This window comes from Procambarus clarkii, chromosome 2 (genome assembly GCF_040958095.1).
Source record: "Procambarus clarkii isolate CNS0578487 chromosome 2, FALCON_Pclarkii_2.0, whole genome shotgun sequence".
NCBI classification, from domain to species: domain Eukaryota; kingdom Metazoa; phylum Arthropoda; class Malacostraca; order Decapoda; family Cambaridae; genus Procambarus; species Procambarus clarkii.
This window is the reverse complement of record NC_091151.1, coordinates 51724974-51797062: the sequence shown is the minus strand read 5'-3', so window position 1 is coordinate 51797062 and position 72089 is coordinate 51724974. Positions and strand designations below refer to the sequence as shown.

General features: G+C 47.2%; 1 protein-coding gene across 1 annotated transcript; it reads left to right on the top strand.

The window, feature by feature from the left end:
- The first annotated feature begins 26404 nt into the window (after nucleotides 1-26404).
- Nucleotides 26405-51070, top strand: LOC123762385 (circumsporozoite protein-like). The gene is made up of 4 exons (XM_069327708.1): nucleotides 26405-26488; nucleotides 26999-27248; nucleotides 31141-31755; nucleotides 50703-51070. Exons 1-4 carry the CDS (start codon nucleotides 26405-26407, stop codon nucleotides 51068-51070), a joined length of 1317 nt encoding a protein of 438 aa, XP_069183809.1.
- The last annotated feature ends 21019 nt before the right edge of the window (nucleotides 51071-72089 follow it).

The following is a 72089-nucleotide window of genomic DNA, read 5'->3' as shown; positions in this document are numbered from 1 at the left end:
CACACCACCAGCCACCCCTCACACACACACACACACACACACACCACCAGCCACCCCTCACACACACACACACACACACACACACACCACCAGCCACCCCTCACACACACACACACACACACACACACACACACCACCAGCCACCCCTCACACACACACACACACACCACCAGCCACCCCTCACACACACACACACACACCACCAGCCACCCCTCACACACACACACACACCACCAGCCACCCCTCACACACACACACACACACACACACACGAAGGAGGATATTCTCGAAAGGAAGAGTCGACTGCAGCATGTGGAGGGATACAAGAAAGTATTTCTGCAGAGGGACAGGACGAAGGAGGAGAGAACCAGGGCAGCAGAGGCAAGGAGGAAGCACAGGGAGAGAGGAGCAAACCAGGAAATCACAGCCCCCAACACAACAGTCCTAGAGACAAGAGAACCCAAAACCAGCATCCCAGCAACACCAGAGGAAAGGGCAACCCCACCACCCCCTCTGCATAGAAACCCTCCCTTCCCCTCACCCTACCTGCCCCCACCCAACCCTCCCTTCCCCTCACCCTACCTGCCCCCACCCAACCCTCCCTGCCCCCCCCCCACCCCATTCTTACCCTGTCATCCCTTCCTCATTCCCATCATGTCCCCCCTCCCACCTTTCCCCCCCTGTCCCCCCTCCCCCTTCATCCCATACCCTCCCTATCCCTCCTCCCCCCTCACCCCGTATCCTCTATGTCCCCCCTATCTCCTTAACCCACACCCTACCTGTCCCCCCTTCCATGAAACCCCCACCCCCTCACCCCAAACTCCCCTGAAACCCTGCAAACTGTTACCTATCGTTCGTTACGGCTCGTGACCCTACAGCAGCCAAGCTTTAATTACGTCTAGGGATACCACTGCTGCTCTCTAAAGCGGGTCACCAGTATAACCCCTTGATAAGTAATGAGCACATAAATAAAAATCTTCCTTTAGGACTGAAGAATAGATGCAAAATATTATATAGATATATATTCAAGACAGTATAATATAAAAACACAGATGGTCAAGTTAACTTATACAACAAAGGTATTGTCCTTCTCCTAATATAGTATAATAAAATATGGCACAACAAGAAGTAAGACTTATCTCCCACATGTTACTCTTCCTGGTTCCCCGAAGCTACTGAACTCTCGCTCTGTCGCTACCCAAATTCTCACCTCCCGTCTGCCTCATCCCAGGATGAGGGATGGAAACTAAGGACTTTTTAATATTTAAAACTAATTGAACAACCACTTGTTCTCAAAACACACAAGAATGCAAATTACAGATAATAGTTACTTACAAAATATATAAGTATAATGCCACCTGTTTAATTACAGAAAATAAATACTTATATAAACTTAATAAAAGTGACATCTGGAACTTCCAAACTGAACAGGTCCAGCTTTCCCGAATCTAACAGGTACTAGACGTGTGCAAAGCAACCGCGCTCCTGTCTCCACTGACGCTGCCGCACCACACGATAATTTACCAAAAACACAATGTGTGTACATATACAGGCACTGATATAATAGAACAAAAAAAATTATTTTATATTTATATACGTATTCTGCTAGGAGTACGTAACATTTCCACCTCCAAGAAAAAAAATGCAATAGATTGAAGATCAATGGCATTTTTTCAAAGGAAAATGTATGACACTTGAGATTTATGGTATTAATTACACCAAACATGTATAAGTAATAAGAACACATTTCTGGACAAAAATGAAAACACTCCAAATATAGTCTTACAGGAAACTCAGAAATTTCAGTCTTATGACTATGTTCTACATATGTGTCACTGGAGTATGCAAATTTATCTCTCCAAGGTACTATCTCATTTATTTCACTTTGTTTCAGATCATATTTCACACTCCTATCTACAACAGTATCATTAGTAGCATGAATAGAATTTTCAATAAAGGTAGCTGCATTCACACAGTTATCATGGCAATTTAGCTTTTCATTTGTTTCTACTATTTCTCTAAGATCAGTCCCATTTTTCCATGTGATCCCTTTTCCACATCGTGAATTTTTCCAAGACAGACTCCATTTTCCATTACTCCCTTTTTCTGGAGCTGAACTGCTAAATTGAAGCTGACTGGATGTTGAGTAGATTTGGGACTTCTCCTGGGTATGCTCTGACACAGACATCTGCTCTTCATCACTCTTGATCCTCTGTGGAACACATACTCTCGCCCAATGGATACTAAAATTAGAGAATTTAGCATTAAACCTCACAATTATGCATAGGACTTTCCCATTCATAGAACCTTCCGAAACACAAGACATCGACTTAGCAAACCTTTGACCTTCAAACCAAGAAATACAACCCAAGATAAGTGCAAAGACTACCTGATCGAACTGACTCAGATGATCCATAAGGAACACAGAAATCAATTGCCTCATAACTCTGTCATAACGATCAGTGAAAGAAAACAGGCATATGCCTAGGCACCATATCTCAATCAGAACTCCGAAGACAAGTTCACACCCCCTGATGGTGAACTTGAACACAACACACACTTTCATCAACCGTCTAGTCTTCCAAAAGACTAAATAAAACATGCCGAAAACTTTACAATCCTCACCATCACTTCCCAAGTGATTTACGTCTGATGACAACCAATCAACCAAGAGGTTTAAGGGTCTTAACATCTTGAAGATGCACAGCAGATTACCTGGGAAACACCCAAGGACAATCTGAAACCCTTCACAATGATTAACCCTAGGTAGGATAACCTTATCCTCCAACTTGAAATACACACCTGGAGCCTCAAACCTCTGCTCCCCAGTATGATTTAATCCTTCACCCACAATATGATTCTGAAAATCAACACCACACTTGAGTGGAACATACACTTTTATCACTCGTGCATCAAAATTACCTGGATCTGAATATAGAGACACTGCTCTAGCATAACTCACCACTTCCTCAGAACTGGATGCACAACCTACTTGAGTAAACTCTCTCTGCTCCACCACAAGGCTTGACAAAGATGTCCCACAGTCCATTACTTCACAAGAAAATGGCCCCTGCAGAATAAAAGTAGATTTCAACATCCTACACACACTCTGACTCAATGTACACAATGAGAAATACTTACTCCACATGGAATAAGAATCACAACTCCGCAACTTAGATCCAAATGCTACTTTACCACTCTTAATGATTTTACCAAAATTTCCTCCCATGACTTCTGGAGCTGCTTGGAGTACTGTCTGCTCACAATCAATAATATCACTACCAAGCTGGGTCACATCCTCACAGACAACTGAAGAGGGAGGCTCAATGGGTCTCCATCTACTCAACAGAAGCTGATCCTCTGGCTGCTTTCCCACACTCTCCAAAACTGGATCTACAGTACAGACTGTCTCCTTGCTTCTCTCTGAAATCTTAGGGTCAGTTCTACTCAATGCACATAAATGAAGGGAATCTGAAGCGAGCGGGCAAGTAACAGGTAGTTTGACCTCCTCCCCTATTATATCACCTTGACTAGGGTGAGGCGGGGCCTCTACAACGGACTTACTCTCGACAACTGATTCTAAACTTGGAGTGAGCGGGAATACTTCTGCCAACCCGACATCTTGTCCTAAACCATTCACTTGGCTGGAATACAGAGTCGTGGCTTTTAAGTTTCTCTCAACTCCTGGCACAACGTTCGTAGTGAGCGGGCAAGACAATGGTACATGGACATCCTTTCCCAATTTATTGGAATAAAGCAGAGTCATAGTATCAGGCTTACTCTCAACAACTAAATCGGCCACACAGGAATCTGGAACAACCACATCCAACTTCTCCACCGAAGGGGTACTGGTTACTGGAACAAATGCTTGAGTAACATCAGAACTGACAACTGGATTTATATTAGTACTGACATCAGCACAGGTAGGATGGACAAAACCATCTTCTACAACAGGTTCATTCATAGAACTAACTTCAGCACAGGCAGAATAAACATGGTCTGCAACTGGCTGTTTACACAAACGGGGATCAATCTCACCCACAACATGATTTATGGCCACATCATTACCCAATATAACATCCACACCTGGGATGGGCAACTGTGTACTAACACCCACAGTGCATAAACTTGGTGTAATGGTGGATCTGAAATTAATGTCTATTAGAGGTACAGTTTTACATCCTGCAACACTCTGAAGAACAACAAACTTTCCAGTATCTCTCTTTTCAACATCAGAAAGAATACTGGATGAAATTATGGTTTGGGAAGCACCTGTATCACGAAGAATAACCACTGGCTTCCACTTCCCATTAATACACAAAACTTCACCTGAAGACATATATGGTGAATACTGTTTCACCCAATTGGGGTTTACAGTTACATGTTTGTTAGTAAGTTTATTTTGCACACCTCTGCAATAAATGAGACCAGTTGGTCGTAACTCAGGGTGCAATATAAAACATGAATTAATTCCATGGCCTTTTCTCTTACAATGGGAACAGGACCTTACAGTGGACACACTGGTAGAACCAACTGTAGGTTTAGAAATAACCTTATTATTATTTGACATTCCTGACAATGAAGTAGCAGGGTTAGGTTTTGTAAGAGAAGAGCTCATGGGAGTAACTGGAGTACTAGGACGGGATGGATTCTGATAAGGAGTTCGGGGAGCATTATAATTTACTCTACGACTAGACTTAGGTGAAGTGGCCGTAAACTGGGCCTTAGTCAACAACTCATGCTCATCCGCGAGCTTTGACAGCTCATAAATGTCTGTTACGTTCTTTTGTTCTGCCATAAAAGTAGACAACTGGTCTGGGAGACATGACAATACTTCTTCCATTATAAGAAGATTCTTTAGAGCATCAAAGTCAGTGACTGAAAGTGACTTTAACCATCTGTTGCAAAAATTCGTCTTCTGACGAGTAAAATCTGCTATTGTCTGATCACTTGTCCTCCTTAGATTCCTAAACTTTTGCCTGTGTGCCTCTGGATTTAACTGATACGCATTTAAAATGCTTTTCTTTACAAATTCGTAATCAAAGCTATGCGCGTCAGGTAGGGATGTAAAAACCTCCTGACTACGCCCCTTAAATTGAGACTGCATAATGGCTACCCACTGATCCCTTGGCCAGTTCATACTGATGGCAATTTTATAAAAATGTGCAAAGAAAACCTCAGGATCCTCCTCATTGAACTTGGGCAACTCTATATACTTATGCGTCCTGATGGGATTATTATCACTATTTATTGAAACATTACTACTATTTCCATGCCCAGCTGCCATACGCTGTGATTCAAGCCTGAAGTTAGTGTCAGCCATTTGTTGTTGAATCTCTAATTGTTGCTTTTTTGTGGCTTCTATTTGCAACTGTGCCTCAATTTCTAAACGTCTAGTCTCAAGCTCCCTCTGCTGAGCTTCAGCCTCTAATATTTGCTGTTCTTTTTGAGCTTCAAGTTCTAATATTCTCTGTTCTTTTTGAGCTTCAAGCTCTCTTTGACGAGCTTCAGCCTCTAATATTTTCTGTTCTTTTTGAGCTTCAAGCTTAGCATTGGCTATTTGCGCTTCTAACTCAAGACGCTTTAACGTCATCTGATCACTCGACTCCTCTCTTAACTCCTCTAGAATTTCTTCCTCTAACTCTCCATTCTCAACAAAATGTGTCACAATGACTTTCAATACTTGGGCTTTAACCATTCTATTGTTGGCGGTCAAATCCAACTGATTTGCCATTTGTATTAACTCAGTCTTTTTAAGGCTCTGAATCCCTTCAAAGTCTGGGTGAGCCACCAACGCTGCAACTTTCTCCTCCATCGTTACTAACACTTGGCACTTGATTCACAACAATAATTAAAAACAATGGCACTGCACTACACTTCACTGTAAAATTGTCACCACACTGAAAATTCGCTTGGCCTCACTGCACAAACAAAATATATAGGATGACTTACCTCAAAATCGTGAAACGTTGTTACTTGACACACAGGAAAGCTTGCTTGGCACATGGAATAGTTCTTAAGAAAACACAGACACTTAACACACTGGTACCTAGGAAGGCAAGGTTAGATTAGCATAATTAAGGTTAAGTGGGAACAATATATCCCGGACAGGCCCCCATAACTCTTTGTTACCTATCGTTCGTTACGGCTCGTGACCCTACAGCAGCCAAGCTTTAATTACGTCTAGGGATACCACTGCTGCTCTCTAAAGCGGGTCACCAGTATAACCCCTTGATAAGTAATGAGCACATAAATAAAAATCTTCCTTTAGGACTGAAGAATAGATGCAAAATATTATATAGATATATATTCAAGACAGTATAATATAAAAACACAGATGGTCAAGTTAACTTATACAACAAACAAAGGTATTGTCCTTCTCCTAATATAGTATAATAAAATATGGCACAACAAGAAGTAAGACTTATCTCCCACATGTTACTCTTCCTGGTTCCCCGAAGCTACTGAACTCTCGCTCTGTCGCAACCCAAATTCTCACCTCCCGTCTGCCTCATCCCAGGATGAGGGATGAAAACTAAGGACTTTTTAATATTTAAAACTAATTGAACAACCACTTGTTCTCAAAACACACAAGAATGCAAATTACAGATAATAGTTACTTACAAAATATATAAGTATAATGCCACCTGTTTAATTACAGAAAATAAATACTTATATAAACTTAATAAAAGTGACATCTGGAACTTCCAAACTGAACAGGTCCAGCTTTCCCGAATCTAACAGGTACTAGACGTGTGCAAAGCAACCGCGCTCCTGTCTCCACTGACGCTGCCGCACCACACGATAATTTACCAAAAACACAATGTGTGTACATATACAGGCACTGATATAATAGAACAAAAAAAATTATTTTATATTTATATACGTATTCTGCTAGGAGTACGTAACACAAACCACCTCACAGATCATCTCACCCACTGAAAAGCTTCCCACACCAGCAGAATGCTCGCCAAGAAAGTGACAAGAAAATAAACTGAAGAAAGTGAGCTTCAAGGCAATGTACACTAACATAGATGGAATTACAAATAAAACAAGTGAACTCGGAGAAAACCCAGACATAATAGCACTCACAGAAACAAAGCTAACAAACATAACAAACTGTGTTTCCACAGGGCTACTATGAAGTGAGGAAAGAGAGAGAAGGGAGAGGAGGAGGTGGTGTAGCTTTGCTACTAAGAGAAGGTTGGAGTTTCGAAGAGATGGTAATTCAGAACTGTGAAGGTTTCAGTGACTACATATCAGGCACCATAGCAAATGGAGGACAGAAAATTATAGTAGTAGTCATATATAACCCTCCACCGAATGTCAGAAGACCCAGACAGGAATATGATAGAAACAACTTGGCCACCATCAATATAATAGAGAGAGCAGCTTCTGTGGCTAGCAGGAACGGATCCAGGCTACTAATCATGGGAGACTTCAACCATGGAAAGATAGATTGGGGGAACAGAGACCCACATGGAGGCCCAGACACATGGAGAGCTAAGCTGCTGGATGTGGCAACAAGAAATTTTCTAAGTCAACACGTCAAGGGACCGACAAGAACGAGAGGAGGGGATGAACCAGCCTTGCTTGATCTGATATTTACCCTAAATGAGTCGGATATAAGGGAAGTTAAGTTGGAAGCCCCCTTGGGAATGAGTGATCATAGTGTATTGAGCTTTGAGTACCTGGTTGAGCTAGGAATTATCACCCCCAAAAAAGAACTGGGAAACAAAGGGCTGGCGTACCGAAAGGGAAACTATGAGGAGATGATTAAATTCCTATGGGATATACATTGGGACACAGAACTCGGAACCAAGTCCGTACAAGACATGATGGACTATGTCACCCAAAAATGTCACGAGGCTGTAAGCAGGTTTGTCCCAGCCCAACAGGAAAAAACAGAGAAGCAAAGGAAGAATCCTTGGTTTAATAGGGAATGTATGAAAGCAAAGGAGCTGAACAAAAGGGCATGGAGGAACTTCCGTAATAACAGAACACCAGAAAGTAGAGAGAGATACCAGAGAACCAGGAACGAGTATGTTAGTGTGAGAAGAGCAGCTGAGAAAAGGGATGAAAATGATATAGCTAATAAAGCCAAGACCGAACCAAAGCTACTACACAGTCACATCAGGAGGAAGACAACAGTGAAGGAACAGGAGATGAAACTTAGGGTGGGCGAGGACAGGTACACAGAGAATGACAAAGAGGTGTGTGAAGAACTCAACAAAAGGTTCCAGGAGGTCTTTACAATAGAACAGGGAGAAGTCACGGCGCTAGGAGAGGTGGCAGCAAACCAGGTGACCTTGGAAAGGTTCGAAATTACAAGAGATGAGGTCAAGAAGCACCTATTGGAGCTGGATGTGAGAAAAGCTGTTTCGCCGGATGGAATCTCACCATGGGTATTGAAAGAGTGTGCAGGAGCACTTTGCTTGCCACTCTCCATAGTGTATAGTAGGTCACTGGAAACGGGAGACCTACCAGAAGTATGGAAGACTGCTAATGTAGTACCAATATTTAAAAAGGGTGACAGACAAGAGGCACTGAACTACAGGCCAGTGTCCTAAACTTGTATACCATGCAAGGTGATGGAGAAGATTGTGAGAAAAAACCTAGTAACACATCTGGAGAGAAGAGACTTCGTGACAACCCATCAACATGGGTTCAGGGAGGGTAAATCTTGCCTTACAGGCTTGATAGAATTCTATGATCAGGTGACAAAGATTAAGCAAGAAAGAGAAGGATGGGCGGACTGCATTTTTTTGGACTGTCGGAAAGCCTTTGACACAGTACCCCATAAAAGGTTGATGCATAAGCTGGAGAAACAGCCAGGAGTAACTGGTAGGGCGCTCCAGTGGAAAAGGGAGTACCTAAGCAATAGGAAGCAGAGAGTTATAGTGAGGGGTGAGACCTCAGAATGGCGTGAAGTCACCAGTGGAGTCCCACAGGGCTCTGTGCTTGGACCTATCCTGTTTCTGATATACGTAAATGATCTCCCAGAGGGTATAGACTCATTCCTCTCAATGTTTGCTGACGACGTTAAAATTATGAGAAGGATAAAGACAGAGGAGGACAGCTTGAGGCTTCAAGAAGACCTGGACAAGCTGCAGGAATGGTCGAACAAATGGATGTTAGAGTTTAACCCAAGCAAATGTAATGTAATGAAGATAGGGGTAGGAAGCAGGAGACCAGATACAAGGTATCACTTGGGAAATGAAATACTTCAAGAGTCAGAGAGAAAGACCTGGGGGTTGATATCATGCCACACCTGTCCCCTGAAGCTCATATCAAGAGGATAACATCAGCAGCATATGCCAGGTTGGCTAACATAGGAACGGCCTTTAGAAACTTGTGTAAGGAATCTTTCAGAACATTATATACCACATATATCAGACCAATCCTGGAGTATGCGGCTCCAGCATGGAGTCCATATCTAGTCAAGCATAAGACTAAACTGGAAAAGGTTCAAAGGTTTGCCACCAGACTAGTACCCGAGCTGAGAGGTATGAGCTACGAGGAGAGACTACGGGAATTGAACCTCACTTCGTTGGAAGACAGAAGAGTTATATGGGACATGATCACTACATTCAAGATTCTCAAGGGAATCGACAGGGTTGATAAAGACAGGCTATTTAACACAAGGGGCACACGCACTAGGGGACACAGGTGGAAACTGAGTGCCCAAATGAGCCACAGAGATATTAGAAAGAACTTTTTTAGTGTCAGAGTGGTTGATAAATGGAATGCATTAGGAAGTGATGTGGTGGAGGCTGACTCCATACACAGTTTCAAGTGTAGATATGATAAGAGCCCAATAGGCTCAGGAACCTGTACACCTGTTGATTGACGGTTGAGAGGCGGGACCAAAGAGCCAGAGCTCAACCCCCGCAAGCACAACTAGGTGAGTACAACTAGGTGAGTACACACACACACACACACACACACACACAGGTCAAGCGGGATGGTAAGACAACAGAATGAAGCTGGAGGAGAGGAACTGGACGAGTCATTCATGGAGATGATTGCTAAGGCATGGAAGGAAGTCAGTGGGGAATTGAAGGACCTGAGGGAAACTATATGTAAGCTGCAGATAGAACTAAGTGCAGCGCAAGAGGAGATAAAAAGCCTAAAAACAGGCCCTCATCAGACTCTGGTCCAGAGGACCAACCCCCAGGTGCCAGGAGATATAGCAATGGCAGGGACCCCTACAATTGGCCCAACCTTTGCTGAAATGCTCAAGAGCCCAGGAGCAATGTCCACAGTCAAGGAAGTTCTAATGAAAGCAGTAACCTCACAGGAGGCAGCTAGATGCACAAGCCAGCTAATGGAAAAGAGCTGTAGTAGTGGTTGGTGTCAAGGAACAAGAGGGCTCCACAAGGGAGGAAACGAGGACTAAAGACAAAGCTGCAGTGGCAGGGATATTAAAGGAGATAGGAATGGAAGGGGCTGAACGAGACATAGAACAGTTTTTCAGGATTGGCCAGTACAGCAGAGACAAAAACAGATTGATCAAGGTAGTATTCAAGAGCGAGGACATCAAGGAGGACATCCTAGTAAGGAAGAGCAAACTGAGGCATGCAAGGAACTACAAAGAGGTATATGTTCAGAGGGACATGACCAGAGACGAGATAGTAAGGGCAGCAGATGCAAGGAAAAGGCGCAAGGAGAGGGAAGAGAGCCAGGGAACCTCAGCCTCCAACCCAGCAATCCCAGAGGGGAGTGGGGAACCCCAATCCAGCAACCCAGGAACCCCAGGGGGGAATGCAACACCCCAGCCCACCACCCAATAGGGCCCTCCCTACCCCCCAGCACAAACCCTTCTTTGCCCCTGCATAATGCCCATCATGAAACCCAAATCCTCCCCATCCCCTTACCCCAAGTAGCCCCTGCTTTCCCAGCCCCTGGTCTTCTCCCTGCCCCAAGCAGGCCTGAGCAAGACCAAAGCCCTCTATCCCCCACTCTACCTCCCTTCAAACCCCTGTCAACTACACCGCAGGAGGGCGTGCCCTCTCCCCAAGCAATCCCTGCTCCCTCACCCCCAGGACTTCTTCCTGCCCCAAGCCAACCCGTTCTCGCAAATTTAATAAGTCAATATTGACTTATTAAATATGTGCATAGGTGACATACTTAACATAATAGTTTCCCTTGAAAAGCTTCATAGAAAACACCAACCTTACCTAACCTACTTAGTATGTTAAAATAAGCATCTTATAGCTTCATAATTACAATTGTTACTTAACCTGTTATAGGTATAGGTTAGGTAATAATTGTAATTACGAAGCAATAAGATGCTTATCTTAACATACTAAGTAGGTTAGGTAAGGTCGGTGTTTTCTATGAAGCTTTTCAAGGGAAACAATTATGTTAAGTATGTCACCTATGCACATATTTAATAAGTCAATATTGACTTACTAAATTTGCGAGAACGGGTTGCCCAAGCAGGCCTGAGGAAGACCTAAGCCCTCCACCCCCCACTCCACCTCCCCCTGAACCCCTGGAAACTACCTCACAGGAGGATGAGCCTACCCAAGTCGCAATGACCATAGAACAACTTCCTACACTTGTAGGGAGTGTGGGTGAAATTGGATATAAGAAAGTGAGCTTCAAGGTAATGTACTCAAACATTGATGGGTTTACCAATAAAGCAAGTGAACTGGCAGAAAGGGTGCAAGAAGAAAACCCAGATGTAATAGGACTAACAGAAACAAAATTGTCAGGAATCATAACAGATGCTGTGTTTCCAAAGTACTACTATATAGTAAGGAAAGAGAGGGAAGGGAGAGGAGGTGGAGGAGTGGCCCTGTTGATAAGGAAGGACTGGAGTTTTGATAAGATGGAAATTCCGGGATGTGACGGATTCAGAGATTACATAACAGGAACCATAACAATGGGTGGACCTAAGATAATAGTGGCAGTCATTTACAACCCTCCCCTAAATGACAGAAGACCTAGACAGGAGTTTGATAGGAACAACATGGCAACCATTAATAGAATAGAGAGAGCAGCTTCAGTTGTCTGCAGGAATGGCTCAGGACTCTTAATCATGGGTGATTTCAACCATGGAAAGATAGACTGGGAGAATGGGGACCCACATGGTGGTGCAGATACGTGGCGAGCTAAACTCTTGGAAGTGGCAACAAGGAATTTTCTGAGCCAGCATGTCAAGGAACCCACAAGGGTGAGAGGCAATGATGAACCAGCTAGACTCGACTTGATATTCACCCTGAATGAGTCAGAAATAAGGGAAGTCAAAGTTGAAGCCCCCATAGGATTGAGTGACCGCAGTGTACTAACCTTTGAGTACTTGGTGGAGGTAGGGATAACCTATCCAAGGATGAGAGTGGAGGGGAAAAGACTGAATTACCGAAGAGGAAAATATGATGAGATGAGGAACCTCCTCAGGGGAATACCATGGGAAACAGAACTTAGAGACAAGAATGTGCAGGTCATGATGGATTTTGTCACCCAAAAGTGCCAGGAAGCTGCAGACAGGTTTATCCCCGTTCAAAAGGAGAAAATCGAAAAACAACAGAAAAACCCATGGTTCAACCAGGAATGTAAAGTAGCGAAACAACTGAGTAAAAGAACATGGAGAAACTACAGAAATAACAGAACACCAGAGAGCAGGGAGAGATACCAGAGGGCCAGAAATGAGTACATCAGAGTGAGGAGGGAAGCAGAGAGACAGTTTGAAAATGACATCGCGAGTAAAGCCAAGACCCAACCAAAGCTGCTCCACAGCCACATCAGGAGGAAAACAGCAGTGAAGGAACAAGTGATGAAGCTGCGGAAAGGGGAGAACAGATACACAGAGAATGACAAGGTGTGTGAAGAACTCAACAAGATATTCCAGGAGGTCTTCACAATAGAACAAGGAGAAGCCCCTGCACTAAATGAGGAGGCGGCAAACCAAGCAACCTTGGAGGAATTTGACCTCACCAGTGATGAGGTCAAAAGGTGTTTGCTGGAGCTGGATGTGACAAAGGCTGTTGGGCCTGATAGAATCTCACCATGGATACTAAAGGAAGGGGCAGAAGCACTAAGTGTGCCACTCTCTATGGTGTATAACAGGTCACTGGAAACAGGAGACTTACCAGAAAGTTGGAAGACAGCTAACGTGGTCCCAATATACAAAAAGGGTGACAGGCAAGAGGCACTGAATTACAGGCCAGATTCCTTAACTTGTATACCATGCAAGGTGATATAGAAGATCGTGAGGAAAAGGCTCGTAGAGCATCTGGAGCGAAATAACTTTGTAACGCACCACCAACATGGGTTCAGAGATGGTAAATCGTGCCTCACAGGTTTAATAGAATTTTATGACCAGGCAACGAAAATTAGGCAGGAATGAGAAGGGTGGGCCGACTGCTTTTTCCTGGATTGCCAAAAAGCCTTTGACACAGTACCCCATAAAAGGCTGTTAAAAAAGTTGGAGCAACAGGCAGGAGTAAAAGGGAAGGTGCTCCAGTGGATAAGGGAGTACTTAAGCAACAGGAAACAGCGAGTAACTGTGAGGGAGGAGACATCAGAGTGGCGAGATGTCACCAGCGGAGTCCCACTGGGCTCAGTACTTGGACCCATCCTGTTTCTAATATATGTGAACGATCTTCCGGAGGGTATGGACTCATTCCTCTCAATGTTTGCTGATGATGCAAAAATTATGAGAAGAATCAAGACGAATGAAGATAGACAGAGACTACAGGATGACCTGGATAAACTGGAGGAATGGTCTAGAAAATGGCTGCTAAAGTTCAACTCAGGAAAGTGTAAGGTGATGAAATTAGGCGAAGGGAGCAGGAGGCTGAACACAAGGTATCATCTGGGAGGGGAAATCCTGCAAGAGTCAAATAGAGAGGATCTGGGGGTTGATATCACACCGAACCTGTCCCCAGAGCCCACATCAAAAGAATATCATCAGCGGCATATGCTAGACTGGCCAACATAAGAACTGCCATCAGAAACTTGTGTAAGGAGTCTTTCAGAACCCTGTATACCACTTATGTAAGACCAATCCTGGAGTATGCAGCCCCAGCCTGGAGTCCATACCTAGTTAAACACAAGACAAAGTTAGAGAAGATTCAGCGGTATGCCACCAGGCTCGTCCCGGAACTGAGAGGATTGAGCTACGAGGAAAGGCTAAAGGAGTTGAACCTCACATCCCTGGAAAACAGAAGAGTAAGGGAAGACATGATAACCACCTACAAAATTCTCAGGGGAATTGACAGGGTGGACAAAGACAAACTCTTCAGCACGGGTGGGACACGAACAAGGGGACACAGGTGGAAACTTAGTACCCAGATGAGCCACAGAGACGTTTGAAAGAATTTTTTCAGTGTCAGAGTAGTTAATAAATGGAATGCACTAGGCAGTGATGTGGTGGAGGCTGACTCCATACACAGTTTCAAATGTAGATATGATAGAGCCCAGTAGGCTCAGGAATCTGTACACCAGTTGATTGACAGTTGAGAGGCGGGACCAAAGAGCCAAAGCTCAACCCCCGCAAGCACAATTAGGTGAGTACAATTAATTGAGTACCAGCCACCACACACACACACACACACACACACACACACACACACACACACACACACACACACACACACACTCACACACACACTCACACACACACACACACACTACCACCAGCCACCACACACACACACCATCACCAGCCACCACCACACACACACACACCATCACCAGCCACCACCACACACACACACACCATCACCAGCCACCACCACACACACACACACACACACACACACACACACACACACACACACACACACACACACACACACACACTACCACCAGCCACCACACACACACACACACACACACTACCACCAGCCACCACACACACACACACACACTGCTACAGCAGCACTCTCTCCCCCTCACACTGCTACAGCAGCACTCTCCCCCTCACACTGCTACAGCAGCACTCTCCCCCTCACACTGCTACAGCAGCACTCTGTACCTCATCATTCCCGGAGCATCTCTCCCGGTCCGTCGTCGCCCGCCGCCTTGCTCGGGTCCTCCTCTCTCTCAATTAATCACTGCCTCTTCTCTCCAGTCTTTTCAGAAAAACAAGTTTTTCCTCTCAGTTTTGTGCTCGGGGTGAAAGAGCGTAGTGTGTGTGTGTGTGTGTGTGTGTGTGTGTGTGTGTGTGTGTGTGTGTGTGTGTGTGTGTGTGTGTTTACTAGTTGTGTTTACTAGTTGTGTTTTTGCGGGGGTTGAGCTTTGCTCTTTCGGCCCGCCTCTCAACTGTCAATCAACTGTTTACTAACTACTTTTTTTTTTTCCCACACCACACACACACACCCCAGGAAGCAGCCCGTGACAGCTGACTAACTCCCAGGTACCTATTTACTGCTAGGTAACAGGGGCACTTAGGGTGAAAGAAACTTTGCCCATTTGTTTCTGCCTCGTGCGGGAATCGAACCCGCGCCACAGAATTACGAGTCCTGCGCGCTATCCACCAGGCTACGAGGCCCCTTACGAGGTCACTGTGTGTGTGTGTGTGTGTGTGTGTGTGTGTGTGTGTGTGTGTGTGTGTGTGTGTTGCTCCAGCTGTGTTACTCCGTAATTGTTCCTGCTTCTTAACTTTAAAAATTTGTTTTGTCCTCTATCAACATTCATATATTCATGAGACTTCCTCCTGTTACTGATCTATAGATGGCTATACTTTGCTGAAGTCATGAGCAGGCTGTTGAATACTATAGAGCCTATCTGGGCACGTGATGTATCGTAGAGGAGCATGACGTCTGCTAGAACCAATCCTATAGCAGCCTAGGATACATGATGAACGTATCCTCTTACATCTAGTGAAGTGATACAGCATTTGAGAGGTGTGTCTCTCATACTGGTTAGTCTAACTCCAAGAGGTCTAATGGCTGGCAAGCAATACAGTAGGAGAGAGTCACCACGTTGCTGTTCAGAGTGTACATAATGAATGCTGAGAGGTGATGAATTATTTATTCGAGGTCACTGTCAGTCGCCGGAGTCGACGGGGTCCAGCAGCAGGTACGAGCATGGGGTCCAGCAGCAGGTACGAGCATGGGGTCCAGCAGCAGGTACCAGCATGGGGTCCAGCAGCAGGTAGGAGCATGGGGTCCAGCAGCAGGTACGAGCATGGGGTCCAGCAGCAGGTACCAGCATGGGGTCCAGCAGCAGGTACGAGCATGGGGTCCAGCAGCAGGTACGAGCATGGGGTCCAGCAGCAGGTACGAGCATGGGGTCCAGCAGCAGGTACGAGCATGGGGTCCAGCAGCAGGTACGAGCATGGGGTCCAGCAGCAGGTACGAGCATGGGGTCCAGCAGCAGGTACGAGCATGGGGTCCAGCAGCAGGTACGAGCATGGGGTCCAGCAGCAGGTACGAGCATGGGGTCCAGCAGCAGGTACGAGCATGGGGTCCAGCAGCAGGTACCAGCATGGGGTCCAGCAGCAGGTACCAGCATGGGGTCCAGCAGCAGGTACGAGCATGGGGTCCAGCAGCAGGTACGAGCATGGGGTCCAGCAGCAGGTACGAGCATGAGGTCCAACAGCAGGTACGAGCATGGGGTCCAGCAGCAGGTACCAGCATGGGGTCCAGCAGCAGGTACGAGCATGGGGTCCAGCAGCAGGTACGAGCATGGGGTCCAGCAGCAGGTACGAGCATGGGGTCCAGCAGCAGGTACGAGCATGGGGTCCAGCAGCAGGTACGAGCATGGGGTCCAGCAGCAGCTACGAGCATGGGGTCCAGCAGCAGGTACGAGCATGGGGTCCAGCAGCAGGTACGAGCATGGGGTCCAGCAGCAGGTACGACCATGGGGTCCAGCAGCAGGTACGAGCATGGGGTCCAGCAGCAGTTACGAGCATGGGGTCCAGCAGCAGGTACCAGCATGGGGTCTAGCAGCAGGTACGAGCATGGGGTCTAGCAGCAGGTACGAGCATGGGGTCCAGCAGCAGGTACCAGCATGGGGTCCAGCAGCAGGTACCAGCATGGGGTCCAGCAGCAGGTACGAGCATGGGGTCCAGCAGCAGGTACCAGCATGGGGTCTAGCAGCAGGTACGAGCATGGGGTCCAGCAGCAGGTAGGAGCATGGGGTCGAGCAGCAGGTACCAGCATGGGGTCCAGCAGCAGGGACGAGCATGGGGTCCAGCAGCTGGTACGAGCATGGGGTCCAGCAGCAGGTACGAGCATGGGGTCCAGCAGCAGGTACGAGCATGGGGTCCAGCAGCAGGTACCAGCATGGGGTCTAGCAGCAGGTACGAGCATGGGGTCCAGCAGCAGGTACCAGCAGGGGGTCCAGCAGCAGGTACGAGCAGGGGGTCCAGCGGCAGGTACGAGCATGGGGTCCAGCAGCAGGTACCAGCATGGGATCCAGCAGCAGGTAGGAGCAGGGGGTCCATCAGCAGGTAGGAGCAGGGGGTCCAGCAGCAGGTACGAGCATGGGGTCCAGCAGCAGGTACGAGCATGGGGTCCAGCAGCAGGTACGAGCATGGGGTCCAGCAGCAGGTACGAGCATGGGGTCCAGCAGCAGGTACGACCATGGGGTCCAGCAGCAGGTACGAGCATGGGGTCCAGCAGCAGGTACGAGCATGGGGTCCAGCAGCAGGTACCAGCATGGGGTCTAGCAGCAGGTACGAGCATAGGGTCTAGCAGCAGGTACGAGCATGGGGTCCAGCAGCAGGTACCAGCATGGGGTCCAGCAGCAGGTACCAGCATGGGGTCCAGCAGCAGGTACGAGCAGGGGGTCCAGCGGCAGGTACGAGCATGGGGTCCAGCGGCAGGTACCAGCATGGGATCCAGCAGCAGGTAGGAGCAGGGGGTCCATCAGCAGGTAGGAGCAGGGGGTCCAGCAGCAGGTACGAGCATGGGGTCCAGCAGCAGGTACGAGCATGGGATCCAGCAGCAGGTACGAGCTGGGGTCCACTGCCCGTGCTAAGGCGGTGTTAAATGACAAGAATCCGTTTAACCTGTAAGATGTCTCAGTCGTCTAACTGATGACGGATGGCGCGGAGTTATCTTGATATCTTGAGGTTATCTTGAGATGATTTCGGGGCTTAGTATACCCGCGGCCCGGTCCTCGACCAGGCCTCCACCCCCAGGAAGCAGCCCGTGACAGCTGACTAACTCCCAGGTACCTATTTAGTGCTAGGTAACAGGTGAATCAGAGTGAAAAAGAAACTCTACCCATTGTTTCTCTCCGGCGCCCGGGATCGAACCCGGGACCACAGGATCACGCATACAGTGTTGTGTCAGCTCAGCCAAAGGCTCCTTTCGCCACCGGAGAAGCTTACCAAATTACCAAAGAAGCGAAGAATTACCAGACTTCCCTTGGCGATGTTTGGTAATTCCACAGCTTGAACTGATTTCTTACTGAAGTCTGAAGGGTGAGTGTTTCGTCCGCCAGGAGGTTAGGGTACGATATAGAGCATGAACCTCGACGAGATAATAAGCGTTGTATCAGTCACACATCAGTCTTCAGCTTAACCGTTTTACGTCTGGACTGTTAAGAAGGTATTTTGAGAAGTTCCTGAACAGTTAAGGTTGTCATTCACTAGTTCCATAAGGATGGAAATAGCCAGCCACTGATTCGGTGTTGGATTTCCAAATTGCAGCGGTGTATAGCGGGCAAAAGTACTTGCTTCAAGAAGTCGTACTGGGTATTTTGCTGCTGTGGCTTCAGTGGAGACCAGAGACAAGATGAATCTATTCAGAGAGATTGATTTTCCTTAGAGGATTCAGATGCCCTTTCATGTACAGGTTTATTCGGTGGAGGAGACGAATGTTCCCAAAAGTTGGCTTCAGGAGAAATGTGGATCCAAGGTTCCAGTTGTGAAGGTCGTGTGCGGTGTACACCTTCCACGACGTCTCCGGCTGAGTCTGGTGCTTGGCTGCAGGATGTGGCACGTCGGGGGACCACGTCGGGGGACCACGTCGGGGGACCACGTCGGGGGACCACGTCGGGGGACCACGTCGGGGGACCACGTCGGGCACCACGTCGGGCACCACGTCGGGCACCACGTCGGGCACCACGTCGGGCACCACGTCGGGGGACCACGGCAGGGACCACGTCGGGGGACCACGGCAGGGACCACGTCCGGGGACCACGTCGGGTCCTTGGTCCCTAACGTGGCTCCCGGATAGGAATATTAGGATGCGTATGGTTGACGGGCAGCTTCACTTCCCACTGAGATAGATTTCTGGCCCGCCAGCTCGGCTTGTGCTGCTGTTCATAAATCCGGTGATCAAGATGCTGATAGACAATGGCGTCGGATGTGTAGCGATGATGCGAGGCAAGTGGGGGGAAATATGTCGTGTGGTAGTTCATAAGTTCCACTTTGAGTATGTAACAAGAGAACAGTAGAACTGTAGACATGTATAAAATTGGAAGGTGTCTGGTAGCGGCAACATCCTGTCTAGCTGCAGACAATGAGAACTCGCCCCTGCCAGCATGGCTGCTAACCACGGCCATGCCAGGTCAGGTCAGGCCAGGTCAGGTCAGGTCAGGTCAGGTCAGGTCAGGTCAGGTCAGGTCAAGTGCATGTTAATGATGTTGTCAGATATGTTGGAGTCTTGCTAATCCGTTTGTGATTACCAACTTACTTCAGAAGTCAGTTAAATAAAAGATAAAAGATAGATTGAGAGATATACAATGTGTGAATGTCACACTGTGTGCGCAGTGTATATTCCTTCCTTACCTGAAGATAAGGTAAGTTACTGAAAACTTACGTTGCTGAAAATATGGCCTTCAATAATCATTAGCCTTCTTTACCATGAATATCAGTGCCTTGATGGCTCTTCTTAATCCCGAGAGTAAGGAAATAGAAGCATGGAAACCTATACTATAAGATCAACAACGCCCACAATGCGGTCATATGTAATGAAATATGCTGAGAGGAATGCCTGCGGCCCAAGTATACAGACTATAACCCATGTGTCCCGGCAGTAAGAAATGAAGCTATAACCTATAGATACAGGTTTGATCTAATACGCAGACAACTCGTGTTAAAGAAGGAAGCCTTTAGCAGTCTTGAACAGCAACTAGTAGAGACCGTCAGCTGAAGAAGAAAATGCGACGTCCCCAACAATATGAGAGAGGACATGGCCAGAGGACTCACTTGCCTTTAAGCCAGACACCACGAGGAAACAGAAACGAAAACTGTGAGAAAGTTGATAGCCCCCAATGAGGGTATTCTCAGGATCACACCACCAGTCAATGGTTGTATCAACCTGTGAGGAGCCGGTCGGCCGAGCGGACAGCACACTGGACTTGTGATCCTGTGGTCCTGGGTTCGATCCCAGGCGCCGGCGAGAAACAATGGGCAGTTTCTTTCACCCTATGCCCCTGTTACCTAGCAGTAAAAATAGGTACCTGGGTGTTAGTCAGCTGTCACGGGCTGCTTCCTGGGGGTGGAGGCCTGGTCGAGGACCGGGCCGCGGGGACACTAAAAAGACCCGAAATCGTCTCAAGATAACCTTACTGGATATGACCCCAACCCAGGAACCAGCAGAACTCCTTAACGTCGGACTGAATTGTCACTACCTCTCCACCCCAAGACCAGAAGAGTCTGGAGATAGAAATGACACTAGACGATATACACAAACTAGAAGACCAAAATAAAATAAAAGAACAGGTAAAATAAAATCACCACCGCTGCTTCCCTTCAATGAGAACTCTTAGAGGAAGCCAATAAGAAGAGAGGCAACTAGAGGAGTAACACCCTAGATAACAACCCAAAGCAGCAGCCAAGCAACTTAGGTCCCTAGAGAACATCACAATCCGGAGAGCCGATAAAACCGCAGCCTTCACTCTCATCCCGACTGATGAATATGTCACCAAACTCAAAGAAATCCTCCAAGATAAGACCAAATTCCAGATAATAACCAGCAACCCAACTGGAGATATCAAGAAGAAAGTCAACCGTATAATTGATGCTGTTAATGCTAAAAAAGGCAGAATTCACCTGGAAAAGGTCCAGGGTTATCTTGAGGTTATCTTGAGATGATTTCGGGGCTTTAGTGTCCCCGCGGCCCGGTCCTCGACCAGGCCTCCACCCCCAGGAAGCAGCCCGTGACAGCTGACTAACTCCCAGGTACCTTTTTACTGCTAGGTAACAGGGGCATTCAGGGTGAAAGAAACTTTGCCCATTTGTTTCTGCCTCGTGCGGGAATCGAACCCGCGCCACAGAATTACGAGTCCTGCGCGCTATCCACCAGGCTACGAGGCCCCCTACGAGGCCAGGGGTGACTACAACCCTGGACCAGTCACGGTTGTCAACACCCGCAAGCCCGGTGAGCCTCTACGACCTATCATCAGCCAGATCCCCCACACCCACGTATAATCCTGCTAGGCGACTCAACACTGAATTGACTCCCTATGTACCAAACAACTATTTTGTTTTTTAGGCATAGTGAAAACGACTAAAACTGAAGTGGTTCATAAAGAAGAGTACGCCACAACACACACAATCTTGCCAGATCATAATTTGGTTGACCAGCTTCCTGAGCGTAATGTCATCAACGTGCATTTGGCAGATGGTTCACTCAAGCTGTCAAGGTCCAGTAATTATCAGAGTAAATAATTAAATATTGTGCTTAATAATTGAGAAAATGAAAGATGAATTCACCTGTGGCAGTCACCCGTGGCTCTCACCCGTGGCAGTCACCTGTGGCTCTCACCTGTGGCTCTCACCTGTGGCTCTCACCCGTGGCAGTCACCCGTGGCAGTCACCCGTGGCAGTCACCCGTGGCTCTCACCCGTGGCAGTCACCCGTGGCTCTCACCCGTGGCTCTCACCCGTGGCAGTCACCCGTGGCTCTCACCCGTGGCAGTCACCCGTGGCTCTCACCCGTGGCAGTCACCCGTGGCTCTCACCCGTGGCAGTCACCCGTGGCTCTCACTCGTGGCAGTCACCCGTGGCTCTCACCCGTGGCAGTCACCCGTGGCTCTCACCCGTGGCAGTCACCCGTGGCTCTCACCCGTGGCAGTCACCCGTGGCTCTCACCCGTGGCAGTCACCCGTGGCTCTCACCCGTGGCAGTCACCCGTGGCTCTCACCCGTGGCAGTCACCCGTGGCTCTCACCCGTGGCTCTCACCCGTGGCTCTCACCCGTGGCAGTCACCCGTGGCAGTCACCCGTGGCTCTCACCCGTGGCAGTCACCCGTGGCTCTCACCCGTGGCAGTCACCCGTGGCTCTCACCCGTGGCTCTCACCCGTGGCAGTCACCCGTGGCTCTCACCCGTGGCAGTCACCCGTGGCTCTCACCCGTGGCAGTCACCCGTGGCTCTCACCCGTGGCAGTCACCCGTGGCAGTCACCCGTGGCAGTCACCCGTGGCTCTCACCCGTGGCTCTCACCCGTGGCAGTCACCCGTGGCTCTCACCCGTGGCAGTCACCCGTGGCTCTCACCCGTGGCAGTCACCCGTGGCTCTCACCCGTGGCAGTCACCCGTGGCTCTCACCCGTGGCAGTCACCCGTGGCAGTCACCCGTGGCAGTCACCCGTGGCAGTCACCCGTGGCTCTCACCCGTGGCAGTCACCCGTGGCTCTCACCCGTGGCAGTCACCCGTGGCTCTCACCCGTGGCAGTCACCCGTGGCTCTCACCCGTGGCAGTCACCCGTGGCTCTCACCCGTGGCAGTCACCCGTGGCTCTCACCCGTGGCAGTCACCCGTGGCTCTCACCCGTGGCAGTCACCCGTGGCTCTCACCCGTGGCAGTCACCCGTGGCTCTCACCCGTGGCAGTCACCCGTGGCTCTCACCCGTGGCAGTCACCCGTGGCTCTCACCCGTGGCTCTCACCCGTGGCAGTCACCCGTGGCTCTCACCCGTGGCAGTCACCCGTGGCTCTCACCCGTGGCAGTCACCCGTGGCTCTCACCCGTGGCAGTCACCCGTGGCAGTCACCCGTGGCTCTCACCCGTGGCAGTCACCCGTGGCTCTCACCCGTGGCAGTCACCCGTGGCTCTCACCCGTGGCAGTCACCCGTGGCTCTCACCCGTGGCAGTCACCCGTGGCTCTCACCCGTGGCAGTCACCCGTGGCTCTCACCCGTGGTAGTCACCCGTGGCTCTCACCCGTGGCAGTCACCCGTGGCTCTCACCCGTGGCAGTCACCCGTGGCTCTCACCCGTGGCAGTCACCCGTGGCTCTCACCCGTGGCAGTCACCCGTGGCTCTCACCCGTGGCAGTCACCCGTGGCTCTCACCCGTGGCAGTCACCCGTGGCTCTCACCCGTGGCTCTCACCCGTGGCTCTCACCCGTGGCTCTCACCCGTGGCAGTCACCCGTGGCTCTCACCCGTGGCAGTCACCCGTGGCTCTCACCCGTGGCAGTCACCCGTGGCTCTCACCCGTGGCAGTCACCCGTGGCTCTCACCCGTGGCAGTCACCCGTGGCTCTCACCCGTGGCAGTCACCCGTGGCTCTCACCCGTGGCAGTCACCCGTGGCTCTCACCCGTGGCAGTCACCCGTGGCTGTCACCCGTGGCAGTCACGCGTGGCTCTCACCCGTGGCAGTCACCCGTGGCTCTCACCCGTGGCAGTCACCCGTGGCTCTCACCCGTGGCAGTCACCCGTGGCTCTCACCCGTGGCAGTCACCCGTGGCAGTCACCCGTGGCTCTCACCCGTGGCTCTCACCCGTGGCAGTCACCCGTGGCTCTCACCCGTGGCTCTCACCCGTGGCTCTCACCCGTGGCAGTCACCCGTGGCTCTCACCCGTGGCAGTCACCCGTGGCAGTCACCCGTGGCAGTCACCCGTGGCAGTCACCCGTGGCTCTCACCCGTGGCAGTCACCCGTGGCTCTCACCCGTGGCTCTCACCCGTGGCTGTCACCCGTGGCTCTCACCCGTGGCAGTCACCCGTGGCTCTCACCCGTGGCAGTCACCCGTGGCTCTCACCCGTGGCAGTCACCCGTGGCTCTCACCCGTGGCAGTCACCCGTGGCTCTCACCCGTGGCAGTCACCCGTGGCTCTCACCCGTGGCAGTCACCCGTGGCTCTCACCCGTGGCAGTCACCCGTGGCTCTCACCCGTGGCAGTCACCCGTGGCTCTCACCCGTGGCAGTCACCCGTGGCAGTCACCCGTGGCTCTCACCCGTGGCAGTCACCCGTGGCTCTCACCCGTGGCAGTCACCCGTGGCTCTCACCCGTGGCAGTCACCCGTGGCTCTCACCCGTGGCAGTCACCCGTGGCTCTCACCCGTGGCAGTCACCCGTGGCTCTCACCCGTGGCAGTCACCCGTGGCTCTCACCCGTGGCAGTCACCCGTGGCTCTCACCCGTGGCAGTCACCCGTGGCTCTCACCCGTGGCAGTCACCCGTGGCTCTCACCCGTGGCAGTCACCCGTGGCTCTCACCCGTGGATCTCACCCGTGGCTCTCACCCGTGGCAGTCACCCGTGGCTCTCACCCGTGGCAGTCACCCGTGGCTCTCACCCGTGGCAGTCACCCGTGGCTCTCACCCGTGGCAGTCACCCGTGGCTCTCACCCGTGGCAGTCACCCGTGGCTCTCACCCGTGGCAGTCACCCGTGGCTCTCACCCGTGGCAGTCACCCGTGGCTCTCACCCGTGGCAGTCACCCGTGGCTCTCACCCGTGGCAGTCACCCGTGGCTCTCACCCGTGGCAGTCACCCGTGGCTCTCACCCGTGGCAGTCACCCGTGGCTCTCACCCGTGGCAGTCACCCGTGGCTCTCACCCGTGGCAGTCACCCGTGGCTCTCACCCGTGGCAGTCACCCGTGGCTCTCACCCGTGGCTCTCACCCGTGGCTCTCACCCGTGGCTCTCACCCGTGGCAGTCACCCGTGGCTCTCACCCGTGGCTCTCACCCGCGGCTCTCACCCGCGGCTCTCACCCGCGGCTCTCACCCGCGGCTCTCACCCGTGGCTCTCACCCGCGGCTCTCACCCGTGGCTCTCACCCGCGGCTCTCACCCGTGGCTCTCACCTGTGGCTCTCACCTTTGACGACGCTAGACACAATGACCAGAACACGGAATAGAATTCCATTACCAAGAAACTCTGAAAGGCGGCGAACCTTCAGTCAGAGCTTCGGCGTCACACACGCGGGATCTACGGTTCGACTTTCCTAAAGCCCAGGTGAACGGAATGCTTATTTCCACGGAAGTGTGGATAACAATATATTCAGTCAGATGGTATATGCGCCATTTCCTGAAATCATGCTAATAGTCACTGAATCTCTTCCCGAAACGGCACTGATGACTAGATTATCTCAAGATAACTTAATTCTACGCCTGAAGCATGAGCTCTCGCTGTGTCTCTTGACTCTACGTTAGTCTCCTTAACTTCAATTTAACTTTGGACATTTATAAGGAGAAACGTATATTGTGGAGTTGACTTGATGCTGCGGGAGACTTTGAGAGATTCGTAACATCTGCTGGCTAAGCTGACGGTAAACATGCACAGCGTCTATAGTCTGGTCATATAGCTAGAGTGGCGGAGTATTTTCTTATAATTTTTCACTTTAATTTTTCTTTAAATATTTAGTGACACTTGACGGTATGCGAGATGCAGCCGGACTGGAGCGTCTAACAAGTATAGGTGTATATTGGTGCAAAAGTTAGTCTTCTCACTTTGTTCAAAACGTATTGTTGTATTCTTTTGTTATTTTGTTATTTAAGTATTTTCTAATTTATGTTCTCCATCTTTCGTCCCAATATTCTGCCTACAGTCGTATATTGAAATGACTGGTTGTTAAGGATACCTACCACCTTGTGACCGTTGTTTTTGGATAATGACCGATATTTGCTGATTGTTTATGCCAACAATGTATAGAAAGCGGCTCTTGCCAAACTTAGGCCAAAGCGCACTATACGCAACAGTTTCATTGCACTCTACAAAACCAACGCCACCACAAATCTAAGTAAAACCAGGACTACTGCACTATACGAAACACTCCCTAACATACTATAGGGAGCAGTCTTCGCTGCACCATACACATTCCCCGCTGCAACATGTTATGTTTAAGGGGGCATTAAGAAGCTACACTATACCAAAAAGCTATTCACACGATGTACATTTCGCCTCAACTTGCAAAAAAATTCTTAGCTACAGTAAAGGATAGAAACTATAGAACTATTCGTTATCAACGTTTCTTTGTTACCTTTTGTTTCTATATATTTGTATATTCCTGAGCCACAGTGTTCATCCTGTTGTGTATTTTTTTTTTTCAGGGATATTCCTGCGCGGGCCCTAAGCCTCTGGCTGGCCCACTAAGTGTTGCTTGTTTCTGTTTTACTTGGGCGGAGTATGAGTATTTATGACTCGTATGGTCGCTTCAGTAAGATTTTGTCCCATGTGTTTAACAACTTCTGCTCTGTTGAATCTAAGTTAAAACCTTAATGGTTTTGTAGCTCTTGTACAAAAACAACATTGTGTCAGTTGAACTGTTAGAACACATACGAAATGGAACTAGCGAGTCTAAATGGATTCAAAGAACAGTCACTTATTAAAATGATGAGACTGCATGATGTATATACAGATGAAAGAGTACAGCACTTCTTCCACCCTGACAGATAGTACCTTTTGACATCCTGACCCCTGCATACCCCACCAAGAAACTAATCACAAACAACCCTCATGCTCAGCTTGCTGCTATTAAACACCATAGAACACATTCACAATATGCAAATTGAAAACAACATAGCACAGACCTTATACACTGACGGATCACTCAATACAGCTACAGGGAGGGCAGGAAGTGCTGTTATTGCTCATCAGCCCGATGGCAGCACAATTCAAAGGAATATTCGAATTAGTAACTGGGCGTCCACAATGCAAGCCGAGTTGGTAGCGATACTGGTAGCACTCGAAATTATTGACAACACTGAAGTAGACAGCTTAATTATTTCTGACTCCCTTTCCTCACTACGAGCAATAAACAGTTTGCAATCAAGTAATAACGAGCTTGTCTTGGAAGCTAGACGTAGATATGTAAGAATACTTAGCAAGAGGGTAAATATAAAAATGTTGTGGATTCCTTCTCACATTGGCCTGCAGGAACATGACAAAGTTGACGCCCTTGCTAAGGCTGCAGTAAATAAAGACACTATTGAACGAAATATTGAGTTATCAAATAGGTCCCTTAAAAGTGTCATTAGACGAGAACTCCTGGATGGATTTGAAGAAAGTAGAACAGTGCAAACTGGAACTAGCAGGTCCATTGTTCATCACAATGACATGTGTGAAGTAAACCATGTGTATGGGGCAAGTAGCAAAGTCAGTAGACTAACAGATGTTGTCACAGCTCGTATAAGACTTGGCTACAAGTATCTCTGGCAGTTCGGCTTGTATAGGGATCTAGATGAAGTAAAGTATAAAGTGTGTGGACAAAGACAGGGACACACACTCGAACACTATATCTTGGACTGTAGTAAAATTGAGTCGTTTAGAGATAAATCTAAGCTCACTCTGTATGATATGGCAACCTATCTTATTACCACCATAGATAAATTACCTGAAATCCTTGCACTGTATCCATATTTCGGTTCCAGTAGATAAACGACATATGAGATTAAGAAAGAAGTAGTGTATTGTGAAGACTAATAATAAGCAGCAGCTCCCCTATGACTCTGTAATATCTTCATTGGTCAAACTATTATGTATTAGCGAGTAGACCTACCATTCATGTATAGTGACTTACTGTAAATATATAGCTCTTAAAATAGAACTTTCTCTGTAACTAGCTGACATTGTAACTATAAGATGTGAAGGATAGATGAAATTGTTTATGTAATAATCTAAGATAAGGTCTGATAAAGACCTTTTGTGCCCTCTGTAATGCTTTTTGCTCTACCGCTCACAAGATGAGTATGGGGTGCACAATAAACTAGCCGCCTCCGGCGGCAACAATCAAATAAAAAACTCTGGTGTAGTAGGCAGCAAATTCGCCTCACGATGCTACAGGACCAGAATTCGATTCCAAGGCAGGAATAATGACAACAAATTAGGAAAAGTCGTTTTCCAAGATGAAATAATTGAGAGGATATGCAGTGACTTGCAATCATTCCCCCAAGTGTATATATATGGGAATGATTGCAGCTTCCGAGTAGAATGTCGCGGAAGATTGATGAAGATGATTGATGCCTGTCACAGGAAACATTCCCTACTTTCCTATTATTTTTTGGTTTTGTAGGGAGTTGTCTTTAGCTGGTTTTCCTCCTGTTCCTCGCCTCTCTTGCCTCATAATGGTTTCTTTCTCATTCTTTACTCACTTTAGACCAAAATATCGCTTCTCACATCTCCATATGTTAGTGTTGGCTTTCGTGTTTCCAGCTACGTTACTGTGACCTTTTTCTCGACAAAGATCAGCTCTCAGGAGGAACTTTCAAGCAACCGATGAGGAATGAGAGCCATAGACGAGGATTATAAACATCTTCACATTGGAGGAGTTCACCTTAAGTCCTCTAATACTTGTGATCTCGAAGAGGACACGAAGCCGGCGGCTTGTCATAGGTCCCCCCCATTTACCTTGAAGATCTTTTCCAGCTGTATTTTAAAACCTTGGAGAGTTTTGCCGTTTACGAATTCGGTGGGTAAGCGGTTCCACAGGTTTACAACCCAATGGGTGAAAAAGTATCTCCTGTTTTCTGCCCGGTGTTTCACCTTCTCCAGAGCAGCTATGTTTTCCGAAGATGAGGTCTCCAAGCCTGGATACAATAATCCAGGTGGAAGGGCACCAGAATCTTATACAGTTGAGAGACAACTTTCTTTTCCTTGAAGGTAAAGGTACACTTGATTATTCCATAGGATTGGTTCGCTTTTTCACTGCCGCTCCCACTTGTTGTGCAGCTTGCAGTGAATGATGGCACTAAAAGTACAAAGTATAAACAAAGAAGATTTAGACCAAATAATACTTGTGAAACTCTGTAGATATATTTGATGTTTATCAGGACTTGAGTCAAATGTCAAAGGTGGCTGTGTTGAGTGGTTGAGCAGCTGACATATTGACAAGACGCGGCTCGAGGCGCTGGGCAAGAAAATATATAAGCATGGAATGTGTTCTCATCCTAAACCCGTGACATGGCTGGTAGACTATTGCACCGTTACGGTGTGTTGAATGTTTCCTGTCACACGTTATGGGGTGTTGAACTCTTGCTGTCACACGTTATGGGGTGTTGAACTCTTGCTGTCACACGTTATGGGGTGTTGAACGTTTGCTGTCACACGTTATGGGGTGTTGAATGTTTCCTGTCACACGTTATGGGGTGTTGAATGTTTCCTGTCACACGTTATGGGGTGTTGAATGTTTCCTGTCACACGTTATGGGGTGTTGAACTCTTGCTGTCACACGTTATGGGGTGTTGAACGCTTGCTGTCACACGTTATGGGGTGTTGAACGTTTGCTGTCACACGTTATGGGGTGTTGAACGTTTGCTGTCACACGTTATGGGGTGTTGAACGCTTGCTGTCACACGTTATGGGGTGTTGAACGTTTGCTGTCACACGTTATGGGGTGTTGAACGCTTGCTGTCACACGTTATGGGGTGTTGAACCTTTGCTGTCACACGTTATGGGGTGTTGAACCTTTGCTGTCACACGTTATGGGGTGTTGAACCTTTGCTGTCACACGTTATGGGGTGTTGAACCTTTGCTGTCACACGTTATGGGGTGTTGAACCTTTGCTGTCACACGTTATGGGGTGTTGAACCTTTGCTGTCACACGTTATGGGGTGTTGAACCTTTGCTGTCACACGTTATGGGGTGTTGAACCTTTGCTATCACACGTTATGGGGTGTTGAACCTTTGCTGTCACACGTTATGGGGTGTTGAACCTTTGCTGTCACACGTTATGAGGAGTTGAACCTTTGCTGTCACACGTTATGGTGTGTTGAACGTTTGCTGTCACACGTTATGGGGTGTTGAACGTTTGCTGTCACACGTTATGGGGTGTTGAACCTTTGCTGTCACACGTTATGAGGAGTTGAACCTTTGCTGTCACACGTTATGGTGTGTTGAACGTTTGCTGTCACACGTTATGGGGTGTTGAACGTTTGCTGTCACACGTTATGGGGTGTTGAACCTTTGCTGTCACACGTTATGGGGTGTTGAACCTTTGCTGTCACACGTTACGGTGTGTTGAACCTTTGCTGTCACACGTTATGGGGTGTTGAACCTTTGCTGTCACACGTTATGGGGGTGTTGAACCTTTGCTGTCACACGTTATGGGGTGTTGAACCTTTGCTGTCACACGTTATGGGGTGTTGAACCTTTGCTGTCACACGTTATGGGGGTGTTGAACCTTTGCTGTCACACGTTATGGGGTGTTGAACCTTTGCTGTCACACGTTATGGGGTGTTGAACCTGTGCTGTCACACGTTACGGTGTGTTGAACCTTTGCTGTCACACGTTACGGTGTGTTGAACCTTTGCTGTCACACGTTATGGGGTGTTGAACCTTTGCTGTCACACGTTATGGGGTGTTGAACCTTTGCTGTCACACGTTATGGGGTGTTGAACCTTTGCTGTCACACGTTATGGGGTGTTGAACCTTTGCTGTCACACGTTATGGGGTGTTGAACCTTTGCTGTCACACGTTATGGGGTGTTGAACCTTTGCTGTCACACGTTATGGGGGTGTTGAACCTTTGCTGTCACACGTTATGGGGTGTTGAACCTTTGCTGTCACACGTTATGGTGTGTTGAACGTTTGCTGTCACACGTTATGGGGTGTTGAACCTTTGCTGTCACACGTTATGGGGTGTTGAACCTTTGCTGTCATGCCGTAACTAGACTGATCATGTAACTAATAATACGAGGCTGAAGAAATATTAAATTCATTAGTTATGATAACAATTTCAGAATCTTGTGTTTATATAGACTATTATTTTTTTATTATTTTCGTTACTGATAAACTTATTGGAATATCAGGGAGAGAAGTGTTAGTGTGTAGTGCTGATGGCGTCAGTTAGTCATGCTTATCTGCTCCCGTTGATTAAAACGCAAAGAGGATGAAGCAGGTGTGAATATATTGCACTTGGAAAGGCTGCGAGTGCAAAGGAGCGGGTTCAACCACTTGCACCATTGGGGATCGAACGCCGACCCGGCAAGAAGCGAGTGTCCCGCTACACGCAGTTCCCACTGTTGGTAAAAAAGTAAGTCATGAGCTCTTACTGTAGAGCTTTGTCTCATTTTTGACCAACAGCATGTCTACCGGCTGACAAGGATGGCGGAGCTGTGGCAGGAACCAGCGAGGATGGCGGAGCTGTGGCAGGGACAGGCAAGGATGGCGGAGCTGTGGCAGGGACAGGCAAGGATGGCGGAGCTGTGGCAGGAACCAGCAAGGATGGCAAAGCTGTGGCAGGAGCCAGCAAGGATGGCGGAGCTGTGGCAGGAACCAGCAAGGATGGCAGAGCTGTGGCAGGAGCCAGCAAGGATGGCGGAGCTGTGGCAGGGACAGGCAAGGATGGCGGAGCTGTGGCAGGGACAGGCAAGGATGGCGGAGCTGTGGCAGGAACCAGTGAGGATGGCGGAGCTGTGGCAGGGACCAGCAAGGATGGCGGAGCTGTGGCAGGAACCAGCGAGGATGGCGGAGCTGTGGCAGGGACCAGCAAGGATGGCGGAGCTGTGGCAGGGACAGGCAAGGATGGCGGAGCTGTGGCAGGAACCAGCGAGGATGGCGGAGCTGTGGCAGGGACCAGCAAGGATGGCGGAGCTGTGGCAGGAACCAGCGAGGATGGCGGAGCTGTGGCAGGAACCAGCGAGGATGGCGGAGCTGTGGCAGGAACCAGCGAGGATGGCGGAGCTGTGGCAGGGACAGGCAAGGATGACAAAGCTGTGATAAGGGACAAGGAAAGGTTGTCATAGCTGTTTTTTGCTTCTATTATTATTTTCTACCACAAATGTGGCCAGACATTCACAATGCTAATCAGCATATATACATTTTCTTCTGTCCTCCATGGACAGGGTTAATATATCCCTGTCCTATATCTGTTAAACATATAGTTCAGGGATTTATTGAACAATCAACCACAGAAGGTGATTGTAGTGCTTTTAAAATGCTAAACTAACCTACAGACATAATTACATAGATGCGCAGAGTTACGTCTGCCCTACATAAAGTGTTCGATGTGTCTTTTACATAGTGTCATTAATGCGCATTTACAAAGGTGAAATGTAATTCTGATCAGCTTCCATATATACCTTATACACATACATACATATACATCCACACACACACATACATACATGTACATATGCGAACAACCTTGAATGGTCCCCAAGCCAATATGCAACTAAAAACTCCACACCCCAGAAGGATTCGAACTCAGACAAGAGCACTATGCACCATGACGTACCCGGTTCTTTAACCACTCGACCAACCGTGACTGTACAAAAGACATTGGTAGCCGAGGCTATTTCCCCAACTCCCCGACAGCACTTAGTGGTAAGCTTGGGCATAGATATTTCATCGAATCACCTCACTTTGTGGGGCCATGTGAACAACACAAATGCGAACAAGCTTGAATGTACATATATACATAGATATACGCATACATACTTATACACACATACACACACACACCCATACATTTATGGCTCTCCTACTCTGAGAGGGTGTTACGGACCCGAATCCAGCGTCCGAGCACGGAGCAGTGACGACTGCGCCATCTGTGGGTCAGCTCCCGAAGCCCCCTCCAAATGGACGACGACACCTGGTGAGGACGAGGTGTACTGGCCACGAGGGCCAGTTTCCAGTCCTGTTCAGCCCACAACACAGCCGCTGCTGACCTCTGGTGAGGTGGTGCTCAGACGACAATGCCATCTATGGAGTGGATAGGTGGGCGTTTGGGTCTGAGCCTGTAAGTGGGGTGCTTTTGTGTGTCCCTGTTATTGATGACGTGTCTGCTTACAGAGTCGACCTGGGACTGCTGTAAGGGAAGTTGAGTCAGTCTACCCAAGGCAGCCGTCCCCACACCAAGTGCTTTGCTGCAGCAGCTGTGAGTCGCCTCCCGGAGGAACACTGTGGTGTTACCCTGCCAGTGAAGTGGCAGTTGAAGGATTGTCGTACCCGGGACTGACTGGTGGAGACGATTGACCACTGGGGTATTGTGGACAGGAGAGTGATCTGTGGTATCACACGAGGCTCCTGACTAGGGCGCTACCCTAGTATCGCTCGTGGAGTGGCCTGACCAGCGTTGCTGATCCGGAACCTGCCAGCAGTCTGCTGGACTTGTGGTTGACGGCCTCCACGGCGGTGCCCCCAGTGGAACTGTGTTTTGGCTGGCCTGTGGCCGGGGTAGACTCAGCTTTTCGAAGGATTCATCGAGAGGCCACGAGAGCACCGAGAACTTGGCACCGAGAAGATCCAGGGTCTTCAGAAGAAGACTACTTTGTTAATAATAGTGTTAATACCCCTCCCCCTGTGTAACCTTTTATATATTATTTATTGGTGGCGGTTATTATATAATATTAAGTTTTTGACTTTATTTCCCTTCCCCTTTAAGTTACTTGCGTTACGGATCTCATCCCTTGAAAGCCACTACTGGCTTGGGGCCGGATACCCTTCCTCTAACAACATCAGAGTAAGAACCCAGTTGCGACCCGAGAGGGCCGTAACAGAGGGTAAAATAGCTGATAGAGAAACTAGTGTGTTATTAAGCACTTAGCCACTGAAGGTGATTAAGATGCTTTTACAAGCTCAGGTTATATAGTTACATCATATACATACATTGTATAATTGATACATTACATGGTAAATTTTTGGTACAAGTCCAATATATCATCAAGTGTTCCAGTATTCATATAGTTATAGAGTTAAACATACCTCAGCCCAGGAGGGCGAAAGTCGGTCAATATGGGACATTCTACAATATAATGTTCAAGAGAGTGCATGTTTTCTCTTTCACAAAGTTGACACATTGTGTACTCGACATTTGGGTTTTGAGAAAGCTGCCAGATACGTCTATATCTCAGGCGTATTCTGGCCACTATAACATCACATTGCCGGGTTCTTGTTCTATTAGTCCCCATATGTGAATGTCTCCTCACGATATCTATCATAATATTTAATGCTACAACTTTCAGGTCTTTGTGAATTTGTTAGGTCGGTGAGATCTTCATTAGATATTTGTTTAAGTATTCTCTTTGTCACTGCTAATGAAACACCCATATCAATTTCTACCACTGGTTTTCTGCAGGCTGACTTAGCAAGCATATCAACAGTGTCATGCCTTGAGATGCCAACATGTGATGGTATCCATAGGAATTTAATTTCAAATCTGTTTTCTTTAGCAGCTAAAACATTCTTTCGAATATCACTGACTATTTTCTGGGTGTCACTACTATGTGCGTTCAATGCCAGGAGTGCACTCTGCGAGTCACAGTATATAAGTCCACTGCCTTTGTCTTTTAAAAATTCAGTGGCAAGGTATATGCCTGCAAGTTCGGTTTGAGTTGTACTTGCCCAATCATTGACGCGCTTCATTGCTGTATATCTCTATATACCAGTCTCCGTGGTATAGTGGTAAGACACTCGCCTGGCGTTCCGCGAGCGCTATGTCATGGGTTCGTATCCTGACCGGGGAGGATTTACTGGGCGCAAATCCTTAACTGTAGCCTCTGTTTAACGCAACAGTAAAATGTGTACTTGGATGAAAAAACGATTCTTCGCGACAGGGGGTCGTATTCCAGGGACCTGCCCGAAACGCTACGCGTACTAGTGGCTGTACAAGAATGTAACAACTCTTGTATATATCTCGAAAAAAAAAAGAGAAGATTGTTCAAATATATTACATGCACATCCGGTACATCGTACCCCTTCTGCAGAGCCGTCGGTATAGCACTGATAAACATCGTTACCCATACTCTGAGTACTCTGTGATGCTTTTCAGTGCTGTTTTAATAATGTAGAGTGCACACTATCTTTCTTGGGCGCATTTACAAAATCAATTGATAGATCCCAGTTATCCCATGGAGTAATTGGTTGATTAATCATTAATTGAGTTGGGTACATATTTAATATTTTGGAGTTGGCTACCTTGTAGAACCAAAATGCATAATCAGATTTAGCTCTTCTTCTATAGACCTCAGGTGAGAGTAGCATATTAGAATGTTTAGCTTGAAACTTCATGTATTGCCGAGATCTACTCAATGCCTTCACGCCTAAAACTGTGCTAATGGACAAAATTCTCTCACTTATATTAGGTAATTTAAATTCTGCTCTCATATTAACTATTCTCGTGGACTTTGGAACCCCAAGGATGAGACGCATAGCTTCATTTTGCAAGGTTTCAAGAGATTTCAGCTTTTTGTCTGTATACAGTGTGAGATGTAGAGCATTGTAGTCAATCACAGAGTGTATAAATAATACATGAAACATTTTAGCAAGTCTCACGTTAAGTCCATGATTGACACCAACAAGGACCCGCAAGGGCTTTAATCTCTCCCAAAGTCTCCTCTTGAGAGAAGAAAGGTACCCAGGGTCGTTAATGGGGACACCAAGGTATCTGTAAGACTCGCAGTTCTCAAGTGCTCACCCATCTATATGATAATTGGCTGGTGGAATACCACATGGAATGAGGGCACGAGTTTTCTGTACAGAGATAAGGAGGCCACATTCCTCAGCTCTAGTAGCAAAAGCGTCGAGCAGAACTTGCATTCTTGGCTCGGAGGCAGCCTGTAAACATATATCATCAGCATAACAAATGACAGTGTCTTCATTATTAGTTGGAAGATCTTTAATAAGTTTATGCATCAGAACGTTGAACAACAAGGGGCTGAGGACCCCTCCTTGTGGAGTTCCCAGTTCAAAGTGTTTGTTCTCTGTGCTTTTAACACCATTAAACAAAACATATGCTGTTCGATTAGACAAATAGCCCTTTATCCAATTCAGTAATTTTCCTTGTATTCCCAGCTCGGCAAGCTGTTCCAGTATGATTTCTCTGTTTGCTGTATCAAAAGCTGCTGCTAGGTCGATGAAGACTGTTTGAGGGGAAGCTTCAATATGTGCAAAGTACTCAGCAAAACAGTGTTGTGTACTGAGCCCAGGCATAAATCCAAACAGTTGGGGTGACAGGTGCCCCTGTATACGATACATGAGCCGGTTAAGAACAATACGTTCAAGCACTTTACAAACACACGATGTTAGAGATATGGGTCTATAATTATCTGAGTGTGGTTTGGGGATGGGAACAATGACACTCTTTGTCCAAGCATCAGGTAATACTCCTTCATTTAAACTCATTCTGTATAACACACAGCTGTGATAGGGACAAGGCAAGGATGACATAGCTGTGGTCGGGACAGGCAAGGGTGATATAGCTATGGCAAGGACAGGCAAGGGTGATACAGCTGTGGTCGGAACAAGGAAGGGTGATACAGCTGTGGCAGGGACAGCCAAGGGTGACAGCCGGGACAAGGATAAACTCCACCAGTAAGATATAATAAACTCAGCGAGCACATCCCACCAAACCCCTTTACCACCACTACAAGCTGGTGGAACCAAGTGAGTGTTAGTAGTCAGCATTACAGGAGCACACCTTGTAGGTACGTCAACAAGCATGTTGCGATGAGCTACTTGGAGGAGTTTATAAGGCTTTGATTATTTAAGAATCCATCAGAAAACAAACACAAGTATTATAAATCGAAGTCCTGCAGCATTATGGCTTACTGAGAACACTGTGGGGAAAAACTCCAGGCAGCTATTTTCTTTTTTAAATTGACTTTAATAAGATAAAGTTCTGTCTTATTTATTTTCTTAGTAAGTAAGAATTAATTGAGTGAACTGTATGTACTTGATTAAACTGCCTGAAATTATCTCACACACTGTGGGGGGGGGGGGGGGGCAATTGGTAGCTTATACCACTTTGAGATGGCTCCTTCTTAAACTACCAATTGTTTACCCTTGATTGTAATTATACCATACCACATATGGTGGTTCACTTTAATATTGTATCATACCACATATGGTGGTCTAATCTACTAATTATGAATACTAATACTACTATAACAAAAGAGGGCTTAGCTGAGCCTGTTGTAGGGGCCTGCTAAGGTTGGATAGATGAGCATCAATATGGGTGTGGCCCTCTACCTCTTTGTGCCACGTAATGGCGGCTGGTGGGAGGTCTACAAGGCTTGGCAAACAGCTAGGTATATTATGTGTATGGTCCAACTGTCTGCACAGCTTCTTGCTGCTCCTATCACAATTTACCTGTATGGGATGCAAGGAATTAATCAAAGTTCCCTAAACATACCAATTACAGGTATGACATGAAATGTGAGGGCTGTAAAATGGAGTACACGTACATTGTGGTTTGGGGTTTCCATACATATAACCGACTTATCTAATAAATGTTAAAAATGTGCACAAATTTCAACAAATACAGGATACTTGGTAAGCCGGATACTGGAGTGCTCTAGTTGAAATAGTGGTGTCGCTATGGTAGTTTCTTGGGACAGAGTAGGTCTATCCTATGTGACCAGTATCGCAACACAACCCGTCCTCGACTCAAGTCCATTACATCCAGCGGTCAACCCAACAGACGCATTCATAAATTTTAACTTGCTGTTCATTCAAAACAGGAATTTTCGCAAATATAAATTAATATTATAACATATTAGCATATTGTGTATATATAGGCATAGGATAGGTTAGGTTAGGTGTTTAGGTTCTGTTGGCGATTATTTGTATTTGTAGTACGTGGGTGAAGCATTTATAGCGTTGTGATTCGAACAAAATTCGTCAGTGAAGCACTTGTTCCGGATATGTTCGAACGTCAGCAGTTGTGAGTCGTGTGTAAACCGCTTTTCATTCATAAACAGGGGGATTGGCGGGTGCATGGAATCACTTTTGGATCTTTGTTTGGAGGACGGGCTGCGCAACACATGAGCCTCGTTTGTTGTTGTCGTGGTGAGAGTAAGTCTCTGGGGCCAACGCCCTCAGGCCTGGTTCACTTCTCAAGTAATTTACATTAACAAGGGAATCAAGCTACATTTTGGTGTTAGTAATTATATTGAGTCTTGTTGATTACTTTTTTGTTAAATCTAGATACAAAACTGTTGTATGAACAGTAGTATATATTTGTATATATACAGCGACATCGATGACGTCACGGAGTCTCCCATTTTCTTTCCTGAAGGGAAACGAAAAGGGATACTATGTTATGTGTGTGTGTGTCGGTTTCCGACAAACACACATTTAGTAAGGCCATGTGTATGAGAATCTTATGACTAAATTAATTCAAATAGCACATTATAAATGGGGACTGAGAAGGCAAACTATTATCCTCAATGAATCCTCGAATCGCTTAACAATATTCAAGAAAATCATAAAACTTCTTGATCAAGTATCTTGAATAAGAAGACTTTTGGTTGGTGTTAACAACATCAGATTAATTCTAACTAGCACCAAAGTCATGGAGGCCTTCCTCGAGGAATTATTCTTCTGGAGTATGCATGCTTTAATGGTCGTGTGAACTGGCGAGCAGGTAATTAGTGTTGAGAATGGCGACCGTCGCTATATACAAACGTGCTTAGTTCCAACACCACACCCGGTTTCATTTGCCATTGACCGGAGAGCGCCCAATGAAATTCCTCGAGTGGAATCAATTTATATTGCTTATTAAATTTTCCACACGAAAGGTATTAATACCATGTTGAAGATCAGACTCTATCTTCTCATGCTGTCCTATCCATTGGCAGATGTTATAATTCAAAATGAAGGGTGTTAGGCAGCCGAGGTATGTGGCCGGTGTAGTGGGGGGCCGGATATGGGGGATGGTGAGGCGGCCGGGTCTGCCTCAGCCCTCAACGGCTGTCACCAGACCTGACTACCGCTCTGACTTAATTACTCTGGCTGAGGTGAGGAGCGAGGGCGGCTGAGGTGAGGAGCGAGGGCGGCTGAGGTGAGGAGCGAGGGCGGCTGAGGTGAGGAGCAAGGGCGGCTGAGGCAGCTGCTGCTCACCACACTAACCTGTACGACCTTCTTCTTTGTCTTGCTGCTGCTTGAATGTTTTTTGGTCCAACACACACACGCACAGCCTTCCTTCTCCCTGTTTGGTGGTGTACTCGCCTAGTTGTGCTTGCGGGGGTTGAGCTCTGGCTCTTTGGTCCCGCCTCTCAACTGTCAACCAACTGGTGAACAGATTCTTGAGCCTATTGGGCTCTATCATATCTACACTTGAAACTGTGTATGGACTCAGCCTCCACCACATCACTGACTAATGCAATCCACCTGTTAACAACTCTGACACTGAAAAAGTCCTTTCTAACGTCCCTGTGGCTCATTTGGGTACTTAGTTTCCACCTGTGTCCCCTTGTTCGAGTACCCCCGTGTTAAACAATTTATTTTTTTGTACCCTTGTCGATTCCTCTGAGAATTTTGTGGGTAGTGATCATGTCTCCCCGAGCTCTCCTATCTTCCAGCGACGGTAGGTGCATTTCACACAGCTTTTCCTCGAAACTCATGCCTCTAGTTCTGGGACTAGCCTAGTGGCATACTTTTCAATTTTTTTCCAGGTTTGGTGTCTCAAACTTGTAGAAGTTTAAGAAGGAATTTGTATAGGTTCCTTCTCTTAACATGCCTCCTTTCTCTCCCTTTATTCTTAGTTCCCCTTCTCTTTGTTCCGTCAGTCTTTACGTGACTTTTATCGCTACACCATCATCCTCCTCCCTGCGCCATCATCCTCCTCCCTGCGCCATCATCCTCCTCCCTGCGCCATCATCCTCCTCCCTACACCATCATCCTCCTCCCTGCGCCATCATCCTCCTCCCTGCGCCATCATCCTCCTCCCTACACCATCATCCTCCTCCCTACACCATCATCCTCCTCTCTGCGCCATCATCCTCCTCCCTACACCATCATCCTCCTCCCTGCGCCACCATCCTCCTCCCTACACCATCATCCTCCTCCCTGCGCCATCATCCTCCTCCCTGCGCCATCATCCTCCTCCCTGCACCATCATCCTCCTCCCTGCGCCACCATCCTCCTCCCTACACCATCATCCTCCTCCCTGCGCCACCATCCTCCTCCCTGCGCCACCATCCTCCTCCCTGCGCCACCATCCTCCTCCCTGCGCTATCATCCTCCTCCCTGCGCCATCATCCTCCTCCCTGCGCCATCATCCTCCTCCCTGCGCCATCATCCTCCTCCCTGCGCCACCATCCTCCTCCCTGCGCCATCATCCTCCTCCCTGCGCCACCATCCTCCTCCCTGCGCCACCATCCTCCTCCCTGCGCCATCATCCTCCTCCCTGCGCCATCATCCTCCTCCCTGCGCCATCATCCTCCTCCCTGCGCCATCCTCCTCCTCCCTGCGCCATCCTCCTCCTCCCTACGCCATCCTCCTCCTCCCTGCGCCACCATCCTCCTCCCTGCGCCACCATCCTCCTCCCTGCGCCACCATCCTCCTCCCTGCGCTACCATCCTCCTCCCTGCGCCATCCTCCTCCTCCCTGCGCCACCATCCTCCTCCCTGCGCCATCATCCTCCTCCCTGCGCCATCATCCTCCTCCCTGCGCCATCCTCCTCCTCCCTGCGCCATCCTCCTCTCTTCGTCATCATCCTCCTCCCTGCCCCATTATCCTCCTCCCTGCCCCAACATCCTCCTCCCTACGCCATCCTCCTCCTCCCTACGCTATCCTCCTCCCTGCCCCATCATCCTCCTCCCTACGCCATCATCCTCCTCCCTGCCACATCATCCTCCTCACTACGTAACCATCCTACTCCCTGCCACATCATCCTCCTCCCTGCCCCATCATCCTCCTCACTACGTAACCATCCTACTCCCTGCCACATCATCCTCCTCCCTGCCCCATCATCCTCCTCACTACGTGACCATCCTACTCCCTGCCACATCATCCTCCTCCCTGCCCCATCATCCTCCTCACTACGTACCCATCCTACTCCCTGCCACATCCTCCTACTCCCTGCCACATCCTCCTCCTCCCTGCCACATCCTCCTCCTCCCTGCCACATCATCCTCCTCCCTACGCCATCATCTTCCTCCCTACGCCATCATCTTCCTCCCTACATAATCATCTTCCTCCCTACGCCATCATCTTCCTCCCTACATAATCATCCTCCTCCCTGCCCCATCATCCTCCTCCTTACGCCATCATCCTCCTCCCTACGCCATCATCTTCCTCCCTACATAATCATCCTCCTCCCTGCCCCATCATCCTCCTCCCTACGCCATCATCCTCCTCCCTACGCCATCATCCTCCTCCCTACGCCATCATCCTCCTCCTCGCGCCTCTGTTCCTTACCTCGTATTCTCTTCCATCTCTAAACAAAAAAAAAATCCTTTTTACTTCCTGCACCGGTCATGACCACTAAAGTCATAGTATTTCTCTCTCGTGGAAGGTAATCCCATCTAACTTCCATTTATTCATATTCTGATAGTTTATTATCAGACGGTCGTAATGTACTCTCTCACCCCCCCCCCCCTTCTCTCTCTCACTCGCTCTCACTCACTCACTCACTCACTCACTCACTCACTCACTCACTCACTCACTCACTCACTCACACACACACACACACACACACACACACACACACACACACACACGTACGTACATCGGTGGCTGTGTGGATAGCACGCTGTACTCGTAATCCTGTGGCGCCGACGAAAACAATGGGCTGAGTTTTTCACCCTGATGCCCCTATTACCTAGCAGTAAATAGATACCTAGGAGTTAGACAGCTGTTATGGGCTGTGTCTCGTGTGTGTGTGGAAAAAAAATTAGTTGGTTAGTAGTTAGTAACAGTTGATTGACAGTTGAGAGACAGGCCGAAAGAGCAGAACTTAACCCCCGCCAGCACAACTAGAGAATACAACTAGGTGAATACAACTAGGAGAATACAACATGGTAAATACACACATGTATTAAAAAAATAGAATACATCTTGAAGAGTTTTGGCATGTTAAGTAAAATCTAAGATTGTTATGGTATGTACAGTGGAGAGGCTGTGTCACGGGGCTGCCGGGGGCGGAGGCAGGCAGGCCGGGGGCTGCCGCGGGCGGAGGCAGGCAGGCCGGGGGCTGCCGCGGGCGGAGGCAGGCAGGCCAGGGGCTGCCGCGGGCGGAGGCAGGCAGGCCGGGGGGGGCTGCCGCGGGCGGAGGAAGGCAGGCCGGGGGGGGCTGCCGCGGGCGAAGGCAGGCAGGCCGGAGGGGCTGCCGCGGGCGGAGGCAGGCAGGCCGGGGGGGCTGCCGCGGGCGGAGGCAGGCAGGCCGGGGGGGCTGCCGCGGGCGGAGGCAGGCAGGCCGGGGGGGCTGCCTCGGGCGGAGGCAGGCAGGCCGGGGGGGCTGCCGCGGGCGGAGGCAGGCAGGCCGGGGGGGCTGCCGCGGGCGGAGGCAGGCAGGCCGGGGGGGGCTGCCGCGGGCGGAGGCAGGCAGGCCGGGGAGGGGCTGCCGCGGGCGGAGGCAGGCAGGCCGGTGGGGGGCTGCCGCGGGCGGAGGCAGGCAGGCCGGTGGGGGGCTGCCGCGGGCGGAGGCAGGCAGGCCGGGGGGCTGCCGCGGGCGGAAGCAGGCAGGCCGGGGGGGCTGCCGCGGGCGGAGGCAGGCAGGCCGGGGGGGCTGCCGCGGGCGGAGGCAGGCAGGCCGGGGGGGCTGCCGCGGGCGGAGGCAGGCAGGCCGGGGGGGCTGCCGCGGGCGGAGGCAGGCAGGCCGGGGGGGGGGGCTGCCGCGGGCGGAGGCAGGCAGGCCGGGGGGGGGGCTGCCGCGGGCGGAGGCAGGCAGGCCGGGGGGGGGGGCTGCCGCGGGCGGAGGCAGGCAGGCCGGGGGGGGGTCTGCCGCGGGCGGAGGCAGGCAGGCCGGGGGGGGGGGGGGCTGCCGCGGGCGGAGGCAGGCCGGGGGGGGGGGGCTGCCGCGGGCGGAGGCAGGCCGGGGGGGGGGCTGCCGCGGGCGGAGGCAGGCAGGCCGGGGGGGGGGGGCTGCCGCGGGCGGAGGCAGGCAGGCCGGGGGCTGCCGCAGGGGCCAAAATCCATTACGAAGCATTCGATGAGGATGCTCCCATTGCCTCAGCACTACCCCATGTTTCAGTGAGTGTTACTCTCTCAAAATGTTTCGGAGATAATCACACACAGCTTCTTCTGTGGTCCTCCATCACAAAGTTTCAAGACTGTGTGAAAAGTGTGAGTGGTGAGGGAGTAAGGCGCCTCATCCTAGGTGCCCGAAGGCCAGGCGCACATCAGTGTGATGGTGTCTGAACAGTGTGAGGAAGATGATGGAGATCCTCAAAGCCACCAGGGCTCCTAGGTCCTCCATCTTGTTCCTCAGACTATTTTAGTTGGTACATCTTTCCTTCAGGCATCTTTTATTTCCTACTTTATTATTATTAATATTTTTGTTGTGTGTGTTTTCATTTTTATGTCTGCTTCTTCTCGGTATTTACTCCCATACAACTGTCCACTAATCGTTCAAATTCTTACATTATTTTTTCCAGTGAGCCTGTCAAGGCTGCTACGTATTTGCAGTGTTCTTAAGTGGTATATTAGTATTAATGCAATAATTTTAGATTCATTTGTTTAGCGGAATCTCTCTCCACTGCCGACTATCAGCCGTGGCGGAGCACCACATGTCCCGGATCACTCCATCGTTCCTAACCATATCTATCGCTAATCTATTTTCGTTCAATATATCCTCGCACAAACCTTTTAAAATTATCGTTTCCATCTCCTGATTGGTAACTCAAGACAATGGGCTTGATCCCATTGTCCCTCAATATATTGATCATTCTCTCCGCACCATCTCCAACCCCTTTTGCCTCCTAGAACTTATCCTAATTTTATTTTGCGCATCTTTGAGTCTGAAGGTGTTACCCATGTACCTTACCTTGAGGTTACCTTCAGGTGTTTCCGGGCCTTAGAGGCCCTGCGGCCCGGTCGTCGACAAGGCCTCCTCGTTGCTGGACTGGTCAACCAGGTTGTTTGATTCGGCTGCTCGCAGATGACGTATGAATCACAGCCTGGTTGATCAGGTATCCCTTGGAGGTGATACGAGTTCTCTCTTGAACACTGTGAGGGGTCGGCCAGTTATGCCCCTTATGTGTAGTGGAAGCGTGTTGAACAGTCTCGGGCCTCTGATGTTGATAGAGTTCTCTCTCAGAGTACCTGTTGCACCTCTGCTCTTCAACGGGGGTATTCTGCACATCCTGCCATGCCTCCTGATCTCATGTGATGTTATTTCTGTGTGCAGGTTTGGGACCAGACACTCTACTATTTTCCACGTGTAAATTATTATGTATCTCTCCCGCCTGCGCTCAAGAGAATACAGATTTAAGCTCTTTAGTCGGTCCCAATAGTTTAGATGTTTTACTGAGTGGATTCTAGCAGTAATTGATCTCTGCACGCTCTCTAGGTCAGCAATTTCTCCAGCTTTGAAAGGGGCTGTCATTGTGCAGCAGTACTCCACTCTAGAGAGCACAAGCGTTTTGAAAAGTATCATCATCGGTATAGCATCTCTAGTGTGAAAGGTTCTTGTTATCCGACCTATCATTTTTTTTGCAGTTGTGACGGCTACTTTATTGTGTTCTTTATAGGTAAGGTCTTCCGACATGAGTTCACCCAAATCCTTTATATTGCCTTTTCGTTCTATGTTATGATTTTACTACGTTTTGTACATGGTTTCCGTTTTTATATTTTCGTTTTTTCCGTAGCGCATGAGCTGGAACTTATCTTCATTAAACACCATATTATTTTCTGTAGCCCATAGAAAGACCCGATTTACATCTGATTGGAGGTTTGCCGTGTCCTCTATGCTGTCCACTCTCATGAAAATCCTAGTGTCATCTACAAAGGATGATACAGTGCTATGGATTGTGTTCTTGTCTATGTCCGATATGAGGATGAGAAAAAGTACTGGAGCAAGAACAGTATCCTGGGTGACTGAGCTCTTCACGGTTGATGGACCGGATTTTATTTTGTTGACTATTACACATTGAGTTCTGTTAGTCAGGAAATTGTAGATCCATCTGCCTATTCTTCTGGTAATTCCTTTTGAACGCATTTTATGTGCAATAACACCATGGTCACATTTATCAAAAGCTTTTGCGAATTCTGTGTAAATTACATCAGCGTTTTGTTAGTCTTCCATGGCATCTAATGCCATGTCATAGTGGTCCAGCAACTGTGACAGGCAAGAGCGCCCTGTTCTGAAACCATGTTGTCCAGGGGATATAGAGATACTGTGATTCCATGTATTTTGTTAACTTACTTCTTAGCACTCAAAGATTTTTATGTGCGATGTTAGTGCTATCGGTCTGTAACTTTTTGCCTCTGCCTTATTTCCTCCTTTATGGAGTGGTGCTATCTCTGCTGTTTTTAGTATGTTAGGGATAACGCCAGTATCTAGGCTTTGTCTGCACACAATGTGGAGGGCCTGCGATAGTGTTTTTTTACAGTTCTTGATGAATATGGAGTTCCAGGAATCCGGGCCTGGTGCAGAGTGCATAGGCATACTGTTTATGGCTTCTTCAAAATCCAGTGGGGATGGGGTGATGTCTGATATATGATTTGATGTTGGTTCATATCCATGAAAAAATCATTTGGGTTATCAACCTTTAGTGGGTTTAATGGCTCGCTGAAAACAGAGTCGTACTGCTTCCTCAGTAACTCGCTCATTTCTTTGTTGTCATCGGTGAAAGTTCCATCTCCCTTTCGCAGGGGCCCGATGCAAGATGTGTTTTTTTATCTTGATTTTGCATAGGAGGGAGCTATCAAGGGAAAGCGCCAAGCCATTAAGACTATTTTGCATAGGAGAAAAAGTAATTCGGATTTCTCTCTATTTCACTAATGGCCTTTTTCGTTTTTTGCCTCTCCTGGGTTTTGTATGATTCTTGTAGTTTTAGCTAAATTGTTTTTATTTCTCTACCTAACCTTCTTCGCCGATCTTAAGATAGGAATCGACTCTCAAGTTGTTCCGCGATTCGTTTTCTTCGCCTATATAGGGAACGACGTTCTCGTTCCAATCTGCATCTCTTCTTCATTTTTCTTAGAGGTATGCGGTTTGAGCATATTTCTAGAGCTACTGAGTATATTTTTTCCAGGCACTGGTTCAGATTTGCATTTTCTAGCTGTTCTTCCCAACTTATTTCTGTGAAGTCTTGGTTTATTTGCTCCCAGTTTATCTTTATTATTAAAGTTGAATTTCCTGAAATCTCCTCCACCGGAAATCTGGACTGGTTTTGAAAGTATATTCCCCATGGTTGTCAGAACTTCAATTAAGTTGTGATCTGAGTAACAGGTATTTGTAATCCTTATGTTCCTGATCAATTCATCATTAATGGTAAAAATGAGGTCCATCGTGTTCTCCTTCCTAGTTGATTCTACTGTTTGCTGGTTTAAGGCAAATCTGTCTCGCATCCGTATCAGGTCATTTGCATGTGCCTGTTCATTTAGGCTACTTCCTGGTATTCTTTCTGATTTAACTGTATTAGCTAGATTCTTCCATTTCAGGTGCCGTAGGTTGAAGTCCCCAAGCAGGATGATGTTCGGGGCTGGATTTGAGGTTTTCCAAGCAGTGCTCTATTTTCATTAGTTGGTCTTTAAACTACTGAGGGTTTGCCTCCGGTGACTTATATACAAGGTCAATAACTACATTTAAGAACTATATTTTGATTATCAGCACTTCCACTATATCGTTTGTGGTGTTTAGCAGCTCAGTACAGATGAGTGTGTCCTTGATGTAGTGGCTGACCCCCCCCCCCCCCCTTTAGCTGGTGTTTCCTGTCACATCTGAATTAAAAGATCGTACTCTGAGATCCATATTTCACCATGATGGTAGTCCTTGGTGTGAGTTTCCGTTAGGGCTGCAAACACTGCATTTGCCTCATGTAGGAGGCCATATATGAATTGCCCTTTGTTAGAATTACGTGTTTTTATACCCTAGATGTTGGCAAATAACAATGATGTTATCGTGTTAGTGGAAGTGCTGGATGCTTTACTTCGTATTAATATCTGAGGCTCTGGTAAGGAGGCCACTGTGTTTGTGTCCTCTTCAACATTTGACCGAGTTGGTGGTAGAGTCTGGACATTTTTAGCCATTCTTCTCCTCCTCTTGCTAAAAAATCATCTTGGTAAATTGTGTTGTGCCTGCTTTCCTCGAGGCGGTTTGTCGGTCTTATTAGCCTGGTCCCTCTTATATGGAAAGCTGGATATTCCATATTGATGCATTCCTAACTAAGTAGTTCTTGCAAAGTTCTGGGTGAAAAAAATCACAGCTTTCGATGCATTTACCTGTACTAAGGAGGATTCTGCACTTTATGGGGTGATCGTACTTACATATTCCATTTATTCTTCCCGATATCCCATGCTTACAGGTACCCCATTTATAATAATAGGTTTCGGACCCTTGTTTTGTTTGTTTACCTTTGCCAGAGACGGCACTCTGCTGTACCCCCGCCCCGACACAGCAATGTGCTGGGGCTATGTATGCTATGTAGCTCACTTCAGAGTCACTAACAACCTATTTCCTCCTACCCTCTACCTTTCCTTGCTATTTACTTTGTGGTGTTTCTTTGCTTGTATGTTGTGACGCACAAGTTCCGCCAGACGGAGACGGGCCTTGATGTGTCCACCATCGCGTTATTGGTGATTATTTTGCCATCCTTGGCTATTGTTCTTGTTCCCTCATGTCCCCCCATTCACAGCTTTTTTTGTGCATATTCTCCTGTTTTTGTTGGATATCCTTCTATCGCAGCTCTAAATGACTCGGTGCTGTCAGCTTCACCTTTCACTCGCTCCCTCAGAAAGGGCCTACAGTATAATCACTATTTTCCGAGTATTTGCAATAGTTTGCGCAATTGGCTCAACACTGATGAGGTTCGGTATACAAGCAGGACAAGACGTATGGACAAGTTTCCTTACACCTGATGCCTGGGGAACATGGCAGCTACTGTTAGTTGCATCCTTGGTAATGTTTGACGATATCTGATGCTGATTTAAACTGTTGTGGTTTAAGATTCAGCTATTTGGAACAATAAGTTCCAAGTAGCACGGGCTAGGGTGAGCCCGTAATTCTTTTACCATGTCGTAGCTCAGTTGATTAAGCCAGCGTCTGGGATTCTCTCGGACGTAGGTTCGAACCATCGTCACGGCCCTTATGGATTTGTTCGTTAGACGATGACTCAGACGGTCCACAATACACCTTACTGGCTTCCTATTCCTTAAGAGATTGTCAAATATAATTCGTGCTTTTAGGATCTCCACCTGTGTTGAAGAAATGAAGCGAACTATCAGGGGAAAGCGCCAAACCATTACGACTATATAGCACTGGGAAGGGGGTCAGAATAAGGATTTGGGATGGGACGTGGGGAAAGAATGGTGCCCAACCACTTGGACGGTCAGGGATTGAACGCCGATCTGCATGGAGCGAGATCGTCGCTCTACCGTCCAGTAAAGCGGATAATTTCTTTAGATTTTTAAGGTAATATGGTGAGGTAACGAGTGTTCCTCACCTCGCTGGCACTCTTATTTACATCCTTTAGTCTACGAATGAACAAGAGGAGAAGTTCGTATTAACTGAGCAGCTCGTCCTACTAAGGTTTCTCACCGTCAAGCAAATGAACTAAAGTGCCTTTATCCAAACCCACCAGAGGACCCAAAACAGAAAACGGGACTGTATGTCAATTTCGCGAGCCGTTATCATTTTCTAGTAAGACGATTTTTGGCCTTCGGGAGTATACGTCAAAACGCAATGATCTACTTGGAGCACAGATTGAACTGAGAACAGGTACCTAGTGTATAATATCTCGGATATTAATACTTTCGAGTGGACATGGTGAGTCCACCACTCCGCGCTTGTCAGCTGAGTGGACAGCGGTTCGGAATCGTAGTCCTGAGGTTCCGGGTTCGATCCCCGGTGGAGGCGGAGACAAATGGGCAAAATGTTTCTTTCACCCTGATGCCCCTGTTACCTAGCAGTAAATAGGTACCTGGGAGTTAGACTACGGGCTGCTTCCCGGGGGATGTGTAGCAAAAAGGAGGCCTGGTCGAGGACCGGGCCGCGGGGACGCTAAAGCCCCGAAATCATCTGAAGATAACAAGATAACCTCCCACCACCATCGAGTGGAATGTGTAAATGTATACATATTTCTGCCCGAAACGCTAAGCGTGTTAGTGGCTTTGCAACAATGTAAAAATACCAATCTTATGTAATCTCACACACACCCATTGTACCTTTTTGTGAATAAATTATTAGTATTAAGTGTTTTACATGTGACTACCTATGTGACTACCTACCTATGTGACTACCTACCTATGTGACTACCTAGCAGTCACAAGCAGAGACCAGTGGAGCAGCTGTGACAGCGGGAACTGTACACAGATGTGATGGAGCCATGTTGTAATCCAGCTCCGTGTGCATTTATTAAGATGGAGCAGATCCAGGTGTAGGTATAATTATCTGAAACTTGTGAATTGATTTCCGTCTGCGTTGTTTGCTACGAACCTCCTTCACACACACACACACACACACACACACACACACACACACACACACACACACACACACACACACACACACACACACACACACACACCACCACACCACCACACCACCACCACCACCACGTCCATTCCTTCCTGACCATCAACCTCCTCCTCCTGGAGGAGGAAAATCTTGGCTGTGTTTGGATATGTTGATGGCGTAACCTGGGAGGGCGGGCCCAGCTCTTGTGCCCCACGGTGATGTCATCATGCTGCTTGGCTTCCCTGCAACTCATTGTTAGCCAGACAGCCTCACTCTCGCCCCAGCGTGAACGAGCAGAACAATGTGCCGCTTCTGGTAAAAGATGCAGCAGGAGGAGGGAGATTCGACAGTCTCCGCGGTGTAGTGGTAAGACACTCGCCTGGCGTTCCGCGAGCGCTTTGTCATGGGTTCGTATCCTGGCCGGGGAGGATTTACTGGGCGCAAATTCTTAACTGTAGCCTCTGTTTAACTCAACAGTAAAATGTGTACTTGGCTGTAACAACGATTCTTCGCGGCGGGGATCGTATTCCAGGGACCTGCCCGAAACGCTACACGTACTAGTGGCTGTACAAGAATGTAACAACTCTTGTATATATCTCAAAAAAAAAAAAAATAAATAAAGTTGGCAGACGAAGAGGAAGCTGGAGGAAGGAGATGAGAAGTAAGCAGAGAGTGTAGGACGATAAACAGACGCGTCTCTTCGAATAACGAAAGAGTACTGAATGAGATAAATTAATTATTGTAATTTTTCCTTCCAAATGCATCTTCTTATTCCGTCAGTGGTCTCATGATGGAAGGTTGTCATACATAATGTATGATTCAGGTACTGTATTAGTACCTCGATACAAATTCTGTAATTTCCCTGACGCCCAGGTCTGAGTCAGCTATGCAGTACACTGCAGTTTATTCCTAATTTGCCACAACAGAATTTTCTGAGATTCCGAATGACCCAGTTGCTCATTTTTTGCATTTCTTTTGTGGTTTATGCTTTAAAATTGTTGTTGCATCAAGCTTGGCGGAACTGGTTAGATGCAAATCTTCTGTTCAAAATCGTATAATAATTCCTCTGTTATTCGTGCGTTTGTAAATACACCGTACAATGTGTGTTCAAAGCTTCTGGCGTTTTGTTATGGCATTTTATTTTCACATCTCACATTATTATTTAGTTAAGGGGCAGTTATGACTGTCACACTGAGAGATCAGTAAGTTAATAACATCTTGAATAATATTTACCGGCAAACTGTCACCGAGTGTGTTGGGTTGTTAGGAGAAAAACAATTTGAGATTAGTGCTGGGTCCCCAGGGACAGAGCCAGATGAGATTAGTGCTGGGTCCCCAGAGACAGAGCCAGATGAGATTAGTGCTGGGTCCCCAGGCACAGAGCCAGATGAGATTAGTGCTGGGTCCCCAGGCACAGAGCCAGATGAGATTAGTGCTGGGTCCCCAGGGACAGAGCCAGATGAGATTAGTGCTGGGTCCCCAGGCACAGAGCCAGATGAGATTAGTGCTGGGTCCCCAGAGACAGAGCCAGATGAGATTAGTGCTGGGTCCCCAGAGACAGAGCCAGATGAGATTAGTGCTGGGTCCCCAGAGACAGAGCCATATGAGATTAGTGCTGGGTCCCCAGGCACAGAGCCAGATGAGATTAGTACTGGGTCATCAAAAGATTAACATTCTCTGGTGTATAAACTACCCTTCACCACGTGAACTCCCCATGCCTGCAGCCGAGTGGTCACCTCCTGTGGGCCACCTCGATGTCCTTGCTCATGTCGAGACTGTACAACTATTCTAACTTTTAGATGCTCATTATAAATGACCTGATCTAATTTGTATTATTTTTAATATTGCCAACTGCACAATATACAAGCTTGTTAATGACCACTGCGGCACCCACTAGCAAGACTCCTCGAGCTCAAGCCATTACCAACTAAAAAATCATTTTTTTAAAATCGTCTAATTATGAATTCAGGTAATGTAAACAACCACAAAATACATACAAGCGGTTGGGTGACAACTATGACATGAAAGTAAATATAGGACATATTATTGGAGTTTTTGTGGGAAATTCATTGATGGAGGGTAGTTAACACTGAGGTAATCATTGAGGGAGGGTAGGGAACACTGAGGCAACCATTGAGGGAGGGTAGGGAACACTGAGGTAACCATTGAGGGAGGGTAGGGAACACTGAGGCAACCATTGAGGGAGGGTAGGGAACACTGAGGTAACCATTGATGGAGGGTAGGGAACACTGAGGCAACCATTGAGGGAGGGTAGGGAACACTGAGGCAACCATTGAGGGAGGGTAGGGAACACTGAGGCAACCATTGAGGGAGGGTAGGGAACACTGAGACAACCATTGATGGAGGGTAGGGAACACTGAGGTAACCATTGAGGGAGGGTAAGGAACACTGAGGCAACCATTGAGGGAGGGTAGGGAACACTGAGGCAACCATTGAGGGAGGGTAGGGAACACTGAGGCAACCATTGATGGAGGGTAGGGAACACTGAGGTAACCATTGAGGGAGGGTAGGGAACACTGAGGTAACCATTGAGGGAGGGTAGGGAACACTGAGGCAACCATTGATGGAGGGTAGGGAACACTGAGGTAACCATTGATGGAGGGTAGGGAACACTGAGACAACCATTGATGGAGGGTAGGGAATACTGAGGCAACCATTGATGGAGGGTAGTTAACACTGAGGCAAGCATTGATGGAGGGTAGGGAACACTGAGGCAACCATTGATGGAGGGTAGTTAACACTGAGGCAACCATTGATGGAGGGTAGGGAATACTGAGGCAACCATTGAGGGAGGGTAGTTAACACTGAGGCATCCATTGATGGAGGGTAGTGAACACTGAGACAACCATTGATGGAGGGTAGGGAATACTGAGGCAACCATTGATGGAGGGTAGTTAACACTGAGGCAAGCATTGATGGAGGGTAGGGAATACTGAGGCAACCATTGATGGAGGGTAGTTAACACTGAGGCAACCATTGATGGAGGGTAGGGAACACTGAGACAACCATTGATGGAGGGTAGGGAATACTGAGGCAACCATTGATGGAGGGTAGTTAACACTGAGGCAAGCATTGATGGAGGGTAGGGAACACTGAGGCAACCATTGATGGAGGGTAGTTAACACTGAGGCAAGCATTGATGGAGGGTAGGGAACACTGAGGCAACCATTGAGGGAGGGTAGGGAACACTGAGGTAACCATTGATGGAGGGTAGGGAACACTGAGGCAACCATTGATGGAGGGTAGGGAACACTGAGGCAACCATTGAGGGAGGGTAGGGAACACTGAGGTAACCATTGAGGGAGGGTAGGGAACACTGAGGCAACCATTGAGGGAGGGTAGGGAACACTGAGGCAACCATTGAGGGAGGGTAGGGAACACTGAGGTAACCATTGATGGAGGGTAGGGAACACTGAGACAACCATTGATGGAGCCGGTCGGCCGAGCGGACAGCACACTGCACTTATGATCCTGTGGTCCCGGAGACGATCCCGGGCGCTGGCCAGAGACAGTAGGCAAAGTTTCTTTCACCCTATGCTCCTGTTACCAAGCAGTAAAATAGGTACCTGGGTGTTAGTCAGCTGTCACGGGCTGCTTCCTGGAGTTGGAGGCCTGGTCGAGGACCGGGCCGCGGGGACACTAAAGCCCTGAAATCATCTCAAGATAACCTTAAGATAACCTAGAGTAGGGAACACTGAGGCAATACAAGAACCCTACACAATACTGAGCATGAAGCCCTCGTCCTCCTAAGGTTTCCCAACGTCAAGAAACTGACGTATTAAAGTGCCCTCGTCCTAACCTACCAGAGGACCCAAAACAGAAAACGGGACAGTATGACAATTTTGCGACCCACTACCATTTTCTTGTACGACAAATATTAGCGTGTGGCTAAGTATACGTCAAAATGCGGCGGTCTATTACGAGGACGGGTTGTATGCCATTCGTGAAGTCATTCGTGAATGAATCCTTAGTCCAGTTCGTCCTCTCGAGCATTCACGACGTACCTTAACTAATATACTAAATGGCCCGGCCCGTCCTCATAAACAAAGGCCAAAGTCCATTCCATGCACCTGCCAACCCCCCCCCCCCCCCTCTTTATGAATAAAAAACGGTTTACACGCGACTCACAACTGATGACATCCGAACACTTCCGGAACAAGTGCTTCGCTGACGACTTCTTTTTCGAACCACAACGCTGTAAATGCTTCACCCACGTACTACAAATAATCGCCAATGGAACCTAAATACCTACCCTAATAAATGCCTAAATATGAACAGTATTCTGAATATATTTGAGAAAATTCCTGCTTTGAATGAACAGCATGGTAAAATTGGTGAATGAAGCTTTAGGGTCGCCCGCTGGATGGAATGGACTTGCTCTGAGGACGGGTTGAATAGCCTGAACCTAACCTAACCTAAACCAACCTAATCTAACCTAACCTAATCTAATCTAGGGCCAACGAATAGAAAACGGAACATTGTGTCAATTTTGCCAGCCGCAGTGGGTTTTAGTGAGTGAGTTTTTGGCATTAGGGCTAAAATTAACCGCTCAATGAAGGCAATTATATGCAAATTACATAATGTTCAACTCTCTTTCTTGCTAATAAAGAAGCTTGTATATAAAAATATCCAAGCTCTGAAGAGCTCGCCCAAGCTCTGAAGAGCTCGCCCAAGCTCTGAAGAGCTCACCCAAGCTCTGAAGAGCTCACCCAAGCTCTGAAGAGCTCACCCAAGCTCTGAAGAGCTCACCCAAGCTCTGAAGAGCTCACCCAAGCTCTGAAGAGCTCACCCAAGCTCTGAAGAGCTCACCCAAGCTCTGAAGAGCTCACCCAAGCTCTGAAGAGCTCACCCAAGCTCTGAAGAGCTCACCCATGCTCTGAAAAGCTCACCCATGCTCTGAAGAGCTCACCCAAGCTCTGAAGAGCTCCCCCAAGCTCTGAAGAGCTCACCCAAGCTCTGAAGAGCTCACCCAAGCTCTGAAGAGCTCGCCTAAGATTCCCTGGAGCTCCACGAGTCTGGTTCTTGTGTCAAGAGTTATATACATGGAGAGAAGTACTCCACTTGCTGATGTCTACAAACTCAGGGAAGACTTTACTCCTTGACTATGACTACGTGCAGGTCTAAAGTGTACTTGTTGGTTGGCGAGTACGCCAGTGCCTCAGTCTTATTAACCGTCCTGCGGTTGACAGGTCTTGACCGTCCCGCGGTTGACAGGTCTTGACCATCCCCAAAATATCAAATTGCTGACCCCGCCCAGGATGCAACCCTCACAACAAGCCAACTACCGAGTACCCACCAACTTCTAGGTGAACAGATTCATTAGGTGAAAGGAAATGTACCCAACTATTTCTGTCACGCCCGGAATTCGAACCCGGAATTCTTGATTGTGCGTCGAGAACGAACCCGACTATACTACCTGGTCCCCAAAGATGAATAGTTATTTCTCCTAAAGGGAACTCGTTCTTGCGCTTGGAACACCAGCGAAATAAAAAATTAATATTAAAAATGATATTAAGTGAATTAAATATAATTAATAGACAATCCAAGCTGAATATTTTCCTCTCGACTTACATCTTAGCATTCCAGGACTTCTACGACAATAAATCCCCGACCGTCCAAATGGTTGGGTACCATCCTTACCCTCCTTCCGTCCCAGATCCTTATCCTGAGCCCTTCCAAGTGCTTTATATATATATATATATATATATATATATATATATATATATATATATATATATATATATATATATTATATATATATATATATATATATATATATATATATATATATATATATATATATAGGGGGGTACCACCACTGGTGCAATTATAGGGACCCACAGCCTCAGAGAAGGGAACACAGAGCACTCAGGGAAAAACTTGACATTTAACTCTGAATACGAAAGAGTGTTCACTTCTCCTACCACCCCCTTTTTTTTTTATTATGATGTACACTTTATTATACAAGGTTATACAGTTACATATCTGATTTTATACAAAAAATGAACATTAAGAGGACACAAGAAAAAGTTCGCTTCCTAGAGGCTGTAGATTTCCTCGAACTCCTCCGACGCCGGGCAGGAACCGAGGATGCAGTGGGCATTTCCCCTCTGGATCGCGACACTGAGGCGCTGAAAGAGAAAACTTGCTGCTCTAGGGTCTCTTGTGGTGTCAATGAGCTTGGAACCAAGATCCTTAAGAAACCTTCTTGCACTCTCATCCCATGGGCCTAGGGTCTCAGACCCTATTGGAACGAAATTGTACCTTTGATCTAATTGCCTGTACTTGACTGACTTTTGTTTTTCTCTGTGTGTCGCTGCGGCTCCTGCCGTGCTGGCAGAGAGGGTGATGTATGTCGTTGCCAGGGTGGATACGCAAGTATAGTCCCATGCTAACTGCCTGCCACCCTTCCACGGACGCAGTGTGATTCCGTCTGGTCAGCCGGCAAAGCTAACAGAGTCACGGTTCAGTAGGTTGCGGGGCTCTCTCTCCGCTGGACACTGAGCAGAGGCAAGGCTTCTTTTAATGATGTCGTTGACTTCGTCGTGTCTAGTGTGCCAACCACCCGATTTTCCACAGTGCAGGCCATGCAATCCATATTCGTCAGCATCTGCCTCGCCGCAAATATACCTGTGAACAGTGTGGATAGGGGCAGCAAGGCGGAGAGCGACTGCAATACGGAGCTCCTGCGGATCAAGACGTGTGCCTGTCGCAGACATAGGGACTGCCAGAAGGAAGTCCCCTGCATGGGGAGCCTGCACAGCTGTGAGGCGTGCACGATCACTGGGGGTTGTTGCTGCCTCCAGCAAAGCTGTGGCTTCTTTGTCTACAATGGGGCTGTCCCAACTGGATTGTTTCTTGGCTTTCGGCATGGCTGGTCTGAGTGCTGGGTCTGTCATGGCACCCCATTTCGTGTCGCATTCCGTGTAGTGGGGGTCCTGTATCCCCGCTACATCACTCAGGGTGTCAGGTAGAATTTCCTTAACCAGGTCATTTGATGCTGAGGAGGAAGACAGGAAGGCTGGGACAGCAATTTGGGTGGCGGTGCGGACACCCAAGCCACCGAGCCTGACAGGAAGAGTGGCTTGTTTCCACTGGCATTCGTTGAGGGAGAGGTTAACAACTTTTTCCAGCATGGTCTTCAGTAGGAGGTCATACTCGTCAAGCTTTGGGTTGTTGTAAGATGGGGCGCACCTCAGAAAGTAGGTTAGCCTCGGAAGGGATAGGCATTTGGTGAGGAGATAAAAAGCATCGTGGGCATCGATGTCACCTATTCTGTCTTCCATCCTCCTAAGGTCTGCGATTTTCTTGTCGAGGATCTCCTCAATGGCGTTAGACCTGAGGGGAGCTCCAAGGAGGGTGCTGTTCTCGGCCCTAATGACATGGGCTCCAGGCAAGGCAGACCTTATTCTAGCTACGATGTCTGGGTTGGAGGAGACTACTTCACACTTGGAAGGGTTCAGGACGAGACCCAGGCTTACTTCTTGCTCCCTTATTTTCCTGATATCTGACAAGAGGTGGTCTACGGTGCCAGCTATAGTGCCATCATCCAAAAACCAGATGTTGAACTCGCTGGACAAGCTTTCGGTGATTTCTTTTAAGACTAAGCAGAAAAGAAGGGGAGCAAGAGGATCACCTTGCTGAACACCTTCACATGATCTGATTTCATGTTCACCAAAGAGCAGTTTTGACTCACCACTGTAGCACGATAGTATGAACGGGTAGAGGGGCCGGAAATGGCGATGTACAGCACAAAGTACTGCATCTCTTCTTACCATGTTGAAGGCATTCTTAAAGTCCAGTTTGAGCAGGGCCTTTTCATCAGAAATGTTTGTGATGTATGCTCGTGCTGCATGGGCAGCCGCTTCACAGCCTTGGGGGATACCAAATCCTAGCTGGATTGGTTTCAGCAATTCAGCCGCTTGCTGGCTGACTACGCTCATAGCAGCCTTGGCAATCAGGCGTCGGAGAGTGTTGCCAACAGCGATTGGCCTGATTCCTTCGTCCTTCTTTTTGAGAGCACAGAGGGAGGCACCAAAAAAGAGAGGCCTGATGACCTCAGGTATCTCACCAGCCAGACACATGTTGACGAACCTTGTGAGTTCCATAAGAAGATCTTGTGCAGCATCACCAACCGCAGGATTTAACATTTGCTTGATATGTTGAGGTTTTAACCCTGTAAAGCCGCCTGCTGACCCAGGTGGAAAAGAAAGGGCTGCTTTGTAGACCTCAGATTCACCAACGGTTAATGGGTCTGAAATGGTGTCGGCTGATGGCGGAACGATGTTGTCGCCTTGAGGGGCTCTGGGTGGGTGCTTGCTTTGCAGGGCCCGTGCTGTGGCTGAGTTTCGAGGAGCAATTTTCTCATCACTGGTGAGGACTCTAATAGCACTTGCGGTATTTCCCTCTTCAATTTTCTTGGTGATTTGTGCTCTGATTTTGTACGTTTCCGGTATGTTGTTGTTACCATTTCTGCGGTGGGTGTGTTTTGCTCGGGGAGGCAGGCGAACTAGGTTGTCCCCCCTTGGGTATTCATTTATCGCCCTCAGGACCGAGGAAGCAAGTGATTTGTCCCTCCTTGGAGGGACGGTGAGGCATACATTGCCAAACAGAAGGACATTATGCCACGCTTGAATGTTTTCCGGTGCATCATTGACCCTTTTCAGAAGATTACAAAGTTTGGCTGCTGCATTTGGGCGGGCTGCTTTTGGGATGTGTGGTAATGTTCTAGCAGACGTCGCTATGATCGCTTGGGTGAGGTTCTCAGATGAGATTAGGTTAATGGGAGTCTCTTCCCTAACTGTTAATGGCAGCTGGCCATTGCTTCCCTTCGGAAGCTGGTGGGAACCACTGCATCTTTCCTCGTTGAAGGTGTGAAAGCGGATAACACCACCGTTGGAGTTTATGGCGGTGTTTTTGTTGCATACTCGGCAAAAACCTCTTTTAGGAGCAGTTGTTGGTACCTCAAGGCTTGTGGAGTCCTGCCCGACCGCTGGGACCCCTTCCATTTCAACTCGGTTGGCAGAGTTAAACTGTGCATTATTCTATAGAGGGGAGCAAACACACTGGGTCATGGCCAAGCAACTGGGTGTGGAGCCAACAACTGGGTGTGGAGCCAGCAACTGGGTGTGGAGGCATCAACTGGGTGTGGAGCCAGCAACTGGGTGTGGAGGCATCAACTGGGTGTGGAGCCAGCAACTGGGTGTGGAGCCAGCAACTGGGTGTGGAGGCCGCGGCTGGGTGTGGAGGCATCAGCTGGGTGTGGAGGCCGCGGCTGGGTGTGGAGGCATCAGCTGGGTGTGGAGGCCGCGGCTGGGTGTGGAGGCATCAGCTGGGTGTGGAGGCCGCGGCTGGGTGTGGAGGCATCAGCTGGGTGTGGAGGCCGCGGCTGGGTGTGGAGGCCGCGGCTGGGTGTGGAGGCCGGTGGGGCGAGGGTCAGCTCAGGTAGTGAGGTGCGGGGGGGGGGATGGGGTCGGTTTGGGGGGGGAGGCGTGGTATCGAGTGGGCTATACACATGACACACAATATACATTCATATATATGTACACCAGGGTATGTATGACACTGAGAATATGGGGTTGGCACTTTGTTATATGTATGACACTATAAACTGGGGTTGACACTTTGTGGTGTGTATGGCACTGAGTATCGGAGTTGGCACTTTGAGATGTATATTTCACTATGGCACTATATATACATGGTATTCACTTTGTATGTCGGGGCCGCAAAGTATACACCAAACAGACAGAAATTGTTCACTATCATTCACTGAGCCCACGAGGGAGGTGGTGGGGTGGTGTGGTGGTGAGGGGAGATGAGGCCACTACCAGCCTCCTCCGCCTGACTGGTGAGCGGGTGTTCCTAGTGACGCCTTACTCTAAGGTTCACTTTCCCTCACGCGCCTCCCTCCGCCCCCGCCCTTCCCCATCCCGCCCCGGCCGTTAAGATGGTAGGCCTCCCTCACTGGCACTGTTGCTGGTGAGTTCAAGCTTGACAAACAGGAGAAAATTGTAAAATACCGTTGACTGGGACGATGGAGGGACTTCAAACGCTGAAGATGTCTTCTAATGATGTTCACATATGTCCTGACCAACGCCCCACCTGCTTGACCTCACTGTTTTGTGATGAAGTATGAAGGTAGCCCGGAGCTCCACGGTGCGTCCGGTCTCCACGATACCCCGAGGAGGTATAGGATATTATATATGGATAATATCAGGATATTATATATGTCGTACCTAGTAGCCAGAACGCACTTCTCAGCCTACTATGCAAGGCCCCATTTGCCTAATAAGCCAAGTTTTCCTGAATTAATATATTTTCTCTATTTTTTTCTTATTAAATGATAAAGCTACCCATTTCATTATGTATGAGGTCAATTTTGTTTTATTGTAGTTAAAATTAACGTAGATATATGACCGAACCTAACCAACCCTACCTAACCTAACCTAACCTATCTTCATAGGTTAGGTTGGGTTAGGATGCCGAAAAAGGTAGGTTAGGTTAGGTAGGTTAGGTAGTCGAAAATACATTAATTCATGAAAACTTGACTTATTAGGCAAATCGGACCTTGCATAGTAGGCTGAGAAGTGCGTTCTGGCTATTAGGTACGACATATAATATATATATATATATATTATATATATATATATATATATATATATATATATATATATATATATATATATATATATATCTATATATATATATATCTATATATATATATCTATATATATATATATATATATATATATATATATATATCTATATATATATATCTATATATATATATCTATATATATATATATATATATATATATATATATATATATATATATATATATATATATATATATATATATTTTATTCTACCAGTACCTAGTAGCCAGAACACACTTCTCTGCCTACAATGCAAGGACAGATTTGGCTAACAGGCCGAGTGATTTTTTTTATTTTCAATAAATTGTTTCCAATTAGTTTATTTGAATTATTATTACTATATTAAGAAAATAATTTATTGACTAAGTTGTGTTACTTTAGGTTAGGTTAAGAAGATAGGTTAGATTAAGTTAGGCAGGGTTGGTTAGGTTTAGTCAAATACCTATGATAGTTTTAACTCAAATTTAAACAAATTAACTCAAAAATAATGAAATGGATAGCTTTATCATTTCATAAGAAAAAATATTGAAAAATATATATATTCAGGAAAACTTAGCTTATTAGGCAAATCGGGCCTTGCATAGTAGACCGACTACGACGTTCTGGCTACTAGGTACAACATTATATATATATATATATATATATATATATATATATATATATATATATATATATATATATATATATATATATATAATCGTAATGGCTTGTCACTTTCTCCTGATAACGACCCTACCTCCCCATAGACGTGAATGGTCACAGCGAAGACGTGTGGTATTTTATTATGTTAGCAGCTTTCCATCTATAGCTAGTGTGGTTAAGATTGATAAATAAGGTCCTGGATGCATGTGAACTTTTCACACTGAGGATCATACATATATCCACCGGTTCTGGAAGTTCACCATCATAAAAACCAGTATTCATTACTGTGTGGCCAACATTAACACTTGGGTCCTGGTTGGGTTACAAACCAAATATGAAAGGTTTGCATTGCAAGATGAAGTTGTGGGCTGAACACGGGACCATGAACCTCCTACCCTGGGCTCGCAGTCTGTGTCTCCAGTGGAGAAAAGGGGTTGAACTCGACCGCCCTTCCGATCAAAGCCACCGAAAAGCAAAAACCTTCCCACAGGCAGAAAAAATACAGTGACCAGGGGATAGGGAGGGTGGTGAGGCTCCCGTGTGGAGAGAATCGGAAAGCTTTCACACAAAGGGCTGGGAAGGGGAAAGAATGTTGAGATCCCCCTTGAGGGACCAGCAGAGACCGCAGAGAAACAGGGGACGGGGTACAGGCTGAGGTCCCTGTATGGAAAGGGGGACGGGGGGGGGTACAGGAGACCATACAGACACCTGGAAGGGGGGCTGGAAGGGTGTTATAGTGTCGCTGTGTTACAAGCAGTGTTTGAGCTCCAAGGACCACTCTAGTCAGTGAGACACGGGTGATGTACACGAATAAATAGCCAGTTCGTACACTTCACTAGAGCATTCAGAGGGAATGCGTTAAACAAAATTCGTATCTCGTCGGATGCTGAATTACATTAAAATGTTCCTTCATTATATATTGCCATATACATTTATTTATTTATTTAATTATATACAAGAAGTTACATTGGGGGTTAACAGAGAATATAGAAAATAAGTTGAATTAACATTCTTGTAAAGCCACTAGCACGCATAGCATGTTATCTACGCATTTTACTAGTAAACAGCACGACCTTTAAAGAGAAGCAGCGGACACATTTTAATAAACACCTTCAATAATTCCCATAACTGAGCCCATTGTGGTCAGGAGCCTGTGTTTCAATCCACGAATGTTGAGAGGAGACTCATAAGTTGAACCTCAACGCCCGAGAGCACACAGCTGCTGAGTGAGTCGTCAAGTACACACACACTTACACTTACGGGGAATCCGAGGGACTGGGGAACAAAACCCGGCGATGGCATAAACAAATGGGCAGAGTTTTTTTTTTTAACCCTGATACCCCTTGTTCACCTAGCAGTAAATAGGTACCTGGGAGTTAGTCAGCTGCTACAAGCTGCTTCCTGGGGGTGGGGTGGGGGTGGGGCCAAAGAGCCAGAGCTTAACCCCCACAAGCACAACTAGGTTAATACAACTAGGTGAATACTCACATACGCATACTTTTGAGTGAGCAACCCTGGCCCGAAATCCTTACCTAAAAACTCCAACTATAACATGTAAAAGAATATACAACAAGGCATGTTCCTGAGCTGAGGGGACAGAGTTATGAATAAAGAATAAGGAGTGTTCCTCAGATGAGGGGAAAGAGCTATGAGGAAGAACTACATCACGTTTGATATTCAGCTGAGAGAACAGATCGACGAGGAAAGACCACAAAGTTTGTTTCCTCAGCTGAGGGAACAGAACTATGAGAAATGACTTGGAGAACAGCAGCTCACAACTCCAGTGGTGATATGGAACAATGATGCACGAAACTCTCATATAATATGATGCTCAGAATGAGGGATCGAATATTAAAAATAATGACACACTAGTTACAGAAGTGTCAGAAAGAGTTGGTTCATAAGTAGCTGTGCACAGTAGAGAAAGTGACATTATGTAGTTGAAGCAAATTCAGTACGTAAAGTAGTAGGCATCCATCAGTCTCGGAGACTATGGTGCACTCTAGTTGTCGGTCTGGAGTGGCCTCACCAGGGCGCAGAGCCAGGGTAGGTTGATACGGAGGAGAAGCTGTTACCCATGCAGCAGGTCCTCCTCCTCCACGGCGCCGAAAGTCTTCAGTGGAAAGGCAAACGCCAATACGATTGGTGACAGCGCCGTCGCAGGAACTGAGAGTTCCGTTGTTGACCTGGAAGTCAAATAAGTACCTGGAAGGTATATATTTGACTATACACTAAAGTATAGGGTAATATATACACTCAACACTATTAGGTTCGAGCATAAACACACACACACGCACACACACACACACACACACACACACACACACACACACACACACACACACACGCACGCACACACACACACGCACGCACACGCACACATTCACGTCTGGCCTCCCTTCTGCCAGTAGCTCACATAATGTCCCAGCCACTAAGGACCCACTTTACCTCTGCCTCCGTCGACGTTGAAGAGAGCTTCAACGAAACCTGCTCTTCAGTGACACACATTTAACGAGGAGTAAACTAAAAAATGACAGTGAATTTCGAGGAGTAAATCTTTCAAATTCATTCCCAAGTGATAAAAAACATAAAATATAGAGCAAACTCATGCTAGAGACTTTGCTCTAACCCTTTCTGTCATATTTAATAATTTATAGCAGGAAAATAGTATACATAATATATTACAAAACTTTACACGGTATTTTGTATAGATCAAACATTTATAAGATTTGAAATCTCGAATTTTGCATCATAAATATTCTGTAAGAAGTGATCATTTAACTAACGATTTATTTACTTGTCAGAAAATTCTTACAAAATTGACTGTAGAAGTGTTCTTCAATAACAAATTGTAAAAATTATTTTCAACAGATCTATTATTGTATCTGCATTAATACAAATTACAATGCCATACAACTTGAATATTAGTAATGCTTTGTAAAATTTTATTAAGATGATTAATATACGTGTATTCCATTAGGGATAGTCTCTAGGTACTCATTGGTATCGGTCATTAGGCCTTCTGTATTTTCCTATTATTCTTATGTAATGGTCATTAGACCTCCAGTAGTTTCCTCCTTGTCCTTATGAAGTTGAACCCCGTTAACAAAGACACTGTCATCTCACACATCACCTTCCTGTCTATCCATCTATCCACATATTTACCCACCTATCCATTCATCCATCCAGCCATCTATCCACATATTTACCTATCTAGTCATCCATCCATTCATCTATATGCGCTTCCATCTAGCCATTCAGCTATAAAATTTTCGTTCTATTCATCAACCTGTGTATATATATCGATCCATCCATCTATCTTTTTTATCCATCCATCTATCAATCTCTCCATCCAGCTATCTTCTCATGTCAATATATCTATCAATCCATCCATCTAACCATCTTTCAGCCATCTATCTGTCCATCTATCTATCCATATATCTATCCATCTATCAATCCATCTGCTGAGCTACGCATCCACATATCTACTGCCTCTATCTCTGCCTCTCTCAATGTTGTGTGCCTGTCTCTGTTTCTCTCCTAACATGTATCTGTCTCTATCATTCGCTTATAGAAATTATAATTGTCTAATATATAGGTGGTCGCCGGTGAGAGGAGCTCAGTGGTGCAAAATATATAGAAGTACAATAGTTAGTTACTTACCCTGAGAAACTTTAGGAGCTGGAGGAACATGTCTGTTTTATGGGACTACGGGCAAATTATGGATATCAGGAAATTTCTGTTAATTTTCTCAAGATCAGTGAAAAATGGGAATTACTACGTTGAGAAAAATAAGTTAATTTTTAAAGGTTTGTTTTTAAAATATTTGGCTCCGTAGTCAGTAACCAGTGTCAAAATTTTTCGTGGTCTGAATGTGACCCTTGTCATACTGTTCCCTTTTAAATTCAGGTGACCAAGAGTTGCCTATGTTTATCCCGGGCCTCAAACCATTCCCTCTGCCAATTTGGGTGAAGCTTACCCCGAGTGATTGGCCTCCTACTTTGAATAAACAATCGCATTCTCTCTTATAGAATAGATATCTATACGCTATAGATATCTATACTATATACATTTCTAGTATAGTATAGATATCTATACTTTAAGAATGTCTGTGTAAAATTGGAAGCGGTATGAGGTCACCCAATCAACAGCATGATATTGGAAGATCAGGACAGCTTCTTTATGCATGATATCCAAATCCTTGAAAATATAGCTGATATCATCCCGAACGCTGCAGATTTTGAAAAAAAAATGACATGCCCATGCACTCAGCCCCGTGCCCAGACTCATTGAGTTCACTATTTATAAAGAAATGCAAAGTGCCAATAGCACAGGCACTCAGTATAGTGTGGAGGAAGAGCTTGGACACGGGGGCGATACCAGATGCACTTAAAGCAGCAGACATTGCCTCTCTTAACAAGGGAGGAAGCAAAGCATTGGCAAAGAACTATAGACCAGTTGCACTATCGTCCCACATAAAAGTATTTGAGAGAGTGATCATTTGTGATCATTGGTCTCCATGAGTCAGGTCACCAGATTCATGGAGACCAATGACCTTCACAACCCAGGCCAACATGGATTAGACCGGGAAGATCATTCCTCCTGAAATACTTGACCACTACTACAAAATCACTGAGGCATTAGAAGAAAAACTAAATGCAGATGTGGTATACACGGACTTTACAATGGTATTTGATATAAGTGACCATGGAGTGATAGCCCACAAACTGAGATCAATATGAATAATGGTAAAGTAAGACGATGAATATTACATTTTCTGTCAAACAGAACGCAAAGAGTAACAGTTAATGATATTAAATAGTCCAAGTGCAGTGAAAATCTTTGTCCCTCAGGGCACAATCCTTCCACCACTGCTTTTCCTTATTCTCATATCAGATATAGACAAAAGTACAAGTCTCGGCTTCATATCATCTTTTGCAAATGACACAAAAATCAGCACGAAAATTACTTCTGTTGAAGACATTGAAAAATGACTAGCAGGTATTAATAACATTTTCGAATGCGCATCAGAAAATAACATGAAATTGATCACTGTTAAACATCAGGTATGGTAAAAATGAGGACCTTAAACATAATACAGGGTACAAAATACGATCAAATGTGCCCATAGTAGCAAAGCAACATGTCAAGGATTTGGGAATAATGATGTCTGACGACCTAACGTTTAGGGAGCATAACCAAGCAAATATTGCGTCAGCCAGAAAAATGATTGGATGGATTACGAGAACTTTCAAATCCAGGGATCCCATCACAATGGTTGTACTCTTCAAATCACTTGTACTGTCCCGTCTTGAGTACTGCTCAGTACTCACTTATATTTTAGAGCAGGAGAGGTTGTAAAAATAGAGGGAATACAGAGAACATATACGGCACGCATAGACACGATAAAGCACCTAAATTATTGGGATCGTCTCAAAGCTCTCCAAATGTTCTCACTAGAAAAGAGACGAGAGAGGTATCAAATAATATATACATGGAAATACTGGAGGGCCAGGTCCCAAATTTACACGAAAATAACAACGTACTGGAGTGAATAATATGAAATGAAATGTAGAGTAGAGCCTAAGGTCCATGATTGTTCAACATCCTTTCAGCGAGTATAAGAAATATTGCTGGAACAGAAGTCGACTTCAAGAGAAAACTGGACAGTTTTCAACAAGTGCCGGACCAACCGGGCTGTGGTGAATATGTGGGCCTGCGGGCTGCTCCAAGCAACAGCCTAGAGGACCAAACTCTCACAAGTTCAGCCTGGCCCCGAGACGGGCTTCGGGAGTAGAAGGACTCCCAGAATCATCATCAAGGTACATGTACAAGGCACAAGACTAACTTGACAGAGGGAACGGTCTGGGGTCTGGGATGAACATCGGCTGGTCGGGGTCGCCAGAATTCAAAGGGGACGCCATGCCAGGGTCAGATTCTGAACCCCAAGACGACTTTCAGTACTGTACGCCAGTACATCTTTAAAAATATATTAAAAACATAATTTAAAAACAGATTTGTTCATATAGACATACACATTATTATTCATCGCTCTGTCCACAGTTGGAGACGACAGTAGAGGGCATGACCCCGCAGGGGTAACGTTTTGTTGTGGAGAACGTTACTGCTAAGCGGATACCATTTAAGCGTAAAATTGTGGTAATATAGATTCAATTTCCGGGGGACGAAATACCCTGAAATAATTAGGAGTGTGATGAAATTAGTAGTATCAGACTATAGTTCTCGGTGCCACCTCTTAATGGTTATAACTGTATTTTTAGATACTATTAACCCAATTTTTGAGATTTAAAACAGACGTAGCTAACAAGATAAAGTAAGTGTCAAACTCTAGCTCCTCTCTCCCGCCTTAATTCTCTCTAGTATTTTTGCTGTCATTAACCCAGTTTTTAAGAGATTTAAAACAGACGTATTTTAGATGTAATCAAATGGGAAATGGTAGTTCTTGAGCTCCAGCTCTCGTTCTCTGCTTTAGGTCACTTTGTAACTTCGCTACTAATAGGCCAATTTAATTGGCCTGACCACCAGGGGGTCTGAACGCGATCGCCAGGCGTTCCGTGTGGGAGGGTGGTGGTGTTGCGTCGGCGTCATGGGGACCCCCTCCCCCCTATTCGCCGCTCTGAGACCGTGGGTCTGGAATTCCCTGGCCATGTGTCTTACCTGGCCCTTGAGATTGTCCTGTTGGATATGCTGCGTGTGCGAATTGCCGATGTGTACGGGCTCCAACTGCTGTCCACTCATCGGGCACTTGTTAAGTTTAACTCCGCTGCTGTTTATAGAGACTTCGTGGCCCGTTACGAGGGCGCTCTCTTCCTTTCCCTGGGGACCGTGGTACCATATCTGACCGGTGCTGCTCGGTAACGTATGGTGTGCCGTTTGAATTCACGGAGGCTTTACTTTGACGGTATTTTGGCCAGTTTGGGACTGACGTTTCCATCCGGATGAACTCCGTCTCTGCCGGCAGGTGGCGTGGTGTCTGGTGTGGGACCCGGACTCTCGGCCTGCGGCTTAAGTCTCCTGTTCCTTCCGCGGTGACTTTGATGGGCTACACTATGCGAGCGTTCTACGCGGGACAGCCTCGACAATGTTTTCGTTGTGGCATTGAGGGGCATCTGGCCGCTGATTGCACTGGGGTCGCGACTGCACCTGTTAATTTGTTCCGGGGCGATGACTTTCCCCCGTTGGTGGTGCAGGACCTGTCGCCTCGTGATGGAGTGGGTGGGGAGGTTCCCCTGCCACCTGCTGACCCGGTGCGGGTTGTTGGCCCGGAGTGTGTGGATGGTGGTGTACACGATGAGGTGGTGGTGGTGTGCGGCTCCCCCCCCCCCATGGTACATAATAATAATGGTACATATATGCACATGTGTGCATATATGTACCATTATTAACGATAAACATCTTGTTACATGTTCTTTGCATGTTCTCTTTGTTCTTTGCATACTGTTTATGTTCTCTACATTTTCGCTGTATTTCTTAGAACAAATGTACAATTGTTTCTGTTACATCTCAGTGCGGTAACTAGTTCAACATTATTTATCAAGCAAAAATAAATTATTTATCAAGCAAAACAACTGGACGATGGCACCCTGGCAAGGACACAGGAATCCCTGGTAAGAGATCTACAGCTAGTGAAATCTAAGGGAGAGGAGCTAGGCCTTACACTAAATCCATCAAAGAGTGAAATCATCTCATCCAGTCAACCAATCATAGATGCAGTACGAATCTTATTGCCAGGAGCCCAAGTGATCGCTCCCACCAACTGTGTGCTGCTAGGGGCACGTCTGGGCTCGAACGCCATTGAGGTAGTCCTCGAAGAAAAGTTGAGCGACCTGAGGTGGATGGAGGAAAGAATAGGGGTTTTGGATGCTCACGATGCTTTGTACCGTCTTACAAGGTGCCTGGCTTTGCCCAAACTGACCTATTTCCTCAGGTGTGTTCCTTCCTTTGACAGCCCAAAATTAACGCACTCCTAAAGACAATAACTATGAAAGTGTTAAACCTCTCCCTGTATGATGACCAATGGGACCAAGCAACGCTCCCAGTTAGACTCGGGGGTATAGGTATTCGTAAGGCAACACGGTTAGCATTGCCGGCATTCTTATCCTCGACCAGTGCTACAAGTGAATTAGTGAATGAAATACCAGAATACCTAAGGAACTCCATTAGGATTCGTGATCCCAAATTTGTGGAAGGAGCCGGTCAGTGGGACACTCTTGCCAATTCATACACTCGACCAACTTTTCCAAACGACGGTAAACAGGCCAAATGGTGGAGAACATCGCCAAAGCATTGCTGGAGGCAGCTTCTGAGAAGGACAGAGCACGTCTCCAAGCTGTGCAAGCCCCCATACTGGGGACTTCCTGTTGGCAGTCCCTAATTCCGCCTTGGGCACCCGCCTGGACCATCGGGCCCTAAGTATTGGTGTTGCCCTGCGCCTGGCCGCCCCCTATCTCCACCGAACACCGGTGTATTTGCGGCCATGCACGGGCAGACCAATACGGCAGTCATGGTCTCATCTGTCGTAAGACATAGGGAAAGATTGCCAGACATGAAGCAGTCAATGACATCATCAAGAGAAGTTTGGCTACAGCTGGGTGTCCAGCAGAAAGGGAACCTCAGTGGTGCAGGCCTGACAACAGCCAAAAACGCCCAGATGGAGTCACCCTGCAGCCGTGGAGGGAAGGTAAACAGGTCGTATAGGACTACACGTGTGCGTCTATATTGGCTGATACCTACCTTACAGCACAGCGGAGGGAGGTGGGGCATCTACCTTCAGAGAGACCCAGAAAACCAACAAGTACTGAGACCAAGAACGTTGTTATAGGTTCGTGCCAATAGGCTCTGAGACTCTGGGCGCCTGTGGTAAATGTGCACTTAAGTTTTTAAAGGAGGTGGGTGAGGAACTCATTGGGAAAACTAAAGACCCACGAGCGGCCAGTTTCCTGTTCCAGCGCCTCAGCGTCGCAGTTCAGAGGGGAAATGCGTGCTGTATCCTGGGTACGCACCCAACCTCCGAGGAGCTGGACGAGGTCTTCGAACGCTGATTGTTATATTTTTATATATGTGTGTGTGTGCTCTGTAAACTGTAGCATTACAATAAAATAAAATAAAACCAATACCAAAAAATAATAGGGGTGGTAGGAGAAGAAAAGATTAGTGTTCAGTGAGAATCCACAAGGTCTTCTCTGAATGCTCTTTGTTTTCTTCTTCGAAGATGTGGGTCCCTGCAATTGCACCAGAGGTGGTACTCCTATTTATATAACGTTGAATATGACCGAAAAGTTAAGATTAATAATAATAACACGAATTTTCTCTGTCTTACGTTCTTCACTGTCGAGGGTAATTGATAAATCAACACTACAAAATTCATTCTTTATTTCTACTCTGATGCCTGAACGCGTTTCGTAATGCTTGTTACATTTTCAAAGACTTGGTTTACACATAAAATACATTCATATTTATACTCGTTTTGGGTGAGGTGATATGGCACAAATGTTTTGGGTGAGGCTACAGGGCTGTGCTAGAACACGAATCAATGGATATAAATTTGGTATGAAAATATAAGAATGGAAGTAACTGCAGACGGCTTATTGGCCCATACTTCCTCTTGCTGCTTGTACAACACTTGTATTCCCTAATAGACTGTTTTACAGGAACTTCTTTTCGGCGGCTCATAAAACGGAGGAAAGGGTCCTGAAAGACATTATTAATAGGAACGTTTACATTATTGATAGTGAACATTCAGGCTTGTTCGCTGATTTTTCAGACAAAAATCAGAAAATACAATTAACAATTTACTACAAAAACAAACAAAAAACGGCCAAACTACTTATGAAAAACTCCCCCAGACACCAAACAAAACGCCCTGAAGGAAACCAACGTCGTCTATGCCTTCACATGCCTACTTGGGGACTGTAAGCCCCCAAAGAACTCAGTATATAGGCAAGACAACAACGCCTCTTTCTAGGCGATTAACAATGCACAAACAACATAGCTCCATCAAGGAACATATAATCTCTACTCACAACCAGATCATCACCAGAGAAATCTTAAGCAACACAGAAATCATCGATAAATACAGCGATAGCAGGAGACTCGACATCAGTGAGGCTCTACACACATCAAAAAGTCAACACTAGCAATCAACAGTCAATTAATGCACATCTATATTCTACACACTTCAAGACCCCGAACCAACATAGAAGCAGCAAGAGGAAGTATGGGCCAATAAGCCTTCTGCAGTTACTTCCATTCTAATGTTTTCATACCAAATCCATTGATTCGTGTTCTAGCATAGCTCTGTCGCCTCACCCAAAACATTTGTGCCATATCACCTCACCCAAAACGAGTATAAGTATGATGTATTTTATGTGTAAACTAAGTCTTCGAAAATGAAATAAGCATTACGAAACGCGTTCAGGCGTCAGACCAGAAATAATGAATTTTGGAGAGTTAATTTATCAATTACCTTCGACAGTGAAGAAGAATGTAAGAAATATTGAGAAGATTCGTGTTAGAATTATTAATCTTAACCTTTCGGTCATATTCAACATCATATGTTTACATGAAGGACTGCTACCAAAATATACGTATCTGTGTATAATATATATATATATATATATATATATATATATATATATATATATATATATATATATATATATATATAATATATTAAATAATATGCCCTCCGAATTGCAGTGGCTCTCCGCCTCGCTGCCCCAATCCACACCGAATACAGGTGTATTTGCGGCGAGGCAGAGGCCGACAGGTACGGACGGCATGGCCTTCTCTGCCAAAGGACAGGAGGATGGCATGCAAGACACGGCGAGGTTAACGACATTATGAAGAGCAGCATTACCACAGCCGGTTGTCCAGCAGAGAGCGAACCCCGTTACCTAATGCCCCACAACTCTGATGAGCTTGTCGGTCGCCCAGACAGGATCACGGTGAACCCCTGGAAGAACGGTAGACAGTTGGAGTGGGACTACACTTGCGTTAAACTTTAGCCAACACCTATGTTGATTTCAGTGCCGCACAGGCAGGTGCTGCTGCCAATCACCGGGAAGCGGCCAAGTCACATAAATACAGAGACCTTGATCACCACTACAATTATGTCCCCATTGCCTCAGAGACACTTGGTGCCTGGGGTAAAAGTGCCGCTAGTTTTTTGAAGGAGTTGGGGTCCAAGCTAATTTCAAACAACTAGAGAACCTAGAGCTGCCAGTTTTCTCTTTCGGCGCCTTAGTGTGGCGATCCAGAGAGGAAATGCTCACTACATCCATGGTTCCTGCCCGCCATCTGAGGAGCTGGAGGAGCTCTACAACTTGTGACAAATAGCCTTGTACCCTGC

Bases quoted from the DNA above. Each gene is read 5' to 3' on its own strand.
- LOC123762385 (XM_069327708.1), top strand. From the start codon at position 26,405: ATGGAACTAGCGAGTCTAAATGGATTCAAAGAACAGTCACTTATTAAA. The intron at 26,489-26,998 runs GTACAGCACTTC...ATTGGCCTGCAG, and splicing joins ATGTATATACAGATGAAAGA to GAACATGACAAAGTTGACGC. The intron at 31,756-50,702 runs GCAAGGATGACA...CTGGGTCCCCAG, and splicing joins CGGAGCTGTGGCAGGGACAG to GGACAGAGCCAGATGAGATT.